The sequence below is a fragment of the Athalia rosae genome, chromosome 5 (assembly GCF_917208135.1).
Source record: "Athalia rosae chromosome 5, iyAthRosa1.1, whole genome shotgun sequence".
Classification (NCBI taxonomy): Eukaryota; Metazoa; Arthropoda; class Insecta; order Hymenoptera; family Athaliidae; genus Athalia; species Athalia rosae.
In genome coordinates this window covers 12,593,492-12,663,456 of record NC_064030.1, presented here as the reverse complement: position 1 = coordinate 12,663,456, position 69,965 = coordinate 12,593,492, and the positions used below count along the sequence as shown (strand labels likewise).

Genomic DNA, 69,965 nt, shown 5'->3' with positions numbered 1-69,965 from the left:
TATTGAATTCAATCAATCCTTCATACCGAGTCCAAACCGAACTCTCATCAGTCGAGGTGAGTCAAATCAAATTAAAACTGCGAGAAGTGAGGCACTCAGTAACCCGATAGAGGGCGCGTTAGCAGGGTGCGCAAGCGGAAGACAGAGGGGGGGAGAAGCAAGAGTCAGTCTTCGGCAAGACGGGCATCAGGAAAGGCGGTATAGGTATCGCTGGGGAAGAGGTAATTTGTGTGGTTTCAACATCAATGAGTGGTGTGCAATAATATTTAACGGCGAGTATTGTTATTACATTTCAAACCAAACAGCATCTTTTCTGAAATCAACAGAGTGTCGTGTTCCAACAAATCCGAATGGTCGAATAACTTTTCCTGATTACAACAGTTTGCCGCACTCATTGCTTGCAAGAAGAACAACTTAACCGACCAGGGCAAACTGCAATACTTTATCATCGCGTTGTTCGCGTTTCATGTCATTCGCGACGTAAATAACGCGAACATTAGAAGAAAAAGGAAAAAAACTTTACACGTGCAGAATCGCACACACGATCCTCGTGCTATGAAACCGAACGCTTGCTGCTGCACTAAACGCTACTTGTTTGTTACGGAACTTCGAAAGGCTCGTGCAAGCAGACGTGGATAAACAACATGACAAAAGAGAGCGAGCCAAGGATCAAGGATCTTGCGGACGGGAAAGACTTTACCAAAGTAACATTTTCACCGGATTCGTCAAAGTTCAAAATTCAGGCGTTGGATAATGACATGGTATCGTTGATGACTCGTCGAGCTTATGAAGTCGCCGCTTCTACCAAAGGTGTTGAAGTATTTCTCAACAATACCATAGTGCCCGTTCGGTCCTTCAAGGACTACGTTGATCTTTATGTCAAAGGAAAAAAGGACGACATAGGAAAGCCACTCCAAGTTAGCCACACGAATTGTGGCACACGATGGCAGGTCGCCTTGACTTCATCGGACAGGGGTTTCCAGCACCCGTCATTCGTCAACGGCATCGCCACCCAAAGGTGACTTTGAATCATCTAGCATCGATCTCCCCTCATTACTCCGTCTATTGAAATCACGTTTTCGCAAATTCTAATCAACAGTTGCCTCTGTATTATTTACAACAGGGAGGGGCACACGTGAATTATGTCACTGGCCGCCGGCATCATTCAAGAGCTAATCAGTAAATGGAAAAAAAAGAACAAGCAAGTACTGACGATTCATCTTCGGCAGATACAATACACCCTTTTGCCACCCCACTTTCCCGTTACGTCGTCCACGTATTGGACAGCTAAATCTGAATTCGGAGTGTGTTCGCTGCTCTGCGAAACAAATGACGATCGCGCACGCGCGAATGGGGTGCGCAATTTCACGTTGACCGTTCTGTATATACTGTGGATTTGGTCAAAATTGGCGATAACGAGTTTTTAGCCCCCCTTGTAAACAAGCGAAATCGTGGAGACTTCACCTATTCGTACACGTGTATGCGAAAAAAAACCGCCTCTTACCATAAGAGTGTGGAACGGCGGCGTTGGCGAAGAGAGTACGAATGAGAAAATGCAGGAAGCTGACTGGAATAGAAAATTGTCTTTTTGCAATCCTCTCGCCACCCTCCAACTTCGTGACGGCCGTGTCTACAACTTGAGAACAAATCAGTCTTTGCCACATCGCAGAGGCTTTCGGCAGCAGTGGACAGCGTGTTACCAGTCGTATTTGAATCAAGTATATTTCATCATACTACGTTCTCAATTTCAGTGACTTCTACTCGTGCCATCATCTGTTTCGAATGTATATACTGTTACGCTCGGGGAAATCTCTTTACGGGATATTGGCGTATACGCGTCGCATGGTCCGATAGGTGGGTTAGTGCCAGTCAAGTAGGGCTGCTGTCGCGCTGTCATGACGTTGTGACCAATGTCATCATGTTTGACCGCGGGCAGTCAGCCGCCTCCTCTTGGCGCTACCTTCAAACTCTTCGTCAGATGGCTTCGACGTCTGTCAATCTGACGTTGCCTAGTTGGCTGTTATTATGGTAAATAACAGTCTGTTCAGAACTAGCGAAGAGATCGCACGTACCTTTTCTGAATAAAACAGACTTATTGCCAATCTAATCCTATGACCCGTTTATTTCCACTCCGGTTATCCGCCCGGAGTAACATTGGTGTCAGAAGTGGGATCTGGGGATTTAGATTGTCTTAATTCCAAAACGCGCGCGGGTGAAAGTGCTTAAAAAATGGTATTGAAGAAGGATCTACGTGGTCGCCTGCGTAGCCAAGCGGTAGCAGAGGATTCTCCTGCCATCGCTCCGGTTGTACCTCCTGCAGCCGGCGAACCTTCTTCGGGGGTTTTGGAAGCCCTACAGGTCCTCATCCGGCAGTTACAAGCTGCAGATGAGAGAATGGCGTGTCTCCAGCAGCAAGTAACCGGGATGGCGTTTCTTCTGAGAGACCATGGGATATTGGCCGAAGCTGGACGTCCCTCTCCTGCTCCAAGGACGCCCCCGACGCCGCTGCTCGCTGCTCGCCCGATTCCAGCACCGAGGACACCTCAAGTATCGCCTTCGGGCGGAGTTCCTATTTCGGTAGCTGCTAGTCCGGGAGGCCTAGTGACCCCCCGGGATCCGGAACGAGCGTTCCGTGCTTTTTCTAGGGCTCGCTGCGTGGCTGCTCCTGGAGGGGTGGTTACCCCTGTTGCGAATTCGCCCTCTTCTAGCGGGGATGCTCCCCAACGTTCGGCTTCTGCATCTTTTCGTGCCGCAAGAGCACCTGCTTCTTTTGCTTCTCCAGAGCAGAAGCAGACCTCGTCGGGACGCGCCTTCTTACGCCGTTCCTATGCAGAAGCGGTCTCCAGAGGATCTCCGCCAGTTCCTGCTGCAGCAAAATCGGTAGTGGCTAGAACCGCTGCACTTATCTCTCGCACTTTGCGCACTCCGTCACGGACAACTGCTTGTCATCAGATCAGGGTTGGCACGTTTGACGGACTCTCGAACTGGGTCGAGAAAACTTTGGCGCAGTTGTAAAAGGAATTTTTAACCGGCCAACGCGCCGAACTGTTTGCTTCGAGTTCTAGATCCCGTGGAGATGCTCGCCGGTCTCCTCCTCAGGGTCGCCGATGCTCGTATTGTAAGAGGAATGGACATGAGATCCAGAATTGTTGGACGCGGGCTCACAACAACTCGTGTCGTCAGTCCGGTACCACCGCAACGGAGTCCACGAATTGGCGGCAGGCACCGCCAAAAGGACGGTCTTCGCCGAACAAGTACAAGGTGGACAATAGGTACAACGGAAATGCTCCTCTACTCCCCGCCCCATCTTCTGCTAGAAGGCAGCCTACTGACGGGGGAAAAAACTAAAGGGTGGCAGTTTTGAAGGGCATAAGCTGCCATTAAAGTCGGATCAACCAAGTCCCTCATTTAATTCAAATATTTTTCTCGTTCGCGGTTTTCGGCGAACGGGCCTTTACGCCTCCGGTACCGTGAACGGTGTCGATTGCCTTTGGGTGAACGACACAGGCGCTGAAGTGTCAGTAGTTCGCCCTGACCTCCTAAATATTTCGTCCAGGTCGGGATGTTTGTCTTCCCTTCGGACGATCTCAGGAGACACTGCGCCGGTTCTTGGATCTTGCGACGTCAAGATCACCCTCGGAGATGTGAGAATTCCCCTCCTGACCAGTCGTTTGAAGAGTTGCTGTGCCGGAAAACCTGCGGAACCTGTGCACCTTTCCGGGGGAGGGAAGAGGTTGTCGTCATTCTTTCGCGGACTGGATTTTACTCCTCTTCCGCGTGGGATCGTTTCTCGAGTCCGGCAGACTACTGCTGTTGACCCACGGGGGACCGGTTCCTGTGTCCGGAAACTTCCCGTTGACCACCGAGGGACATCATCAACGAGTTTAACCCAGGGCAAGCTCCCTGAAGTCCTTCCGAACCTTTAGGATCTCCTGCAGCGCATGTTGCAGAATCTTGAGGAGCCGCAGAAGCGAAGATTCTCGAAGCATCGTCGAGATTTTCGGGAAGCGTCTGCGAGCGGACCCGAAAACGTCGGACATTGTTCGAAGCTTTCTCCGAGTCCGTGGGCCTCCCCGGACGTTTTGGTTTCCAAGGAAGGAGGAACTAAGCGATGCTGCGTTGACTATCGTAGGCTCAACGATGTCACGAAGAGAGAGTCGTATCAGCTTCCCCGCGGAATTATCTAGTTTTTAATACTAGGCTAGGGTGTCAAGCGAACTCCTCAGGGTTTTCTGTGGTTTTCCCTGAGGTTTTAGGCGAATGCCGGCTCGCTAAGGGGCAATGGCGTTTTGTAAAGGGTCCACAGCCTCCAGCCAACCTCAATTTCTTTGACACCAACCCATGAAGAGCCCGGACATGGATGCGACTCCCCTTGGAGGATTTGAAGTCGGGACGACTCTTTTCTGGAAGGGAGGGCAGTGTTACGCTGGGGGAAATCTCTTTACGGGATATTGGCGTATACGCATCGCATGGTCCGATAGGTGGGTAAGTGCCAGTCAAGTAGGGCTGCTGTCGCGCTGTCATGACGTTGTGACCAATGTCATCATGTTTGACCGCGGGCAGTCAGCCGCCTCCTCTTGGCGCTACCTCCAAACTCTTCGTCGGATGTCTTTGACGTCTGTCAATCTGACGTTGCCTAGTTGGCTGTTATTATTGTAAATAACAGTCTGTTCAGAACTAGCGAAGAGAGCGCACGTACCTTTTCTGAATAAAACAGACTTATTGCCAATCTAATCCCTTGACCCGTTTATTTCCACTCCGGTTATCCGCCCGGAGTAACAATATATTGTACTGGTTGGTTAGCGATCCCAAATCTGCTATTCTTCTTTGCCGTGTACTAAATAGCCGGACGTAATAGTTTCGTAGCTAGTTGCGTTTGCGCGAATTCGGTATGTGCTGTGCGCAGCAGGGACAATATTCCGGGGGTTCGGTTTCATCGATTGCCTTCGAGCAAAGATCCCGCCTCAGCGTTAGGATGGCCCGTTAACAGCGGCAATGCTGATCTAGGCGAAGCAGATATCTGCCGAGCAATTGGACCGCGTGTGAATATGCAATCAGCGGTTTTTCCGAGATGCGTTTTTCCTCAGAAGCCGCTTGCGGCGTGGAGCTGTCCCTACACCTTCTGGACCGCGAGCGGTGCGAGCCGAGTTACTTCCTGCACGTGCCAGTGATCGTAAGGCGTAGAGAGGACAGAGGAGATATTGAGACCCCAGATCGCGATTAGAGACGAACATATCGTCAAATTGAAGCGAAGTAATGCTGCGCTGAGAAAGACTTGACAAGCATGCAGAAGGTCGTTGACACGTCAATCCGCGAAGATGCTGACAGGTGTTACCGAGTCAGTTGCAAACCTCGCTCGTGCACTAACCGCCAGATAGAAAGTTTTCAGTTCACTTTTATGTGCATGCAGCTCTTTTATGAGCCGAAAGCGCGATTCCCCCTGTACTAGAAAGATTTGGCGATGGTGATGCACCCTACATCGCCCGGCCTCCACAGCAAACTGCAAGGTCGGTTCGGATTCGTGTTACCTTCGATTTCTGTCTGAAAATTATAGTTCGGTCGTATCAAGCTCTGGCTAGGCACTTGTCCCACGATTTTCGAATGCCTATCAAAAAAAAGTCGCTTGCATGGAACCGAACGAACGTGAATACGTGCTTCTCTTCGATGAATTGAAGATGAAGGAAGGCTTTGCATACAACGGAGCACGCCAAAAAGTTGAGGGTTTCCAGGACTTCGGTAGCTTTGGAAATTCCGATCACAAGTGCTATCGTTTTCATAGTTCAGAGCTTGCTGCATAATTGGAAGCAGCCTATCGGGCATTTCTTGACGGGAAGTTCGATTCCTAACGAGACACTATCGGTTATCATTGATCAGATGCTGGACGAGGTCGAGGAAACTGGATTAGATGATTGAGCTATATTTTGCGATCAGGGTCCTAATAATAAAAGCATTATTAGCAAGCAGATAACGTCTATAGTTCAGCCTTACTTCACACGCAGTGGTGAAGAGGATACGCTCTGGTTTATGTGCTCCACCACTTCAAGAACTTCCGCAATCAGCTCTTGGTCCACGATATCGGATCCGACGAAGGTCGAATAGCTTCCTAGGGGGACGTGCGGAAGTTGCGGGATTTCGAAAAGAATCAAGTGATCAGAGCAGCGGTGCAATTGTTCGAGAAACACGTCAATCCAGAGCTCGTTTGGAAAATGAACTGTTGTCTCGCATTGCTGGTAATTAACCCTTAGCACTCCGTTGTCGCTGCTGAGGCGACATCGAAGTAGAAGCCAATAGCTCCGTTGTCGCGGCTGGTGCGACACGCCGCGCCAGTATTTAGAGGCAACATTGTATCTTCATATAGGTAGGAAGATGTTTCGGTACACGCTTAGTGTAATCTGAAATTTCCTCTGCAGCACACGTTTGCCCGGTGCCAAACCGATCCTTTATTTTCAAAGTCTTTTGCGCTAGAATATTTTTTTACCGTTGAATGGCCGGAAATAATAGTTATGAAAAGAATGGATTTTCGGAAAGTGAGGATGAATTGGACCTCCCAATATACGGAAATAGTTTGATTCAAAGTGACAGAAATGAAGATGGATACAGTGATACTGAGGGCGATAGTGATGACAGCGATGTAATAGTATACCGAAGACGAAATGTACGGCGTATTGAATCAGATACTGATGATGACGCAGGCACCTCAATGGGAAATGATGACTGGGTCGACGTTACGGAGGATGGGTACAGGCCCTATCGAATCAATTTTTCTATTGGATCAAAAATGACAGGCCCGCAAGTTTCCTCCGATATTTTGGAACCGATCCAATTTTTCAAACTGTTTTTCACGGACGAGCTAGTTGATGATATTATAAGAGAAACAAATAATTATGCAAGATCTGTGTTGGCATCAAAAAATCTTAGCAAAGACTCTGTATGGCACACGTGGCATGATGTTGATACAGATGAATTCTGGGCATTTATCGGAGTCATCCTAGATATGGGTACAATGCCTCTCGCCAATATGCAAGAGTATTGGTCTACTAGGAATAACAGCAGAATCCCCTTCTTTCCGAGTGTATTTACAAGAGCTCGATTTCAACAAATATTTTGGATGCTCCACTTAAAAACACCGGACTCTGGTAACACGGATCTAAATACCCGCATACAGCGGGTCAGCATTTTTTTGGAATACCTGGATTCAAAATTTTCTGAATATTTTATTCCTGGACAAAACATTTGTGTGGACGAATCCATAGTTCAGTTTAAAGGGAAAATCTCCTTCATTACTTATAACCCTATAAAGCCAACGAAGTGGGGTATAAGAATTTATGCGATGGCAGACTCGGAAACAGGATATATTTACACCATTTTGCCTTATTATGGAAGTCTCACATCACAAAACCTTGTCCGTCCAAATCTACCAGTTACCACCAGGATTCCGCTACATCTGTACCAAAAACTCTTAAACAATATTCCCGAGGCACAGGGTTATCACATGTTCACCGATAGGTACTATACCAGTATCCCTTTGGCAGAAGAGCTTAGGAAATTGAATTGCCACTTAACTGGGACTATAAAAGCCAATAGAAAAGGTATTCCATCGGTCTCAAAAAAAACAAAATTTTCTGAAGAAAATACCTTCGTCAGCAAGAAAGGGAATGTCATGTTCCTGGCCTGGAAAGACAAAAGAATCGTCTCTTTCTTAACCACATGGAATGATACTGGTATGGTGGATTTAACAAGAATTCTACGAGGAGGGAAAGTGGTTAACATTAGGAAGCCTAATGCAATTACCAGCTACACAGCTTCTATGGGCGGCGTTGATCGAGCCGATCAATACGCATCCATGTATTGTTTTTTACGAAGATCCCTTAAGTGGTGGAGGAAAATGTTTTTCTGGGGCATGGAGGTGTCGGTCATTAACTCCTATATTTTATATAAAACTATAAAAAAAAATCGAAATGAGAAACCGTTGACGCACCTAAAGTTCGTCAAATTACTGGTCGATCAACTCGTTAACAATTTCCGGCAACAAAGGACGAGAGCGTCAACTTCCTCGTTTGCGTCTGCTGAAGTAAGGCTGAACGGTAAGCTTCATGAAATGCGGAGAGGGAAAAAAAGAGATTGCGTTGTGTGCTCGAACAGGCAGAAGAAAGGCGAAAGACATGAAACCAGCGAATATTGCGATACCTGCCCTGGTAAACCACGAATGCATCTTGGGGATTGTTTTTCAAGATACCATAAAATGAAAAATTTCAAAAAATAAATATTATTTTTGTATATTGTTGTATCTTTGTATTGGTATATGCTTTTTATGTTTTTATTGTTGTACTTTAGTATTATTATATTATTTATATTATAATTTTTATAATAAAACAAAACTTTCAAATGTATACAAGCTTTCTTCAATAACAAGACAAGCTCTTTGACCTTTCTCAGAAGCGCGGCCGCAACATTTGAAATGCTATCAGATTACCGAATAGGTCATGGTTAAGATCGCCCGGAGCTCGCAACATTGTAAATACTTTCGTAGCAAGCGATAGTTCATGGTCAAAATGACCCGGAGTTACTGAAACCTCACCTCAAAAATAGTCCGGAGTGCAAAGGGTTACTATCGATATATGCAGACTGCCGCAGCGATGCAATGCATCGATACCCCTACCGTTACGGATACTGCGGCATTTCTAGGGATTCTTAGCGAAACCTTGGAAAAACGTACTTGTTGAATCCGCGGAATGGCGAACATTGTAGAACTGTTTGAGAATCAGTCTTCCCAAGAAGAGCGCCATCCACAACTGTCGCTCTGTGCGAACCTGCCACGCTCAACTGCGACCGTTAGGGACTCACCTTATTGCCGTCTTCTCCGGCAACCATGCTTGCTTGCTCATAGTTTTGCTAACGAGTTGCTCCATGTAATTCTCAATCAAGTGCTATCTTTGCGTGTAAGCCTTTATGTAGTGTGCTCATGTGATTAATACAATCATTCAGTGCTCAACTGAATTAATACAATTCAGAAACTCTCATCTACACAGTTATACTCCTTTCGAATCTCATAATATAACGAACTTTTACAGACTCTCACACACTCACTCATCCACGCGCCTATTGCCATGGAAGATGCAGATGAAGCCCACATGTCTGAGAGAGTAAGTGCAAAATTCTTCTCATTGATCGAGAAAGCTGACACTTCAGATGAACCGACTCAGGAAACTCAGAGGACATGAGATCTCAACTAGACTATGTAACAACTGAAGACTGATTACCTGACTAAATTTATAATAAACGTAAGTTATTGCAAGGTGTTCAGCGTTCTTCTCATATGCTCATTTCCTCAACAAGAACGAAGGCTCCAGAATCGCCCCATGCTTTAGTCACTTATACCAATTTGAAGCACACGGACGCGAACCACGATTACATGAAAAACGCACAATTTACGGAGAAGGCACCGAATAACGGACCAGAGCCCCCTGCATGCTAATCCTGTCGACCGTTTGGAAAAATTACAACGCAGATTATTGCCATTTGGCGACTTAAAACCGAATATGTGAGCCGAAACACAAATCGTGAGCTTGGCCATGTTTTTCTAGCCCGCGTCATCGAAAGTTGCGTAGGAACAGTTCCCGACTTTGCCGCAACGTTTTGAGCGACCATCAGCGCTACACAATCAAGCTCAACAGCAGGGGTGCTCAAATAAGATTTCTCGCTCGTCAAGCGTGCTCTAAGAACCGAATCCCATCTTTATCGGCACATAACTATTATACATGGGGCTATCCACGTCAACTTGACACGGCTCCAGACCTCATATCTCAGATTTCGTTTTCAATTTTATATGTTACCATCCTACCTCTGGAGAGCTGGGAATTTTTTGTGCTGAGTTTTCAAATCATCACCTCCGGAGCTATGAATGTTTTCGAACAAAAGGTGCTTATTTGAAATTTAGCAAAAAATCACAAATAGTCTGTGGAGAATATAGACACCCTCCCACTCACAGAAACATGGGCCGAATTTGGCTCATATTTGTTTTCAATTCATACAAAATTTTATTTCGAAGAATGCTTTGCTGATGACATTTGGGCTCTTGAAAATCTTTCGTACTTACACCGTCAGAAATTTTTCTGAATACATCACACGGATTGCCATGATTGCCCTATTTTTGTTTCTGTTTGCCTCGTTTCATTCAAAGTTATCGCGCATTGAAATTTGAGGGGGGGCGGGGGGGCTTCCTGCGTGAAGTTGGACCCCCCACCCAAGAGTATCGGATTTTGCGGAGTTTTCAGATATTTGTTACACATAAAAAATCAATTCGATTTCGGCATCTTATACCATTTTGAAGATTTCGGAGAAATTCCCGAGAAATCGTTATGCGAATTCAGAATTTTTCAGACCATTTGAATCATGGGTGGAATTTTCTACGATTTTTGCCAGAGTTGCGAGATTTGTATCCAATTTCTCTACCAACGATTTGGGTGTTGTTTTCAGAGGGTCATATCAAGATCTATAGCTGATGTTACTCACACACTCATCTCACTCTGAAACTGAGTGAATTCGTTTGTCGTGAACCTGACTTTTGTAGTGCGAATCTGACTGGGTTTTACCGGTTTTTCTGCAGTTCTTGTTTGAAATTTCAGATAAAAAAAATCCATTTTCCGCAAGGTTCGCCATTTGCGAAAATTATGAGTAAATTGTTCAACGTGTTGTTGCTGATACGAATATTCTGAGATCTCACCGATCATGTGTGAAATTTTTGCCATTCGTAGACGGAATTTGCGTTTTCGATAACATTCGAGAATCGGAACATCTCTCGAGAACCCGAATTCGATCCATAATTCAAAGAGTCTCTAAAGTGTCTATATTGGTGACAACATATTTGTATAATTTTATCGACAATTTGAAAAATAGCGACCATCGCGGAAAATTGATGTTCACATGTAGTGAATATCACAAAATCTGCGAAAAATCTGCAAAAATCCCACCTATAATATAAGCGACCCCCAAAATACGTCTCGGAGAAAAGATTTCTTGAGACTTTCTCTAGAATTGGAAAAAATGGTGTACTTAGTGTCGCTTCGAGATTTCGGGAAAAATGATTTCGAACAATTGCGTGCTCCGAAAGAATTTCTTTGAAAAATGAAATCGGTACAATTTGTGTTGAAAAGTAGAACTGAAGACAAGCGATTTTACGTGGCATCATAGTCCGATACCATCTATGGCCTATGACATGGCCCCCTCAGAACTTGTAACTTCCAAATTCAGGCCGAGTCACGGTTAGAAGAAATAAATAAAAGGAAACACAAATTCTGTCAACAATCGTGTCAACTTCGGCTCATGATCTAGAAAGTATCCGGAATTTTGTCTCGGCGAGAAGATTGTGCCAGAATTTTTTTTTTTTGACAATGACATACCTCGCAAAAATTGGATTTCGTGATTTGAATTATGATGAACATCTTCACAAAAATGGAAAAATAGAGTAAAAAATGCATCAGCAATACAGTACATAATCCATGCATGGGTTTACGGTGTACAAATAAACGTAGTATCAAATTTTGCATGCAATAGAGTGGCTTTTTACAAGAATCTGCGGTACAACCCGGGTGTTCAGAAGACTCTGAACATTTTTTGTCAGCTCTCTTGGGATCGGCCACAGTGAGAAACGAAGATGGGTTGAAACCAAAATGGACCGGGAGGCCGTTGAATTAGGGGGCATGGGTTCAAGATTTTACTAATTTTGCTGAGAATGAAAACGCGGGAGATGTTTTAAATCCTATCAAAAAAAAAAAATTCAAAAAATTATGAAATAATGAAAACGTTTTCGAAATAATAGGATTAGCTATCAATATGAATGATATAGAGACTTGAATACGAAGTCCGTGGACCATAAATGATTCTTTATTTTCTGTTTGAACCAAAACCCTAATACTTGAATCCAAAACTTAATTGATTTATTCTATTCCAATTTTAATACTTGAGGAAAGTTTGGAAAAATTCTTACGTTCATCATTTGGGGCAAGGGGGTTCACGATATTCTTAGTTTTTCCATGTTTTTCTCATACTGGGGAGTCTCAAATAATTGACAACTTGCTTATCGGGGTAATATCCGCAGACGGCAAAGAATTACAGAGGTCGACGGGCAGGCCACAAAGTTGGTACATAGTGAGGTCCAACAGGGTCTGGAGAAACTTAACCTGCTTTATTCTTCCTTTGGTTTGTGCATGTTGATTCGAACACGAGTCGAAAACTATATTTTCGTTGCAGTTGCATTTTGAATGTAGTTGGGCAGTAATGTAGCACAATTTCTTATGTACGTACAAATGGTATCGACCAAGAGCGGAAATCCCTCTTACTGAACACTAAATGTCTGTGACTCCCGAAATTACTCGCTAAGCGGGTGACAGCATGGCGTGAGCTTTTTTCATAACTTGTTAGAATGAAATTGCTCTTTGATACGCAATTTTCGCAACACCTCATCACAAGCTGACAAATATCACACACAAATTACATCCTTACGAAAAGAGTGCGAGTTATTTCAATCTCTGTATACCTCTCATCTGGATGTGAAATTTTTTTCGCGATCATATAGGTTGTCATCCTAGGCGATTTCATGTGACATTTCTCAGAAAATTCCCAGAGTTAAAAATTCTCGTTCTGATAAGACCGTGTTCCTCGATTTTTCCCCACGAATAAAATTATCATTGCCTCGTATCAGAACCCTAACTTTTCGAACGCATAGCCGCTCGTAGTGATTGAAATGTTCGAATTTTTTAGTGCAGAGACGTCAGCATGTAGTTCATGTAGGGTTTTAACATGAGAAGAGAGGATATTCTGTGAATGCTGACTTTGGTATCGAATTGTAATTAGAGAAATAGAAAACGTGGGCCTACACGACCGATGGTAGTAGAAAGTTTCAGTTGGGTGCATAATTTAGGTGTGTTATCGGAGGAAAATATGATAATTAGGGAAAGGCGGGGCAAAATGGGGTACTCGAGGAAACCGTGAGAAAAAAAAAAATTTCGAATCCAGAATGATGTTTGACGGCCTTTTCGATCATTTCAAAAACAATTTTTTCAAAATGTTTCGGTTACCCCATTCTGCCCCGCTGGCAGAATGGGCTATACAGAAATTTGGATTATACCACCCTCAACATTTGTCGAATGCAAACAATTCATTGATTAGTAGCATTACAATTTTTTACTAGTTTAAAAATCAAAAATTCAACAAAGTGATATTCCGTATTTTCATACAGTTTTGAATCATGACGAAAAATATTAGGTATATGAGTGGAATGAGCGCCAGTGATACTCTTACCCATCGAATATTGGGCATACTGACTGCTCTGAAACTGAAATCAACGTGGTTGGCGTGGTGAGCACTAGGTGTGCTGCGATCGTTTCTAAACTCATTTCGGAGTTCGGGCTCGGCGCTGGGACTCCCTCAAGATACCACGCTCGAAACTATAATGTTCAACTTGTACGACGATGACATTCATACATCGGAGAGAAACTCGGGCCAAAGGCCCCCGGATTGTGCTACCTGCCGTAGTGTTTCTACACGCGCTATGTTTTGACAACGGGGGAGGTCCGGGCGCCTGGCCATCTAGCGGTGAATCACGGAACTTTGGCGCGAACTTCGAGAGGTCTCTTGATATGGAGCATAGCTTATTGTGTTAGGACTTATTCTTTCCACTTTTTCTATGCGTGTCACAGCTCTAAAGTCTGATATGAGTCTTCATCGTTTGTTACTTTGAGAGTCTAGTTTTTTCGGGACGATCCAAATAGAGGTATTGTAAGGTGATAGATTTTTGTGGATGAACGGGAATCGATAACGATTGGTCGTCGACCGTAATGATGCAATGTTGTAATACTGGAGTAGGATTGGAAGTTTTTTCAGGCATACGAAAACGATCAAAATGCTCATTAATGTTGTAATTATATGCAACGTCTCGTTTGGAAATGATATCACACGTAGTAGTATCAGTTATGTGGAAACTTCACAACGATGAGAGTTATTTTGAAAATAGCTGACCGCGCGATCTCTCTACCCCTTGCTCCTTGTGTCTTCATATTGTTCATAGTCAGGTGGGAAAGTTATCACGTATTTCGATTGTTAAGATGATTACGGGATACATTTAGGCATTCTTCAGAGGTAGGTAGTCATCATTATCAACACTAATTGACAGTAATCATCAATTTCACAAACAATCAGTTATACTACACGTCCCGTCCCCGATGATGACATATGTGGATGTTTGGGGATCGCGATAACTTTAGTCTTATTCCATTTGATCACAGCTTTTTTCATTCACAATGACATTTTTCTTTTCTCGTATATAACTGGCTCTTGTTTTGAACACCTAATACAGATCGTGTAGACTGATCTTGGGGCTTTTTTACGGGCCTCTTAAAAAATTTTGCGAATGTTCTTGAATTTTGAGACCGATTCGCGGTTCCACGAATGGTGTCGATATCGACATTGTCTTCAAAAATTGCTGATACTGCCGCATACCTTGTACAGTAAGATGTGAATTCCTCAATATCTGACTGTGCATTCTTCAGTAATGACTTCATCCAGATGCCAATAGTTTGCGCGGTGAAAGGTTCATGCGATTTAGCTGTTGCATTCAATAGCCTCTTATGATCGCATCTTAAGTCTTTGGTATAATCTGTAGTTCAGCACCGTGCCTAGTTACAATAACGCCTTGAGCAATGTTTACCCATGGCGCCCCCATCATTATAGGTTCACAAACATATTCATACTCCATCAAAATTCACTTTTCTAGCTTCTATTCTGGCAAAGTCATGAACAATATCGCTGTAACAGATAGAACTGCATAATTTATGTTCCATCGATAACGTCGCTAACCCCACCAATCGTTCTTGGCTCATCGATGATCATAAATAATTCTCGAATAATTTTAATTTTCAAAAACTGCGTTTTCCAGAAGCCACAGATACGAGTAATGTCAATAAAATGCGTAACGCAACTACTGCATTCGGAAAAACGGTTGCGAGATCGAGATTTCTTTTGGTTAATTCAGAACATGAAATGGCTTTATTTCGCTATAGGCCTTTTCATCATAAGACGAGCGCAAGCGTAGGCGCCATGTTGAAATGGCGGTAGTTCAAAAGATTCGTACTGTTTTGATCAGCAATGGCTGGGAACGGGATATTATCTCCAAAAACTAATAAATTATTAGAAAAAACTATCGATGGTGCTTCACTTATTTATGATTCAGTTGAAGCTCATAATTGTGAACAGTTAAGAAGGTGGCTTAAATGTCATGGACGTCCGCAAAAAGGGAAAAAAAGTGAGCTGATTGAGAGGTTAGACATCGATATTTGTTTACAATCTAAAAACTTATAAAAAAAATAATAGTTTACATTTTTATTGTAATTAACAATGTCAACTCATTCACAGTGATTCACAGTATTTGAAAAAACATTTTAGTTAATGTGAGAATAACTGATGGCAATAATTAATAAAATAAGTCTCATCAATATTTTGAGGCTATACATGATTATTAATTAGACAATTTCAAATACTGAATTGAATGTGTTGAGTTATTCTGATTATAAATCAAATTTTTAATCCGAAATAATATATAAAAAATTATGAAATTTACAGAGTCAAAAATGCCATCAGGAACAATGTACCAGTGGACCAAACTGTTGACAAAGGAAAATGGCAAAATATCTTAAGTACACACAATCAAAGTCCAAATCTTTTGCAAAGTCAAATAATAAATTATCCTAATATTTGGCAACCATTTCCCTCTGACAAAGTGCCTAAGAACTTCAGCTATGGATCTATATATCATTATCTAGTAACATCATGCATAGACAACAACAATAGTGACAGTGACATTGAAAACTATAATAATAATGATCAAATTCCAAAAACTGATTACAGTACATCCAAACCATTGAAACGAGGCAAACAATATGTGGACAGCGGCCATGTATTTGAAATTCTTGAAGGCGTAACATCTGATCAAATGTTTTGCTTGAAATGCAAAATTCAAGCTTCTTATAAAGCTAAAGAAGTTCATCAAGTATCAGTTATGATAAATCCGTCAACTACCCGAGTAGTTTATGGTACTTGTGATTGCAAAGCATCGAGTATGGGCCGGTGTTCTCATGTAGCTGCTTTGCTATATGTTTTATTAAATTATCTAGATGCATGTGATGAAGAAAATGTACCTTGTACGAGTAAGCTATGTAGCTGGAATCAAGGTAGAAAAAGAAAAGAACCTCATAAAGCCGATGAGCAACAGTATAAAAATAAAAATGACATCAGTAAACGCAGGTCATATGATCCCGGACGAAGTTTGACAAGACCGGTAAACAAACAAAAAATAAATAATTTACTATCGGACTTAAAATTAATAAATGCTAGTCGAAAAGCTCCTTCTATGTGGCAATTGTTATTACAGCCTCAATATGAAGATTATATATTAGATAAACCAAGAAAAAGTCAGTTGAAAACATTAGTTTATCGTCTAACCACTAATGTGTGCAATAATAAGATTGGGCCTGTTGATATCACTTTAGGGGCTCAAAGTGATAATGATAAGTGGTGGCAATACCGTCAAATATTGATAACAGCTTCAAAAATTAAACAATTTAAGACTGATAAAACAAATGACCAAATTTTTGCTCTAGTCAATTCTCAGCTGTGGGTCCAACAAAATATAACGACTGAAGCGATGCAATATGGTAGAGAAAATGAAGAAATTGCACGTCAAAAATACAAAGACTTTACTTCAAAAAAATTTTCTTATGAAGTTCAGAGTAGTGGCTTGTGGGTGAATTCCAAGTATCCAGGATTAGGCGCATCGCCAGATGGCTTAATTTTTGATCCATTGAGGAATACAACCGGAGTGTTGGAAATCAAGTGCCCAAAAATTTTTAAAAATTATAACCCAACAAACTTACATTTCCTGACACCACAGCAGCGTACTTCATTTTGTTGTACTTCTGTTAATAAAACATGCATGAAGTTAAAACGAAATCACCCATATTACTACCAAATACAAACTCAAATGGCAATAACTGAGAGATTGTGGTGTGATTTCGTCATTTGGACTCCAAAGGGGTTCCATGTAGAGAAGATTTTTTATGATGGTATTTTCATTGAACCTATACTTAAGCACGTTAGTGCATTCCATCAAAATATTTTGGCTCCAGAGTATTTTGAAATGAGAATCCCACGGCGTTTGATTCCTTTTGATTTATCGAAGTGAAATATATTTCATAAAGAATTTCCCAACCTACTGTTTACAACTTTTTTTTTTTATTTTTATATTCCTCAATATATTACAAAAAGTATTCGTGATAAAAACAAAATTCATAAATCTATTTTTACAATATGAAAAATATAATACAAAATTAAATACATTGTAGCATTACAAATGTTATGTATTTTGAAATTTAAATATATATTACAATTATGTTGACTTTCAATTCATTTTATTTCCTAAAACGCCGGTCATTATTTGATTCATCGAAAACAATTGGCGTTTGAAAGTTGACCAAGCATGCACAAACAAATATAATTTGTGACATGATAGTACGCATATTTAAAGGTAGAACCGTTGAAAGAAGTCTAAATTTTTTTATGCGCCCAATAACATGCTCAACATATATTCGTTGTTTTGCTATCTTCTTCGTCAAAATCTCCTCTTGAGCTGTTAAACGATCTCGTCCGTTCAAAAACGGAGGAATATTCAAATGTGCTCGCTTAGCTTCAACGACATCATGAACCGTAAAATCTCGATCTGCTAATACCACATCTCCAGGTTGCAATAAATCTGCTATTTTTGATCGCTTAAATATTTCAGGGTCGGATATTGAACCCTCGAATGCATCAGATACAAAACTAACACACCCATTTGGAGTACATCCTATCAAAACTTTAAAAGTGGTATGAGCTTTATAACTTGAATAGAAATTACCTTGGTGTTCAAAATTTGACGGTGATTGACAAAAAAATTCAGCACAGTCTACTATTACTCTTATATTTTTTATAGACCGAAATATTTCTGGTAATGTTTCAGCTATTGTTTTCCTACATGGAAACATAAATGGCTTCAATTGAGTGGTAAATTCATTGTACAAAAAATAAATCCAAGTTGTACATATTTTTGAAACAAATCCCGTAGAAATATCGAACTTGTATGCTAAATCTTCTATTAAATATCCCATTCATAATCTTAATAATACCAAAATCAACTGCTGCAATGATGTCAATTTGTGTAGATTATTATTTTCAGTATTTTCATGCTTTGACTCTCGACTACCCCAATAATCTAAATTTTCGCAAGCTGGGCTCAAAAATCTATGTAAAGCTTGGATTTGCTCAAAATGTAAACTTGTATAAAATATGCATTTTTTTTCATCACTACTAATGGAATTAATGAATTTTTCCATGGCTGAATTTTTTTGCAACTTAACCTGAATAATTTTATTACGCATCTTTATCGAATCGGTCTGAATTTCTATTGTTCTTGTATGCTTCCTAGCTTCTTCATAATTTGTACCTCCGTCGATTATACTCATTTCAGACGTTTGATCTGGTAATATTTGTTCAACAAAACAAACATTATCATCAAGTACGTTGTGAACCTCTTCATGAGCTATTGATGTCTGTAATAAATACAAAAATTTTTCATTGAAATTAATACATTTTTATAATTTCATTAAATTCACACTGTACCTGCGTATCTGTGAAAATATTATCTACTTTCGTATATTCAGATCCATTTGATTTTTCCATATCTACTCTTTTATACTTTTCAAATAAGCTGGTTCTTACTTTGATCACCTAAAAACAGGTTTGAGGTTAAAACTCGGAAAATCATATTTGTGTTTAAATTATTTTATACATTACCTTATTGATTGATTTATCTATATGTTGGGATTCTTGATAGCTTAAAGGATCAGGATTTTGTTCAGTTGGACCACTTTCTCCGAGAAAATGTAGTGAGCAAATATAAGTATCCTTGGTAACATCATCAATAGATCTAAAACCTCGATCACTTCTGCCACATTTTTTTACCCATAATTCACATTTTGCACATTTTGCACATGCTTTAATATGTGATTTGCTTGATGATTTAATTATTTTTTTGCGATATTCCAGGCAAGGCTTTGGAAAATTTATAAAATAATATGTATTGGTTTTGAATGATTTATACCGTGTATCACTTTTACATACTCCAAAACAACACCGTTTTGTTGTTCCTTTTCGTACAGACGACATAACTACAATGGCTTGGAAAATTTTTTTTTTCAATTATGAAGTTTCTTACTTTTTTTTTTCACTTTTTTTATAATTAATCAACCTGAATTTATATTTTTTTATTTTAATTTTTATACGCAGGGACTTTAGCATGGTTGTTTACAAAAAACAGTACGAAAAAGATGACTGATGCCAACGCATGCGCACAAAAAAATTTTGTGATGAAAAGGCCTATTCAGCAGGCTTGATAGGTTCATTAATTCATCACACAGGTCTATGCCGTCGATATTCATGCTATCTCCGAATGTTGATGATACATGTGAGTTCTTGTAGTTTTGCATGATTTCTTTTTTCTTAATAGATTTTAATCAAAATATGTAATACGAAAAGTTGAAATTATGATTGCGCTGGTAATGAAGTAAACCGTTCTTTCAGAGACATCACAGCTGTGTAAACGACGAAATAGGAAAAGTTAATTTCATCATTGAGTTCCGGGTTTCTGATAAATTCGTCCGGCGCTTCATCGTCGAAGTGACGTTTTCTGCCAAGGACACGGAAGTGCGTTACGCGGTAGAAATATTGGCTCCACTTCTAGATCAATCGCCATTGCTAATGCTTCGTCTCTGTGAACTGTTTGGCTAGTTACTCGACGAATGTGCTCGGCCATTATTGGATCAAATTTTGCCAGAAGATCTACCACTTTTGAACAATTGCCATTATTATTATGAAGCCTGTTTGAAGATCCACGTAATGCATGAGATTGACTGTCCAGGTATTGGATGATAGCAACTATTCGTTCTGAGACTTGACGCCAATGTCGTACTTCACGCTTTATGATTTTTTGGTATTTTGCATGAATAGTTCTATTGGAATCTAATCAGAGCCCATATTCTTTCCAGTCTTTGAAAACGTTGACGTGTTTTTCAGATTTTTAATGACTGACAACATCTCGCGATAAATGTTGTCAATCAGATGATCGATCCGTCGGTTATTTGACAACAGGATGCCGCAAAAACCATGAACTGCTTTTCGAAGTTTTGAATAGATCAGCTACGGTTTTGTTACAGTCTCACCATCATTTAAACGTCGTGGATAGTACGTCGGCGAAAATCGGCAGCCATTTTTCACGGCAAAATCCAAATCCTTTGTTTGTAAAAGACCATTTTCCGTGATGAGGTTTTCAACTTGATCGTTTTTAGTAGATACTAGCATTGCACGCGCGCGTTTCGCGCGCGTAGCATTTCGTTTTATTCGTCGTATTAATTTGTTACCTGTAGTTTTCCTTCAATCTCATAACATTAACTTCTAACACAGTTTTTTTCTCTGTTAGTCTATATCATTGTTATCACAATTGACGTGATTCTCAGCAATATTCAATTTCTCATCATTAATGCATTATCTCTTATAGATTCGGAAAATTCGACTTCATCAGATGAAGTTCACATATTTTGCGTTCATTCAAACTTGTCGAATTATTTTCATAAATTACTAAATTGATCAATAGGTCAATTGTCTCATTACGTGGACCTTTCACTTTTATCGGTAATAGTTGTCTGAAGTCGCCACCCATTATCAAAACCTTCCTACTGAATAGTATATCACCTTTCATTATTTTGTGTAATGTTTTATCAATTACTTCTAACACGTGCCTGGGTGGCACTCGAGCTCCATCTTAGACAAGAACCTTTTTGTTTTTAAATGTTCACCTTGTTTAGATTGTACCTTCATGCCGGATGTTGAGTCTGAATAGAGGGGAACAGGTTATCCGAACGTCAAATGAGCTGTTCTACCCTGTAGAAACAATGTTGCTGCAATTCCCCTGAATGCCATTGTAATCACATTTTTTTTTTTCGCTTTCAATGAATGCCATATAGTTTTGTAAATGTAAGTTGCAACGGAGCGACCTGGACCATCGATGTAAAAGCAAGCGCCGCTGGTGTATACGGCTGTATTAATCGAATCCAATACGGCGTCAACAATTTCTTTTTGTTCAGCATTTGGTTTTTCATACTGTCGCACTGCGATTGTGGATGATTTCTCAAGTAATTTGATAATCGATTCTAGAGTAATTATTCTTTGTTTCATTTCCGGAAAATCAGCAAGACTCCAACCCTCTGCATTCAACATTTCACTGATTTGTGCATAGGCTTGTGCTCGACTATGCGACAACCCTTTCCTGCGTGGATAATCCTCAGCTATCTCAGTTTCTAATCCTTTCCAAACATCTTTTTGATGAACTGGTTGCCGGTGCATGAGTATTTTTCTCCCGTACTTTTCCGGAAGCCAGTACCGGCGTCCAATTGATCGAGTCCTGAGGCATTCCCACGTGAAACACCAAAACGCGTACGATTCTGTTAGCCACAGGACAAACTACCAAACTGATGAACGAAGTACGCTTGCGAATCCAACTGCAGAACGTTCACCGGGAAATCACCGCCCGCACGTTACCTAGCTTATGCCATGTATTGTCGGTCTAGACCTGGCCTAGACCATTTGAAAACCAATCCCGCCGAAAAGTTTCGCTTCCATAACGCAAGTTTGACCTTCAACGCGGGAAAAAGCAAATTCTGCCGCGCCGAGTTAGGATATCTCGGATTCATCGTAAATAAAACAAGGCTACCAGTCGACCCCAAAAAAATCGAGCTTGTCGTCAAACAACCCGAACCCACCAACGTAAAACGAATTCGTCGTTTCTTAGGCATGACCTAATGGTATTGCCGGTAGTAGTGAAATTATGCGACGTAGTTACAGAGAAAATTGTGAGGAGAATACATGTCCGAGATTTAAAATCCTATACGCCGAATATGTAAACCCGCAGACAGAACTTACCACTTACCGTGCCCTCCCACAACCCTACCGAATACCGCATTCGTTTCCGCACAGAATACTCCGGCATACGATGGCAGATTAGTGGGCCGACTCCCGGGCACAACGTTACTTGGAGCCGGCCGCCAAAGTCCTTGTGAGATTATAGAAACCTACCCTGGCGTGGGACGTGCCATCGACGCGGCCGTCCGGGCCATCTTGAAACCGCCAGTAGCGGGAACCACAGAGGCCCGCCGGGAGTTCCCCGCCATGACGGACGCCAGCGCCCAGGCGGAGCCAGGTGCACTTAGGCACGCTGCGACGCAGGTGGCACCACCCACTACTCATACTCGCGAAACCCAGGTCGCCCGTGCCACCCAGGCCACCCGATTGCGGTGCCACCAGAGCACCTGAACCCGGGCCAAGTCACCCTACTACGCGTTCATATTATACTTCGGATAGGTACGCAAGCAATATTTGAATATGGCGCGCTTTCTCCTAACCGCATACTCTATGCCTCAACGTCGGATGTCACAACAAACCGGCACCAAACGGTATGACTGATGTATCAATAATTTCGTTACTTTTCAGATCGATTACAGGATATATAAAGCAAAATTTGATGGATATGTGTTACTTTCTTACTTACAGAGCGACACGCCAAAATGCCAAAGCGAAGACGGGAACCTTTAGAGCGGAAATACGACCGAGATAATTCCGAGGATCACCTCACACCTCTCATGAATCTCCAGGCGTACATGGCTGCAAACCAGCCGGAAGTCTTTGAACTTGACAATGACGAGACAATCAAAGAACTCATGCGAGAAGGTATGGGGTGAAGTGCAAATTTTTCGCAAGCTACAAGAGACTCGCTAAAAAATTACTTGGAGGACATAACAATACAACAATTTATCAACACACCAGTTTTTCTAAACGCAACGGCGCAATGGCAGCGTACAACAATGCGTAAGTATTGTTTGATATTGTAAGAATTAAGAAACCTTTTTCTTGCAAAAATTTCACCGGAGTCTCCCTGATATTTACAATATGTAACATTCATGAATTTATTTACAGAATACAAGAAGATGTGGAGGGTCCGTTCGCCAATATGCCTCTAGGCCGGGCGAAAATCTTGTACGCCAGACTGATGTTACGCTCAGATTTTCAAAATGAGGGAGCATCGGCGTATAGGGCTCTATGCGCCCAAAAAATATACGAGGCGGCGGAGATACTGGTAGCACAGTTCCGAACATTTTCCGGGGATGAAAAACGACTTATACGAAGATATTTGAGACGGTGCATGTAAGTATTTTATGTACTATTGTTATATAAATAATCGTGTGCAACAAGGAGACTGCCCCCTAACTGCACAATATATTAGTGTATGTATTTCTAATTCGAATAATCTTTTCTTTACAGCATTCGAAAAGCAAATTTGCCAAACGAAAAATGGAAAAAATTATAGAAAACAGAAATCGACTTAACCCGGACTCGCCGCATAGACGACAGGACCGACTTGACCCGGACGCGCCGCAAAGACGACAGGACCGTTTTAACCCAGACTCACCCCAACCGGGTACGTCGAAAACTCCGAACAGACCTCGATGGCCACAGCCCCTAAAACACATAAAGTGTAAAGTTTGTCTAATGAAGAAGTGCTTCGTATGCACGAAATTTCCAAAAGATGTAAAATACTACAAGAAAATAATCTCAAAAACCAAAGAACTATTAAAATTAAGCAAAAGACGATTCAAAATACTAAAAATTCAAGAACAAAAACTTAAAGAAGAACGTGAGCAGTTTGAAATACAAATAAATGAGCGTCTGGCCAATCAAAACGTCGACGTAGACGACAATCGCCCGGTTGAGGTGGATCCAGTTGAACCGTTCAATCCGCAGGACCGACCTCGATCATACAAAATAGAATACTTTGAGACGGATGAAATCGTGTACTTCAAAAGCGGCCGAAATCCTTGGTGGCCGGCGAAAGTAAAACGTGTGCAAATAACGAAGCCAAAGCAAATTTCAATCGAATTCTTCCCTCTGCCAGATCCACCGCGTAGAAATGGTGTTATAGTAAAAAATATAAAAAACTTGAGAAAACTGACACACATATCAACGCCCGGCTGAACGGGTGACGTTCGCCAAACCAGCTAGGACCCGGTTCGCGGAGCTGGACCTGAACTTCTACATCGCCAGCCGGCCGGCGAGGGACCCCTCCCCGCCGCCGCGAGGTCCGTCGCCACCTTTCCGAAACCCTCCGGCCGAAACCACCTCGGGGGCGCCCTACTCCCGGCCTATCAGAACCGAGGCGCGGCGTGACGAGCCCACGCCCGACACCACCACCCCCCGGGACGGCGCGCAGGGTGCCCGCAAACGTCGAAGCGACACGCGGCCGCCCGCCAGCCGGCGGACAACAGCCCCCTGAGCTACCTACGTCACGCGCCTCACGGCGCTGGTTGGCGTTGCAACCACTTCGGGCACCACCATCGGAAATGCCCCTACCGGGGAAAGCCCAACTTTGCGTATTGCTAGCGGTGCCGCTTAACCAGGGTCAAGTGTAGAGATTGCCCCTATTGCCTGGGCCTCAGTGACTCAGAGCGCTCACCACTAAGACCGCTCCTGATCGACAGGGCCTATGTCATCACTTTCACCACAATTATCGACCAGGCAAGACGTATTATTCACTGTAAGTATATTATTCGTGCAAAAATGGAAGACCGTACATGTACTTCTGCAGCCAGCAATCCAGCTCCTTCGGTAAGTCAAATCACTGACTACGAGTTCCAACATTCGAAAGAAGACGTTACTGATTCCGTGTATGAATGTGTCAAAACTTCGCGTCAAAAGAACATAGTTTTCGAAACCAGCAGTGAAAATCCTTTGGTAAAATCAACCGTTCCCGCCGAGAAGATGGTCGAAAAAATAATAACGACCATAAAAAATGCGGACCTGACAGAAACGGAGGAATTATTTTTGGAAGATGAGAATATGTAAATTTTTAAGGAAGGCCAAGGTTTGCGAGGCTACATCCCCCAATAATCACTTACAAACCAAATCTCTATTGACATCATCTACAGAGTCTGCGCCAAGTGATTATCCATCTCCGGAAAAACCTCGAGTCAGTATATACATTCCGATAGACATGAAAATAAAAATTGGCAATATGGCGAGAAAAAACCTGAAGTGGTCGTTGAAGACCATACGGAAAAACGAAGGTACTGCATTAAAACAAAAAGGCCAACTGAAAATTCGGAAAAAAGACATCAAAAACGGAGGAACACTTGTTGAAAAATGGGAAATGATAGACAAGTAGTACGATCGATTCTTCGAAGCAAGAAAAAGTATGACACCTGTTACCACACGAACGCTCCAACAGTGGTCATTAGCTGCAGCGATTCAATACGATAACTTCGAGTTTACTGCATCAGACAAGTAGGCGATTGAGTTCAAAAAACGACATTAGATTCGACAACAAAAGTTCACCTATTATGACGTGATTACACAACGAAGCTTGGTTTTTATATCAAATTCATCATGAAAAAAGCGGATATAATGACTTCGCTTACAGTGACACGTCGTTTATGATGATCCATTTTCACTAAATTTCATACGTTTATAAGGACCGATATAATTCTTTACACTTTCGTGTGATTCCCGTTGATTTCCGACGACGTTCGGCACGCGGCTCGTTTTTGTTTTGCATCTCAGTGAGTACATAATTTACAGTTGAACGTCACGCTTCCATTTTAGGTATAACCTATGTAAAAAAAATGTCATCTCAACGTCGTAGAGCATCCACGATTGAGGAGAAAGGTGCAATAATAGCCAGATTGAAAAATGGAGAATTGAACCAATCTCACGCAAAGGAATTTGGCGTGAGTCATTTGACAATCTCAGTGATTCTCAGAAACAAGGATGGGATTAAGCAATCGTTCAATTCAAACGTTTTGAAACCGAAGCAGCTTCGAAAATCGCGACTAGAAAATGTTGATGAAGCGTTAATTCGGTGGTTTAAAATCACGAGAAACAAAGAAATACCTATCAGCGGCCCTATGCTACGGAAAAAGGCGCATGCTTCCGCCGCGCGTTTTGGTATTCCCGAATTCAATTGTTTCGCAAGCTGGATCAGTCGTTTTGAGGGTCGACATAACATTGTGGCGGGAAAAATTGTCGGTGAATCTTCGTCTGTTGATCAAAATTCAACAACGAACTGGTTGACGTCTGTATGGCCGAATCTACGAAGACAATTCTCTGATGATGAAATAGTTAATGCTGATGAAACTGGACTGTTTTACAAATCAATACCGAACAAAACTCTGAAATTTAGAGGTGAGAATTGTAGTAGAGGCAAGATGTCGAAAAATAGAATAAGTGTCATGGTAGCAGCCAATATGAGCAGCACGAAAAAAAAAAAATTGCTTGTTGTTGGGAAGTCAGAAAAACCAAGACGTTCTAAAAGTATCAAATCGTTGCCTGTCGATTATGCTAACAATCATAGAGCTTGGATGACGTCAGAAATTTCTGGAAAATGGCTGCGAGATCGAAATCGTGATTTGGTGAAGAAAAAGAAAAAGATTTCATCGCTGGTAGATAATTGCCCGGCGCATACAAAAGTTACTGATTTGCTAGTCTATAACACTTGCTTTCCGTCCGTCGGACACAACATCAGTACTACAGCTGATGAATCAAGACATGGTACGATCACTTGAAACTAACTTTAGAAAGAACCTTGTGCTCAAAATGACTAATTGTATTGATGCTGATAAGAACAAGTCTTCCGCAAAAATAACGTTGCTAGATGCAATTCTGATGGTTGATGATGCTTGGAATAAAAAGTCAGAAAGTACCATTCACAACTGTTTCGAACATGCAGGATTCATTGAAAACCACTGTGGTTCACCTATTCAAACAGCAAAACATGAATTTGATGAAGAAGATGACATCCCTTCATCTTTGTGGTCACGAAACCTAAATTCAGATTCTTACTCCAAACAGATCCAAATACATCTCATTCTGTGAGGATAATCCAGGATGTGCAACACGACCATTCCTATGGAAGCAGTCCACGCCGTACACTCAAACAGCTCCTCTTCACCAGGCAGAAACTGGCAGCTGTGCGAAAAACGGCGAAGGTTCTGCAACAAAAAGTGAAGCGGTTGAACAAATCAGTGACATCGCTGAAAGAAGTGGTACGCAAATTAAGACAGAAGAACCTGGTTAGTGAAGACTCATCCTACTCCTTAGAGGCATTCCATAATATTCCTCTAGATATCTTTTCCCGCATGATTGAAAATCACAGACTTGGGACGCTTAGTAGGGAGAAATATCCGGCAGATTTGGGATGCTTTGCCTTAACCCTGCAATTTTACTCTTCCAAAGCTTACACCTATGTGCGAGAGTCCTTTCAATCAGCACTTCCCCATCCCGATGTCCTTAGAGCATGGTATGTTAACGTGGATGCGGAACCGGGGTTTACTGATGAGAGTTTCAAAACCTTAGAATTTAAAGTGAAAGAAGCTGCTGAGCAAGGAAGGAAAATTGTGTGTGCGTTGATGATAGATGAAATGGGAATGAAAAGCGAATGTCAAAGAGGGAGAGATGGAAAAGTTCGGGGGCATGTTGACATTGGTGTTGGGGAATCAGGAGGGGATGATTCATTAGAAGCAACTAATTGCTCAGTGATGATGGTAGTACCTCTAGATACGAACTGGAAATTGCCAGTCGCTTACTTCTTGGTCAGAGGTCTGTCTGCGGAAGAAAAATGTAATATTGTAAAAGAAGCTTCGATCAGATTACACAAAGTCGGAGTACAAATCTATTCACTTACTTTAAATGGGCCAGCTGACCACTTTAAAATGGTACAGTTGTTAGGAGTAGACTCAGAGCCACGTACATCGTTCCCTCATCTAGTCGATACCGAGGGGAATATCCATATTCTTTTCGATCCGGGCCATATGCTGAAAAATATCCGCAACTGCTTAGAACAGTATAAAATTCTTAAAAATGATAAGAACGAGACATCTGAGTGGCGGTACATAGAACAGTTAGCTCGTCTTCAAGAAAAGGAGGGCTTGCGTTTAGGCAACAAATTGCGGTTGCAACATAAAGAGTACCGTAAAATGATTATGAAAGTTTATTTAGCTGCACAAACACTGAGTAGCAGTGTGGCTGATGCGATAGAATTTTGTTGGAAGGTGTTAGGCTTACCTGAATTCGAAGAATGCGAGGCTGCCGTAGAGTTCATTCGACACATTGATGTCATTTTCGATTTTCTAAATGTCAGAAATCCTAGAGGTTCGGGGTACAAAAGTCCGCTGAACCGAAATAATGAAATGATCTGAAGACCGAGGCTCACAGAGTCAATTGCTCACCTGCGTAGACTAAAATTATCGAATGGATCGCCATTGTCTCATTCAAGACGCGAAGTTGGGTTTATTGGGTTTTATACGGCCGTTCTGTCTACATTTGCAATATTTGACACGTTTGTGAAACCTCCTAATTCAAATTTGCAATATCTCTTGACGTACAAAATGTCTCAGGACCATTTAGAGTTGTTTTTTGCTGCCGTAAGAAGTAGAAGTGGTTGGTGTCCGAACCCCACCGCGTCACAAATTGTGTCTGCCTATGAAAGATTACTGGTTAGACATGAAGTAAAAGTAGGGACAGGGAATACTCGTGCCATGGATAATACGACTTTTTTAACCTGTGTGTCTACAAAGTTGATAGGTATGATGAAGGTGTTTATGGAGAATTTAATAATCTTCAAGTACAGACCAAGTATGGCGTACTTGAAGATTATCCTGAAGCCGATATAATGGAACAGTTATTTTGCTATACATTTTGCTTGGTCTACAGCCATTACCTTGACCGAATTCTCTGAGCCAGCTATCGGATACATTGCTGGGTTTGTAGTACGCTCACTGCGTAGAAAAATCATCAGATTCAGAGAGCAGGACAGATTCAGCTACTCACCGTCAAAACAAGACTGCTTTAGTGAATTCCAAAAGCCGTGGTGGGTTGATAGTGCCATCTGCAAGTGTAGTTAAAATCTGTTTAATTGCAGAAGTCTTATTTCGTAGAGCCTCTAATGCTAATTCAGGTAGAGTAACACAGGAACCCAATTCTCCTGCAGTACTCAGCTTGCGAGCCCTCAAAGAGTTGGTATCATCAGGGTACCAGCTGTTTCCCGATCTCAGCCAACACGTAGCTGATACATTCATCCCAGATAGTTCCGACACTCACTCAATCAGACTAACGCAAAAAATTTTGGCCAAATACATCGAGATTAGGATATGCACATTGACGAAACAAAATGCTATATCCACAACTGGCACCAACATTCGTCATTTCTTCACTCGTCAAATCATTTGGGCTCACCAGTAGCACTCTTGCTTCTGAGCATGAAAATTCCTAATTGATTTCTTTTATTTCTCCCTGTTGTGTGAGACGTTTTTGTAAGTAGAGTCTATTACACCTCCATATCTTCTTGATATACTGGTACTGATGAATGTATCCCTCTATTATATCTATATAAGTCCTTATATTCTATTCTTGTAATGTATCCCTCTATCGTATCTATATAATTTCTTATATTTTATCCGTGTAGTGTATGCCTGTATTGTACCTATATAATTCCTTATATTTTATCCTGGTAATGTATTTCTCTGTTGTATCCGTCTAATTCCTTGTAATCTAGCCAAATCTGATTTGTCCTTGTACCTTAGTGTAAATAAGTAATTTGGGTTCATTACGATGCATGTTTCCTTGTGTGTTAATCCTTATGGTTTATTTTTGTATGTGAAACATTTTTGTCAATAGAGTCCATCACACCCATATCTCACCCTATCATTTTCTTCATTCTACTCTGTCGAAGTCACCGAAACATCATTAGTTATACTTGAAGAATATTATATTTCTCATAGCAAATTACTTTTCAGATTTTATTAATGCATTTAGATTGCACGAAAGAGTCACGCAAGACCGAAGATATCGGAGTCAATGGATAATCTGATACAAGAATGGATAATAACATCGCAGGGCTATGACGAACCACGGAGAATCCTGGAGCACCACAACGAGTCAATGCAACATTCTCAACCTTTCGTTGGTCGCGCTATGAGGGAATCCCCGCGTTTTTATTTTTTCATGAGAATATTCACCAAACTATTTAAAATAAATATTAAATACATTAGCTATTCCTATATTCAAATATCAGAAGTCAATGTAAATGATCAGTACAATTATAATTACTCTAGTTTTTTTTTTAATGATTTTTTAATGTGAGAAAACCGTGAAATCGCGGCGATTCCCTCACTGTGCGACCACAATCGTAGGTGAAATTTTTCATGCGACGTTGCCAAATACATGAATACATTCTTTTGGCGGTCGAAACGGGTAGTACAGTATGGTGGCGTGATTTCATCAGCCAATGTTTTTATTCATCTGTAAGGAGGTTATTTATTTACCACTAAAAAATGTAGCGTGAAAATAAATTATTTAATAAAATTTAGTTGTAAGGATCTTAGTGTAATAATTATTTGAAGTTATTAACTTGTTCCAACCAAGTAAGAAGGCAAGTGTTTACGTTTTAACAATCACCCAGGTATGTATACATTGGAGGTTAAACTTTGTTTGTGAGGGAAAAAAATTTTTTAAATATTGTAAAAGTTTTGATTATTGTTTTTTATCATTTTGTTTAAAAACTAAAAATTGATATTCTACTATACTATAAAAATAGATAATGATTAAAAAAAAAACAATCAAAGTATGAAACATTTGACCAATTGTTATTAAATGGTTATTACCAATTTTATTGCTACAGTTATCTATTATAATTCGCTAATTAATTTTTTTCTATTGAATAAAAAAAATTTGGTCCATGAAATTTTATAACCAAAAAACAATTATTCTTAAATTTAACTAATTAAATCTCTTAACAGGTGCAATAACTTTTTGTGATACTATGGAGATAGAGGAAGATTCAGACGACTCGAACGAGATGTTTCCTGCAAATAATGCAGACAGCGGGTATTCAGATGCAGATCCAGCGGAAATAAATGACAACGATGTTAATAATAGTGATATTAATTTTGATTTAAGCGACGAGGAAAACTGCGATACTAATAGTACAAGTGATACTGGTCAAAATTATTATTTAAGTAAAAATAAGTCTATTAAGTGGAGTAAAACTCCACCAGCATCTTCTAAAACGAAAAAAAAAATTTGGTTATCCACCTTCCTGGTGTAAAAGGAACTGCAAAGAATTGTAAAACTCTTTTGGCGTGTTGGGAATATTTCTCTACTCCTGATAATATTGAAGATATCGTTAAGTTTACGAACTTAAAATTAGACAAAATGAGATCAATGGAAGAGAAAGAGATTGTGCCGCTACTGACAGTGATGAGATCAGAGCCTTGATGGGTATGTTATACCTTGCAGGAATATATGAAATGTCTCATGTAAATGCCAAAGATTTGTGGTCAACAGATGGTATAGCACCAGAAATGTTTCGATGTGTCATGCCTTACAAGCGGTTCTATTTACTATTAAGAGCACTCCGCTTTGACAATATTGATACTCGACAAGATCGAGCTATAACTGATAAACTTGCTCCAATACGTCAACTTTGGGAAGATTTCAATTTCAAGAGTCAGGAAGCTTGCGTGCCTAGTGAGTATTGTACAATAGACGAAATGATGTCTAGTTTTCGTAGAGGGTGTAGTTTTAAGCAATATAGTGAGTGCGAGACAGACAGACTGCCAAAAATCGTAAAAAATTCGGCACAGGATCCAGATGGTCACAAAAATTCAGACTCGGTGAGAAGATTCTTTGAGATTTTTTTTGAAGCACTTAAGAATGCCATACTTTACGAAAATTCAGTTTTTCGATTTTTGAATTTTCGAAACTGACTTCGAAAAATTCGAAAACAATCGATAAAATATACATCGAAAAGTAGTGTTCAAGACGAACAAATCGACCTAGTATCGAAGTCCGATACCATTTACAGATCTAGATATAATAGACCGTTGAACATATAGTCGCGTGCAACATTTTTTTGTTTCTTAAAAGCCGGTGACGGAATTCGGGCGTTCGAAAAATCATAAATAATTTTTTTTTCCACCTATCCTGGGTTGATTGAATGTCAAAAAAAAGGATGGTTTGGAACAGAAATGGTGAGGGACGTAGGCTTGTCGAGTTTGCGTGGAATTCCCCATATATTCTGCATATACTACACGCACTGTATACCTTTCAAATAAATAATTTTTGCACTAATGTGATATTTTATTGTTTCTAAAGATAACGAAACAAACAGAGACGAGTCGCCACGCCGTTCTTATGCGGAGGCGGCGGGCGGGGTGGCGGCCCCCCCCGGCCCGTCACGGGAGCCGGCACGGCAAAACGTACGTAACAGATCTTCAATGTTCACACAGACATTATAGTTTCATACCGAATCCAAATCAACACTTCAATCATGAATTCGTTTTTGAAAAGATGCTGCATTTTTTTTCTGAAATATTGTTGCAATTCTCCCTATGATGATTTCTATCACAGACAACTTGTCGGTTTGATCACCACACAATATATATCTATGACCACACATAAAATTTATCTATTTTCGGAGGAGCAGTTATATCCACACCAATAGAATCCTTTCTTGAATCTGATTTTTTGCATGAAAAGTTTTGCTATTTCTTATCACTCGAACTTGACACTAATTTATGTAAATGAGAAGGTGAGCCATTTTTTTGTTAAATGATCGGTCGAGACTTTAACCATCACTGTCAATTTCAAAATCAGTTGTTCTCCATAACCGATTTTAAAGGAATATAAATGGTGATTACTTTAAATCTTAGTATAATTCTTATTATTATGGTACAATAGAATAATTCTTAATTTTCTCTTTCTAATGGTAAATGAAGATTGTCCTCGCTTACTTCAAATACAAATTAGCGAAAGAATTTTCGTCATACTTGAGTTTCAGAAAGCTCGGGCTTTCGTTAAGTACCCCGTATTGCCCCGCCTTCCCCTATATACATGATCAAGCGTATCAACAAACTAAATGTGGTACGAAGAGTCCTGACCCATATTTCACATATCTCATATATCACAACAAGCATTCCTTCAGAAAAACTAGTCCAAGTCAATAGAACTATTAAAATTGTCAAGATACAGTGCGAATGAAAGTGTCTGATTTCAGTGCTATCTCTACATCAAATTATAGCTTATAATCATTATCATTCACAGGAGGATGTAATGCAGGAGTTAGTCGCGCTGAGGGCTGCGGTGGCCCAGCTGCAACGGCAGCAGCAGCCGCAGCCGCCGCAGCCCGCTGCGAACGCGGCCCCGGCGGAGAAGGCCCAGGCGGCCCAGGCGGCGGAGGCGGCCCAGTCGGCGGAGGCGGCCCAGCCGGCGCAGGTGCAGGCAGCGGACCCCGGCGAGCCGGCGCGGCCGCAGAAGAAGGCGCAGACGCGTCGAAACCGCCGCCGCCGGGGGGGAAATCGGGCGCCCGCCATCTACCACTATTACTACCGTTAGTAATATTGGTAGATGGCGGGCCGGCGACGCTGCCCCCTATTAATAAATAAATATATTGAAAAAAATATACTGCTTGTATTAGTTCTTTTCCTTCCACCGCAAATATAGTGCGACAGTAGTTCTAATGCATCTGATGTCTGAATTATGAATTCCCATCGTTGTCTCGTTGTGAATAGTAGTGAACGTTAGTAGTTTAAGCCATTTATAATTCCGTTGCAATTTGTGAGTTCGCGCTTTCGAAAGATCATCTTATTGTCAGTTTTTCAAGTACATAATTGTAGAGGAAAGAACTTGTAATTTTGGTCACCGATTTCATTGAGCAACTGTCATTAAGGTCACAGATGTAGTGCGGTGATTTCGATTGATAAGGGGGTTCACTCTTGATGGTTCACAGATTTGTCTCTCGCAGGGGCGCTCATTTGTATCACCTATTGAATGATAGAAATAGAAACCTTGTCCGGACGTTAAAACCATAGATATAGTATCTATGTAGAAACATATATACCTATACTGAACAGAACCTTCTCATGGGCCGTGTATTATGTTCCACTACCGTCATAGATGTGTTCAATATATCTATGTTACTACTAACAATAAGCTGTATACCCTTGAAATATGAGGTATCTTCGAGAGGATGCAGATATTTTTATAATTTTTATACTGGGGGTCTGGTGAACTCTTTTACATTATTCTATTACAACGTTTTAGAAGAGAGAAAACTTAGATCAATAATATATCTGTGATGAAATAATTACTGGAAAATGTGCTTTTTCAACTTATATCGTATTTCTGGGTTTAATGGCTGAAATTTTCAGACATATTTTTTCTCGATTACGAATCGATAAGCCTATCATAAATGGATTAGGGTTGCCCCAAAGAAAAACTGATATTTCTCTTCCTGCGTCTCCTATGGAAATGTATCACACATGTTTTGAGAGCCTCCTCCGAAGATCAGCTCAAACAGATGATTTTTAGGGGTCACTCAAGATTTTAACACAATTGACAAAATCGTGCAGAATTAAATTTTTTTCGGTTTCTTCTCTCAATCGTCTATTGCATTCTATGTTATAAACGATAAAGATACCACAAATATCCAGTAGATACTTTGATTTTTAAAAGTCACTTAAAATTTTTTATCCTCCAAGGTAAAGTACTTAAGATGTTTTCGAGCGACCTTTGAATCTAAATATTAACGAACTTTCAACTCTTGAGGTTGATATATAAAAGAATAGAAAGATAGATAAATATCTATGATGAAAGTGAGGATCAAGCATTAAAAAATTTCCCAAAATTTTTCAACTAAATTAGGTTCGATATATCTATGGTATTATCATAGATGTATTATCATGTGTTATTGAATTTTCCTTTCATGATTCTGCAACTTTTGTTCCACACATTTTCCAAAAGAATCCTCAGGTTTTACAGGTTATTTGCATCATAGCCTGTATCTAACGTTAAAAATTTATGGATACCGTGTATAACATGGCTAATCTTTCTCGGTCACATATCTGTCGGTCAAGTTGAACATCTACGTCGAATTATTATATCGATCGGTCTAGAAAATAATTTGCGAAATCGTGTGACTTATAGCGTATCAGGTCGTTCTGTGGGTAAAACAGCGTCCTGAAGCGAAATCCTCAAAAAAGATATTTTCGCCGAGCGCGCCGACTACATTCATGTCGCGACACTACGATTTGCCAGCAACTTGTCCGATCTAGTTCAATATATCTATGCCAATATCATCAGAATCTGTCCCCCTTGAAACCAAACAACTTTGATCTGAAATATTTTTCTCTGCAACCAATACTTTCCGAGATATTCGTCTGCATTTTTTGAAATGGGACACCCTGTATACTGAACAGAACCTTCTCATAGGCCGTGTATTATGTTCCACTACCGTCATAGATGTGTTCAATATATGAGCCGTTTATTTTGAAAGTGGCCTAACTCCGTTTTTCAATTTTTTGCCGGTCACCATGGTTACATGAACAATTTCATGTCATATATCAGCGAAGCATTTCAGGGTGCTCATGTTCCGAACAAATTCGCTATATTTTTTACACATAAGTTTTCATAATCACTTCACTAACTGAACCGTGTAGTTTGAAAGTGGCCTAACTCCATTTCTACTTACATCAAGATATTTGCTATTGATAATGTCGGAAAGCAGTGATGATGGTAATTTCAATTAATTAATATTTACAAGTTAACCCCATTTTTTGGACAATTGCGTTAGTTGAAGAATCTGTAGGTTTAATTAATATAAAACTTAAAATTTAATATTAAATTTTAGAAATTATTTCACCCATGGGGAAAAACAGAACAAGACTATTTAGTTCAGATAGTGAAGAAGAAATAGTAACTAATAACCTAAACCTAAATCGAAAAAGAAACAGAATTATACAACAATATTCGTCTTCAGAGGATGAAGATCCGAATAATAATGGAGAAAAGACTGATGCATCATACATCCAAAAAGTGCGGAAGATTAAACGGAATTCAGGAAAAAGATATTGCACTCAAACCGGAAATATTGTTCCCGAAAAAATTTTCGAAAACAAAGATTGTGGTTGTCGGAACGCTTGCACAAAAAATTTCAATGTAGAAGAAAGAAAGAATATTTTTGAGAAGTTTTGGGGTTTGGCAGATTTTAATAAACAAAATGTACTACTTCACGAAGCTGTTGAGCGCAAAATTGTGGAACGAAGACGTCCAACAAACGGAAAAGGTTCTCCAAGAAATTATAGTTTTAGATATTTGTTAACTTCTAGAAACGGAAAAATTCCTGTCTGTAAAAAATTCTTTTTGGATACTTTTAAAGTAAGCGAAGGACGCTTAAAACGAGTACTAAACTCTGTAAATGTGGGCAATGATTTACGAGGGAGGATGGTCGGATCTTCAAGACAATTATCCGACGAAGGGAAAAAGCACGTTCAAAACCATATTAAAAGTTTCCCTAATTTTGAATCCCATTATACCAGATCTCATAATCCTAATAGAAAATATCTACATCCTAATCTAACTCTCAGGAAAATGTTTAATTTATATGAGCTTTATTGCGAGGAAAATGGAATAAAAGCCGTTAATGAGTGGACTTATAGGAAAATATTTAAAAAAGATTTTGATTTACATTTCCACCAACCGCGTAAAGATACATGCCAGAAATGCGACTTATTAAACATCAAAATTAAAGCGTCGAATAATGATGATGAAAAGAATAAACTCACCGAAGAACACGATGTGCATTTAAAACTAGCAGAATCAGCTAGAAATTCACTAAAACAAGATCAGGAGCAAGTATCACGTAATTCGGATTATTATTTTGCTTTCTCGTTCGACTTGCAAAAAGCTTTGCCGTATCCCAAGCTGACTACCTCAGTAGCATATTACAAACGCAATATGTATATTCTAAATTTTGGTATACACAATTTTCACAACGATAATGTTCACATGTACCTTTGGGATGAAACTATTGCATCCAGAGGTGCTCAAGAAGTTGTTTCATGCATCTTAAAACATATTAAAAGTTTAAGAAATGAAAGACACATAATAGCATACAGTGACATGTGCACCGGGCAAAATAGAAACATTAAAGTAGCTTTAATGTGGTTAAAAATTGTGCAAACTTTGGAAAATAATGTAGAAGTCATCGATCACAAATTTTTAATATCAGGACATTCGTTTTTACCAAATGATAGAGATTTTGGCGTAGTAGAAATGGCATTAAAAAAAAATAATTTACTGTACGTTCCCCAAGATTATTATAAGATTATTAAAAAGTGTCGGAAAGGTAATAATTTTATTATAAATGAAATGAGACAGGAAGATTTTGTATCAACAAAATTATTAGAAGACGCAATTTTTAGAAGGGCAAAGAATTCTGATGGAGAATCTGTAAACTGGTTAAGAATATGTTGGATGCGTTTTGTCAGAAATGAACCATATAAAATTTTCTATAAGACATCAATGAATGACAATGAAAATTTTAAAGTCCTGAATTTATTACCACGCCGGGGTAGACCAAGAAAATTCGAAAATATTGTATTGACACCATTGTATAATAATATTAGACAAATTACAACAGCAAAATTTAAAGACATGATTGACCTATTGCGATACATACCACCAGAACATCATGACTACTTCAAATCCCTTTCACACGCACAAAATGTAGACGAATAGTAAATTGTTTTGTAATAAATTTATGTTTGTAATTTTTTATGTTCTGTAATTAAAAAATGTTTTGAATCGCATAAATTATGTTTCTGAAGTGTTTTCAACATATGTAAAATAAATTCAATATTGTTTTTTTTCAATTTGAAACATCTTACATTATGTTGAATGGACTTGGGCATCTTCAAATTTAAAAATGAATCTGGTTGTTAATTTTGAAAGTGGCCCAACTCCATTCTTGATAAGAAAACGCACGTTATTCACTTAATAATTGCCACTATTTTAACAGGAACTATAATTTCAACATCTTTAGATGCGCTTAAGCAGTATGACTCATTAGTATCCTATACGTATATTTTTAAATTCATTGAAACGCAAAAATTTAAATATCTCGATTTGAAGAAAAATGGAGTTAGGCCACTTTCAAAATAAGCGGCTCATATCTATAGTACCATAGATATGTTTCAATATATCTATGTTACTACTAAGAATAAGCTGTATACCCTTGAAGTTCAATATATCCATGGTGGAACTGAAAAAACTAACGATAACGATAGGAATCGCGAAATAAGCGGAAATTGTGAAATAGCCGGACATTACGAAAACTAAAAAAATTGTAAAATTGACAAAAATTATGAAATCGATCAAAATGACAAGAATAATAAAAGCTGCGAATTCATCGGCGGAAGTAAAATTAGTGAGGATCGTGAAACTGACAGGAATAGTACAATGAATAGAAATGACAAAAAAAAACGAAAATAGTAAAATAACCGGAAATGACGAAGACCATAAAAATCCCGAAATTGATGAATTTTCGGCATCGACAAAGATGTTGAAATTGACAAGAATGACGAACACGATGGAAATCAGGAAATAACCAAGAATCGTGAGATTGATGAAAATGGTGAGACTAAGCAAACTCCCGATACCGATGAATATCGCAGAATTAACGGAAATTGTAGAATAGCCGGAAATGACGGAAACTACGAAAATCGTCAAATTGACGGAATCGATGAAATTGACGAGAATAACAAAAATGATAAGAACTGCGAATTTGACGGCAAAAGTGGAATTCGTGGGGATCGTCAAACTGACGGAAATAGTACAGTGGATAAAAATGACAGACAAAATAAAAATAGTAGGATAACCGAAAATGACGGAGACCATAAAAATCGCCGAATCGATGAATTCTCGGAATCGACAAAGATGATGAACTCGACGAAAATGACGAACACGATGAAAATCAGGCGATGACCAAAAATCGTGAGGTTAATGAAAATTGTAAAACTAAGCAAAATTACGATAGCGATGGGGATCGCAAGAAAAATGTGAATTGTAAGATAGCCGGAAATGACGGAATCTACGAAAACCCTATATTAGAGAAAAATGAGAAAATCGACGAAAATTACGAAAACAATGAGAACTGCGAATTTGACGGAAAAAGTGAAATTGGTTGAGATCGTGAGACTGACGAAAACGGTTCGATAGATGAAAATGACAAGAAAAAGCGATTACTCAGTACGATCTGTCTCACAGACGAGAGTACTGTCGTGTTGCACGGGAGGCCAAATCGGCTAAACGTTCGGGTTTGGTCTCGAAGCAATCCTCATTTGGTGGTTCGGAAAGCCACACAATACCCACAGAAAACTAATGTTTGGCTCGGCGTTCTTGGGGACCGTCTCATCGGGCCCTTTTTCCTTAGTGAAAACCTCAATGGCGAAAGGTATCTTCGTCTACTCGAGGAGGAAATCATATCTGCCCTAAGGGCAGTGGATGGTGGGGTGAGCATAATAACCTCAGAACATAATAATAATGCGGTTCTATTTTGTCAACATCATTCAGAATGGTACTAAAAAACTTTGTTTTTCACCAGAAACCCATCTGGTTTCAGCAGGACGTTGCGCCTCCACACTACACGGCTGCCGTCAGAGCTTATCTTGTTAGGCAATTCCCCGGACGATGGATCGGCAGGGGCAGTCCAGTCGCGCGACCAGCGCGTTCACTAGATTTTTCCCCGCTAGATTATGGTTTATGGGCACACTTCAAAAACTGTCTCTATGCAGAAAAGGGAGAATAGCGAACGCTGCTGAGCTCCGAAACAGGGTGTTGGAAATTCTGAAGGGCCTCCGACCTGAACAGATTTCTGATACCACTAACGCTTTCTATGATCGCTGAGAGTACTGTTATGCGGTAGCGGAAGGGCTGCATTACGCACACTTCTTTCAAGGTCTCGGTGCATGTTCAGGCCTCAGGAGAATTTTACCTACCCTCCTATCTTTTTAAGATGAGTTCTCATTGTCATCGCACATTCCGAAACATGCCATATAGCTTCAAAAAATCCCGAAGTGGTATTAAGGTCTAATTGCAGTCTCGATTGTCTCTCATCAAATATACCTGAATAATTGAGGCCAAAAATATCTTGCATCATCACATATCCTTGGGTTAATAAATCTTACAAGTTCAAGTTATCAAAAGAACTAACCACTTAAGACATGACAGATAGCAATATGAGCCTAAAAGGGAGGCACTGTCTCACAAGAGGAATGCACGCTCAGGTATCAAACAGATTTCCTTTCGGAACATAGATGAACGGGAGCTTCCAGTATATATACTGGACCAATATGACACTTCTGAGAACAGTGTATCTTTACTCCTTGTTTGGTCCTGCTCACGATTAACTGAAAATGATGAAGGGGAGATCTGTACTGCGGCTGCATCATTGGCTGGCTTGTTATTAGGATTTCAGACTATTGCTGGAAGATCCGGGATATCTAGCGCTGGGAACCTCAAAAACGCTCTTTCTCTCGCTGGATATGACCTCCAGACATCTATTGTGACAGCTGATGAGATCAAAGACGGCTTGTGGGACTCCTATACTGAATCCTTCTGTAATAAGATTCCTGTTGATGATAACATATTCGAGGATGATTTCAAGTGTGCGCTCGCTCTGTTCTGTGTAACAGTACTGTCGATTTCCAAGCAAGTAACGCCGATTGGCTTTGAAAAATGGTATAAAAAAAGAATTAGCAGCTTTATAAACTCTATCGGAAGTGCATCAGAAAAGGAAATCCTCAGTTACTCAGTTCTTGGACTGCAGTGCTATGGCTTACCTAAATAATCTTTTTGGATCGGCCTTCGATCTCAAAATCGGAGAACGCAGGGACTCTAGAAAGAGTGTTCAGGGATGTATTAACACTCCTCGAGTACACGGAGATGACTCATATAGTCCTTATCGAGAAATACCTGTACGATGAATATCCAGAGATCTTAGCCACCAGGTCCCTTAGGGGGGAAACAAGCCCAATGCACGCAGCCTGGGCATTTCTGGAGACACTCCTGAGGGACGAGGTCCCATTCGCTAAACTACTTTATACTAGAGAAGAGACAGCATGCTTAAACCGTAATAATTTTCCTTTTATCTTGGCGGCTGCGTCTGCCGCTGCGTCATTCGAAACGCCTTTCTTCCGTAATTACAAAACGACAGATAACCCGAGTGCCAATTCGGTGGCCAGTATGGTGACTAGATATCTGACCAAAAGACAAGCACTTGCACCAATAGCTATGGGAGATGCTGACGAATCTCATATGTCAGAAAGGGTCACTGCCAAGTTTTCCGCATTGATTGAGGAAGTAGACACACCTGATGACCCATCTACAGAAACCCAGAGGACCTAATGTCCTTACCGTAATATAAGCCATGTCAAGACTGATGAAAGAGTATTACTGATAAATTTCCGTTCCTATTTCTTATTGAGACAGTCTGTGCCTAACCAGCCACTCCGCCGGACATGCATTCGTTTATTCCGTAAGTTTTGTGAATTTGTTAAGCGACGCGTCTGGCGCCCAACAATCTTTTTGTCGTCGCTCGTCGGGTCTGGCCAACCACTATCCTTGTCGCATTTTTTTTATTTTTTATTTTCGGCCAAATACTCGTTGAGTTTGTCCTTTATTTTCGTATTGAATTCAATCAATCCTTCATACCGAGTCCAAACCGAACTCTCATCAGTCGAGGTGAGTCAAATCAAATTAAAACTGCGAGAAGTGAGGCACTCAGTAACCCGATAGAGGGCGCGTTAGCAGGGTGCGCGAGCGGAAGACAGAGGGGGGGAGAAGCAAGAGTCAGTCTTCGGCAAGACGGGCATCAGGAAAGGCGGTATAGGTATCGCTGGGGAAGAGGTAATTTGTCTGGTTTCAACATCAATGAGTGGTGTGCAATAATATTTAACGGTGAGTATTGTTATTACCTTTCAAACCAAACAGCATCTTTTCTGAAATCAACAGAGTGTCGTGTTCCAACAAATCCGAATGGTCGAATAACTTTTCCTGATTACAACAGTTTGCCGCACTCATTGCTTGCAAGAAGAACAACTCAACCGACCAGGGCAAACTGCATTACTTCATCATCGCGTTGTTCGCGTTTCATGTCATTCGCGACGTAAATAACGTGAACATTAGAAGAAAAAGGAAAAAAACTTCACACGTGCAGAATCGCACACACGATCCTCGTGCTATGAAACCGAACGCTTGCTGCTGCACTAAACGCTACTTGTTTGTTACGGAACTTCGAAAGGCTCGTGCAAGCAGACGTGGATAAACAACATGACAAAAGAGAGCGAGCCAAGGATCAAGGATCTTGCGGACGGGAAAGACTTCACCAGAGTAACATTCTCACCGGATTCGTCAAAGTTCAAAATTCAGGCGTTGGATAATGACATGGTATCGTTGAGAACGCAGGGACTCTAGAAAGAGACTCGTCGAGCTTATGAAGTCATCGCTTCTACCAAAGGTATTAGAGTATTTCTGAACAATATCATAGTGCCCGTTCGGTCCTTCAAGGACTATGTTGATCTTTATGTCAAAGGAAAAAAGGACGACATAGGAAAGCCACTCCAATTTAGCCACGCAAATTATGGCACACGATGGCAGGTCGCCTTTACTTCATCTGACAGGGGCTTCCAGCACCCGTCATTCGTCAACGGCATCGCCACCCAAAGGTGACTTTGAATCATCTAGCATCGATCTCCCCTCATTACTCCGTCTATTGAAATCACGTTTTCGCAAATTCTAATCAACAGTTGCCTTTGTATTATTTACAACAGGAAGGGGCACACGGTAATTATGTCACTGGCCACCGGCATCATTCAAGAGCTAATCAGTAAATGGAAAAAAAAGAACAAGCAAGTACTGACGATCCATCCTTGGCAGATACAATACACCCTTTTGCCACCCCACTTTCCCGTTACGTCGTCCACGTATTGGACCGCTAAATCTGAATTCGGAGTGTGTTCGCTGCTCTGCGAAACAAATGACGACAAAATTGGCGATAACGAGTTTTCAGCCCCCCTTGTCAACAAGCGAAATCGTGGAGACTTCACCTATTCGTACACGTGTATGCGAAAAAAAACCGCCTTTCACTATAAGAGTGTGGAACGGCGGCGTTGGCGAAGAGAGTACGAATGAGAAAATGCAGGAAGCTGACCGGAATAGAAAATTCGCTTGTCTTTCTGCAATCCTCTCGCCACACTCCAACTTCGTGACGACCGTGTCTACAACTTGAGAACAAATCAGTCTTTGCCACATCGCAGAGGCTTTCGGCAGCAGTGGACAGCGTGTTACCAGTCGTATTTGAATCAAGTATATTTCATCATACTACGTTCTCAATTTCAGTGACTTCTACTCGTGCCATCATCTATTTCGAATATATATACATTGTACTGGTTGGTTAGCGATTCCAAATCTGCTATTCTTCTTTGCCGTGTACTAAATAGCCGGACATAATTGCTTCGTAGCTAGTTGCGTTTGCGCGTATTCGGGTTGTGCTGTGCGCAGCAGGGACAATATTCCGGGGGTTCGGTTTCATCGATTGCCTTCGAGCAAAGATCCCGCCTCAGCGTTAGGATGGCCCGTTAACAGCGGCAATGCTGATCTAGGCGAAGCAGATATCTGCCGAGCAATTGGACCGCGTGTGAATATGCAATCAGCGGTTTTTCCGAGATGCGTTTTTCCTCAGAAGCCGCTTGCGGCGTGGAGCTGTCCCTACACCTTCTGGACCGCGAGCGGTGCGAGCCGAGTTACTTCCTGCACGTGCCAGTGATCGTAAGGCGTAGAGAGGACAGAGGAGATATTGAGACCCCAGATCGCGATTAGAGACGAACATATCGTCAAATTGAAGCGAAGTAATGCTGCGCTGAGAAAGACTTGACAAGCATGCAGAAGGTCGTTGACACGTCAATCCGCGAAGATGCTGACAGGTGTTACCGAGTCAGTTGCAAACCTCGCTCGTGCACTAACCGCCAGATAGAAAGTTTTCAGTTCACTTTTATGTGCATGCAGCTCTTTTATGAGCCGAAAGCGCGATTCCCCCTGTACTAGAAAGATTTGGCGCTGGTAATGCACTCTACATCACCCGGCCTCTACAGCAAACTGCAAGGTCGGTTCGGATTCGTGTTACTCTCGATTTCTGTCTTAAAATTATAGTTCGGTCGTATCGAGCTCTGGCTAGGCAGTTGTCCCATGATTTTCGAATGCCTATCAAAAAAAGTCGCTTGCATGGAACCGAACGAACGTGAATACGTGCCTTTTTTCGATGAATTGAAGATGAAGGAAGGCTTCGAATACAACGGAGCACGCCAAAAAGTTGAGGGTTGCCAGGACTTGGGTAGCTTGGAAAATTCCGATCGAGTAGTCACGAGTGCTTTCGTTCTCATAGTTCAGGGCTTGCTGCATAATTGGCAGCAGCCTATCAGGCATTTCTTGACGGGAAGTTCGATTCCTAACGAGACACTATCGATTATCATTGATCAGATGCTGGACGAGGTCGAGGAAACTGGATTAGATGATTGAGCTATATTTTGTCCTAATGAAAAAAGCGTTATTAGCAAGCAGATAACGTCTATAGTTCAGCCTTACTTCACACGCAGTGGTAAAGAGGATACGCTCTGGTTTATGTGCTCCACCACTTCAAGAACTTCCGTAATCAGCTCTTGGTCCACGATATCGGATCCGACGAAGGTCGAATAGCTTTCTAGGGGGACGTGCGGAAGTTGCGGGATTTCGAAAAGAATCAAGTGATCAGAGCAGCGGTGCAATTGTTCGAGAAACACGTCAATCCAGAGCTCGTTTGGAAAATGAACTGTTGTCTCGCATTGCTGGTAATCAACTATCGGGTGTCCGCGGATATGCAGACTGCCGCAGCGATGCAATGCATCGATACCCCTACCGTTACGGATACTGCGGCATTTCTAGGGATTTTTAGCGACACCTTGGAAAAACGTACTTGTTGAATCCGCGGAATGGCGAACATTGTAGAACTGTTTGAGAATCAGGCCGCTGTCCCATGGACTCCGTATTCGTTGCGGAGTTATTCCGGTCAACCGATCCGCAATCTAGGGTTTTTCCAAGGGCCAATCAGCGACGTTCCGGTCATTTTGTTCCGTGTACATTGCGGGCATTCGTAAAATTTTACGCAACAAGTCGATTGCTCAGAATAAAACAAGTAAACTAACCTTAAACAACAAAGCAAACTCAAGAATAAAATAAATTTGTAATAATAAAAAATACGGCATCGCATGCAAGAAGTACACAATGAACCAGTCCATCGATCCCGTAAGTTATCATACAAAAACTACGGTAATATAATATTATAACTTATCAGAATAGCTTAACCAATATAATAAGTATATTGGGCACCGAAACATTATGTCTTGTTTGTCAATTCTACGGACCTTCAATCAGGAATTTATGCTACTGTTGTGATTGACAGCCCGTCAAGTGTGGATATTGCGGATGGCTGATAGGGGGTTGTAACAATATTATTCAGCACAAGTGCTTCATGCACTTCACTGAAGAAAATGACCTGCTCCACGTTGATGACAATTTTGTTGTAACTTATAGTAAGTTGGTTTACTTAAGTATCGTCATGCAACATCGTCATTTCTATGAACATCTATTGGTATTTGCACATTTTTGCAGTCCCGAGGGTGGATACTATCTCAACAAATACGCAAATAACTACCGACGAGACCTCCCAAATTGAAGGAAGAGATGAAATTTTGATACAAGCCGTATTCATGAGACCTGCACTTTATAATATCAAGCTGCCCATCAAGAAGCGAACAAAACTTAAAAAGGATGCACTGTGGCTAGAAGTTGGCCAAGCGCTTGGAGGTTTTTTTTTTAGAAATTATTATCAATGTGACAAAACATCAGTTTTTCGTAGCTGCATAATTATAAGTAGGGGCTGTAGGCTCTGGTCACAGAACTATTTCTGACAGAGGAGTCTCGACTCTTTTATAAAACATCCATTGAGTCAGAACAGGAGAGAGACGAAATTTACATCAATGACTGTATTGAATGTTATCACAGGAACAATGACAACTGAGGCGATCAAGAAGCGATGGCAATATTTAAGGGATTGTTTCACCAAATCGAGAAATAAACTTATGAAGTACAAGCCAAGTGGGTCTGCTGCTGACATTTTGAACAAAGGAAAACAATGTTTCCGGTTCTATGAGCAAATGAGTTTTTTATGCGACTCGCTACCAAGCATTCCGTACGTACATTTTGATTTCATTAATGATCAGAATTGCCAACAAAATCGTGTCTGTACTGTATGATCAAATTGATGTTTCATTTCCTAGAACTGTGAGTAATATTGAGCCATCTTCAACCGCAGCCGCCACCTCAGATGATAGTGGATGTTCTAGTGTTCCGCCTAACTGCAACATTTCGTATGTTTCTCCTGCTACTTCGTCAGGGGGATCGACATCTTCGTCTGTTGACCCATTCGATGTAGTGAATAATTCAATGAGGTCACCACCACCACCCTCAAGGACTCCAACACCAGGAGCAAAAAGTAAGTACATCTAACATAAAAACTTTGGATCAGCTGTCTTTTTTCTATATTTCTACTAATTTTATAAAATCCCGGGTCAAAATTACTAGGTATATTGCAAAGAATCAAATTTCAAAGTCCCTGCATCCGATACACCGATGACTTGTTAACTGATTTGAATTTTAGGGCGAAAGACCACAGCTGACAATAACGTCGAATTGCGATCTGCACTAGTATCTGCATTGCAAGAAAAAGTACCACAAACAGATGCAGTGGACGGGTTCCTGGCTAGGCTGGGCGAAGGCTTGCGGAGGATTCCGTATCGTGAGAGATGCCGACTAGAAATTAGTTTCCTAACCCAGCTGATGGAGGTTGAAGATCAATTAAATTTACCAGACTGAAATTCTATGCTTCAGAACTTATTTTCGGACATGTTTTGAAATAGAGTTGTACTTCTTTTGCTGACTATTTCTTGAAGTATGAGCTTCTTCACACCCTATCCTAGCTTTTGATAACTCTTCACCTAAATGGGAAACTTGAATCTTAACTCTGAAGTATTTCAAAACGGTGGAGAAATTATAATCGGGAAAACAATTTATTGATACATATTTATAGATTTAGAGCTATTGGGTAAGCAAGCGGTAGACAAACCAAGTTTTTGCACAAGCCGAATCATTTAACAATGTTTTAAAAATCGTTCTGCATTGCTCTCTCCCATTGCCAGGGAACTGCACCTGCGCCTTCGAAAAAGGTAGCATAGTCTTCCCTTATCTGTGTTGCATGTCGACTGCGTGTGTGTGGTCCAAGATATTGGATGTCAGAAAGCCCAAGGGAGGTTGCACACCGTTCATCAGTGCTTAAAGTTGAATAAAATCTTGGCCGCAAAGGCGTTTCTGCCTCGTACGATAATATATAATTATGGAGGCAACACGCTGCTTGCACAATTTTCTTAGCAGTGGGTACAGATGCCTCAATTGGCTTACGAAAGATCCTCCATTTTGCTGCAAGAATACCAAATGCGCTTTCAACCACTCTGCGAGCCCTACTGAGCCGGTAATTAAAGACTTTTTTTCTCCGATCTAATGCACGGCTTCGAGGATAAGGTCTCATCATGTATTCTGTGAGCGGAAAAGCTTCATCAGCCACAAGAACATATGGCAAGATTGGTCCATCACTGCTAACAGCTCGAGATGAAGGTAGTTGAAACCGATCTCCCTCAAACGTACCACCCATCTCACTATTTCTGAAGACCCCGCCATCGCTCTGACGACCTTCTGCTCCAATATCCACTAATGTGAAGCGATAGTGCGCATCACTACACGCCAGCAGTACTATGCTGTGACTGCCCTTATAGTTATAAAATGTGGAACCACTATTTGCTGGAGCCTATTAAAAAATACCGGCATCAATATGTTTATCACATCATCACAACTAGTTAAACGGGTACCTCGCATATACTCACTTGCAGCGTGACGTGTTTCCCATCAATAGCCCCAATACAATTCGGAAAATTCCATTTTGCTTCAAAATCTTCTGCTACAGATGTCCAATTCTCTGCGTTGTCAACCAAGAATACTGTGTCTTTTAAACATTGCCAAATTTCTTCACAACCTTCAGCAATAATTTTAGATGCAGTATTGTTTCCGATTCTAAAGGCAAATGAAATTGATACCATACTGTCCCCGGATGCCAGATAACGCAGTACGATTTCGAGTCGAGTACGAGCTGAGATTGGAGTACGCACTACCGTCTTTTTTGTCAAGTTGGGTCCTGTGAGAGCCAGCAACTTTTCAAAACATTCAGGCGTCATTCGAAAATACGTAATATACTTCTCATGATCATGTAACAGCATCTCTCGAACTAAGTTATTGCTTGCACCCTGGCGAAGTCGACTTTCCAATTCAAATATCGGTCGCACCCAAAATCTGCGAGGTCGTTGGTGTTCTTCAGCCTCCATAAATTCGTGCATCGTCAATAACTTCAACAACTTTCTGCGCATAATTCGCTGCTGCGAAGGCTGCCGAATTTTACGCCACTTTATCCACAAAACAGAGATGGATATCAATGAAGTTTCTGCATCCATTATTATCACGCAGGTAATGAATTGATAATACTCTGTAATAGAGTTGAGGCGTTGACTGATGATTCAGTTAACGGTTGAGGTAATGCTGTTCGTGTTCACGTCACTTTAATGCTCGCTCTTCTCGTTTGTTATTATTCTTCTGTTGATATGTGCTGTCAATATTTGTGTTGTCTTTTTGCTTTTACGGATATGGTCCGGTGTTTTCAAGTTCGTCTGGCACATGATTGCGGACTGTACGCTCTCGGAACCTCATCATCAAATCAAAATCGTGCATTTCGAATTGTGCGCCAGAAGGAGACACTGCAATTGGCAGAACATTGTTACGTCCGTAAAAATTTCGGACCATGGGAGAACGGCATTTAAGAAAGCCCGGAGTCGAGAATGCCGGAGCGCTGCTGATTGGCTCTTGGAAAAACCCTAGATTGCGGATCGGTTGACCGGAATAACTCCGCAACGAATACGGAGTCCATGGGACAGCGGCCTCAGGCTGGCGTCCCATGATCCGCAATTTTTTCCGGACCCGGAGATCCGGAATCTAGTTATTTTTCACAGCGCCAATCAGAGGCGTTCCGGTTATACCGTTCCGTGCCCGCCACTTGCAGTTGTGAAATGTCAACGGAATTCTCGTGCTGTGTGCATGTGTGCACCATAACAATCGCCACAAAGATCAAGCTTTTTTCTTCACGAAAATGAATTCATCTGTAGGTCCTGTAAGTAGGCAATTGTTCATGAGAAAAAACCCAAAAAACAATCAATAAAATCTCATTTTTCTCCAGACATTACAAATAATCTCATTCATAACCTTCAATTAATGGACATTTGTTTCACAAATCATTTTCTACAGCCTGTTAAGTGTGGATACTGCGGTTGGCTAATACAAGGATGTAACAACATCATAATGCACAAGTGCTTAGAGCACTATAATGAGTACATCCACTATCTGAAAGTTGATGACAATTTCGTTGTAACATTGAGTAAGTTCATTCATGTTATCTATTTTCAACTCGATAGAGTATAGACCATCGTGTCATCATCAATCATATCATATAATTTTGCAGTACCAAGGCCAGATGCCACACAAAATGCTGTCAGCACACAAGATCCAGCTACCACAGAGATTGTCAGTTATCGACAAACAGCAACGGAAGGGGTTGACAATGACCCGAATTTTGATGAGCGCCTCATCGATGCTGTTTCCGAAAGACCTGCACTCTACAACATCAGACTTCCTGTGAAAGACAGAACAAAATTAAAAATGCAATCACTGTGGTTGGAAGTCAGCAATGTCTTAGGAGGTTTGTACTAGTATTAATAATTGAACAATTGGAGCTGGCTAGTGTGTATAACCTATTATTTCTGCCAATAATCACTCTCTCTGATTGTGAGTAGTCAACCAAGAACATAATTCATCAAATATTATAGGCACAACCCCGGAAGATGCAAAGAAGAGATGGCAATATTTGCGTGATTGCTATATTAAGGACAAAAACAAGCAGCTGAAATACGTACCTAGTGGGTCTGCAGCTGATCCTTCAAAAAAAACTTCATTTCGCTTTTACGAACGAATGAGATTTATAAGCGACCAATTACCAAATACAGAGTATGTATAGAATGCTCATTATCAATATTATAAAAATTCCGGAATCAGAAAAAAGAAGATGTTCTCATCGGATGTTATTTATCACTTGACAGATCTGTTAGTAATTTAGCTGAGCCACAATCACCTCAAGATAGCGGCCGCTTCAGCTTGTCACCCCAAGGGAACGTCGAGTTGCGCACTGTTCTTCCCGGTCCATCATCAACGTCATCCACAACCTCTTACACGTCAATACGCCCTGAACGTCACACAACAATGTCACCTACGCCACCTCCTAGAACTCCGACGCCAGGCAGCAAAAGTGAGTATATAGTCCACGTAGATCATTGCTTATTTTTTCATGCCTTTTTCTTTTACCTGAATATATTTTTTATTTCTTATAGAGCGCAAAACAGACGATAGTAATGCAAGTGTGCGTTCTGCATTACTAACTGCTTTGCAGCAGCCTGTGCCACAGCCAGATGCGGTTGATGGCATACTGATGCGACTAGGTGAAGGTCTGCGGAGACTGCCATATCGCGAAAGAGCAGCGTTAGAAATAAAGTTTTTGACGCTACTAATGGAAGCTGAAGGTAGACTGAATTTACCAGAAGTCCCTTGACAAACGGATGGATTGATGCCTTCCACAACAAAGTATTTTTAAGGATTTTCTTACTTCAGGTCAATTACGTATGCTAGGTTAGGTCTACTACTACTATCAACTAGTTTTATATTCTCGTTATTACTGTTATCAATTTCTGAGACAATACAAATTGAGTGATTGAAATCTTTTTTCCGTTCATTCCAGGTCCCCTTCCTATTTTTGTATACGTGTTCAGTGTGCTTCTGTCTTTTACGCTTAGATGAAAACACATTAAATACAGGTTTTGAGGTTCATAATTAATGCTATTAAATTAAAGACAGTATACCTATATGCGAGTCGATCAGTCTTTACTCAGGTTAGAGATACATAATGTTAAATTACTATATTACAAAAAATACTATATTAGAAGTCGTTCCTCATGACTCTCTCCCATTGCCAGGGCACTGCACCCTCACCTTCGAAAAAATTCGCGTATTGCTCCCTGACTCGTGTTGCATGAACGCTGTGTGATGCCAAACCAGCATTTTCTATGTCACGGAGGGCATAAGAACCGGCGCTACGTTCTTCGGTGCTTAGGATGGAGTAAAATCTCTGTGCAGTGGGCATTTCAGCTTCATGTGAAATTATGTAATTGTGTAAGCAGCATGTTGCTTGAACAATTTTTGTTGCGGTGGACATGGATGCAATAATTGGCCGACGATAAATTCTCCACTTCGCTGACATAATTCCAAATGCACTTTCTACCACTCTTCGTGCCCTGCTCAGCCTATAATTAAAAACCTTTTTCGTTCTATTTAGTGCAGAACTCCGGGGATATGGTCTCATCATATATTTAGACAGTGGGAAAGCTTCATCGCCGAGCAATACAAAAGGCAAAATTGGTCCACTGCTGCCATAAACAGATTGTGGCGGAGGAAGTTGAAGTGAATCCTCTTCGAATCGTTTGCCAATATTGCTAGTCCGGAATATACCCCCATCGCTTCGGCGTCCTTCAGCACCGATGTCGATCAGAGTGAACCGATAGTGTGCATCGCTGCATGCTAGCAAGACCAAACTGTGAGTCCCCTTGTAGTTGTAGTACATTGAACCACTGTTCGGTGGTGCCTGAAATGAAAAAATGAAAAACAAACTTTTTGAGTGCAACAAAATTCCAATGACCCACATATAGCTATGTCGTTCACAAGGTGCAAGCAGGTGCCTCGAGACTGACTACCTAAATTGATGACAAATACTCATGCATATAATTGTACCCAATGATACGTTTACTTACTTGCAGTACTACATGTTTGCCATCAATAGCTCCTATACAATTAGGGAAGTTCCACTTTTCATTAAAGCTCTCAGCTATTGCTTTCCAATTATTTACATTCGGCGTCAAAAATACTGAATCCTTCAAAGTGTTCCATATTTTGTCACAACCTTCTTTTACAATTTTGGAAACGGTGTTGTGTCCAACCCGAAAAGCATAAGAGATTGACATCATGCTGTCGCCCGATGCTAAATAACGAAGGGTAATTTCCAATCGGGTTCTGGCAGGAATCGGGTCACGAACCACAGTTTGTTTTGTTAGGCCAGGTTCCAGCACAGTAAATAACTTATTAAAGAGTTCCGGTGTCATTCTAAAGTAATTGATGTATTTCTCTTTGTCAGCTGATTCCATTTCTTTGACCAAATTGTCACTTGCACCCTGTCGTAATCGGCATTCTGTTGTGAATATTGGGCGGACCCAGAAATTTCGTTGGCAATCACCTCTCTCTGGGTTCAAAGTCTCATAAATATGAATTAAACTTAACAATTTACGGCGCATAACTTCTCTCTGCCAGATGTTCTTAACTGCTTTCCACTTAACCCAAATAGTTCCAATATATAACAACACAGTTTCAGAATCCATTTTTGCTGTATTTTCACTGTATGTTTTGCATTTACATATGTTTCTTGGATGAAATGTATACAAAATCGCCCTGACGAAGCGTGATCACATATATAGTATGCTTGTATGTATGGGTAACATAATTTCCGTTATTTTTAACTACCCTTGTCCCACGGCACGGAATTCACTCCGCCGGAATTGCTGGTATCCAATCACAGTACTACTTTTTGAACTCAGCGCCGAAAGGAAACATATTGATTCGCCGGCGACGCTTCCGTGAACGTTCCGTCCACGTAAAATGCGCTTCATGTGACACGGGGATATAAACGTCCCGCAAATAGTTTGACCGGAACGCCTCTGATTGGCGCTGTGAAAAATAACTAGATTCCGGATCTCCGGGTCCGGAAAAAATTGCGGATCATGGGACGCCAGCCTCAGTCTTCTCAAGAAGAGCGCCATCCACAACTGTCGCTCTGTGCGAACCTGCCACGCTCAACTGCGACCGTTGGGGACTCACCTTATTGCCGTCTTCTCCGGCAACCATGCTTGCTTGCTCATAGTTTTGCTAACGAGACACGTGTTGCTCCATGTAATTCTCAATCAAGTGCTATCTTTGCGTGTAAGCCTTTATGTAGTGTGCTCATGTGATTAATACAATCATTCAGTGCTCAACTGAATTAATACAATTCAGAAACTCTCATCTACACAGTTATACTCCTTTCGAATCTCATAATATAACGAACTTTTACAGACTCTCACACACTCACTCATCCACGCGTCTATTGCCATGGAAGATGCAGATGAAGCCCACATGTCTGAGAGAGTAAGTGCAAAATTCTTCTCAATGATCGAGAAAGCTGACACCTCAGATGAACCGACTCAGGAAACTCAGAGGACATGAGATCTCAACTAGACTATGTAACAACTAAAGACTGATTACCTGACTAAATTTATAATAAACGTAAGTTATTGCAAGGTGTTCAGCGTTATTCTCATATGCTCAGTTCCTCATCATTTGGTTTTTCGAGCCGGATTGGACACCTGCAATCTCTTATTCGGAAAACTCAGTGTAATACTCGTGTCGTGCGGTATATCTATGACTCTCTCGCGCTCGTGTGCTGTGCGGCATATCTCTAACGCTCTCGCGCTCGTGTGCTGTGCGGTATAGCGCTGTCTCTCTCACACTTGTGGTGTACGGTGAATAGTGTCCTCTCGCTCGCGCTCGTGCCATACTGACTCAGGCAGACTTCTCACCTCTCCGCGAACAATCGTGACTCGCACGCGTATTGAAGCCTTTCGTGTTTGTGTGCAGTTCAGTGACGCTGGAGTAACTAATTTACAAGTGACAGCTCACACAGCACGCCGCAATGCCTCTTATGGACGATAATGCATCAGGCAAGGTTTCGATTGACGGCTCACAACCGCCGACTCAGAATCCTTCAGCTGGCAACCTTGATGTCCCTGAGCCGCCTCAAGGCCCCAACACTCGAAGCAGCTCACCCACGATCCTCAGCGGCGAATTATTTTTCTGCGTTCACGCTCAAAACGAGATCATCGAGTCAATGGAAGAACTGCTCACTCAAGCCTCAGAGCCTGCCGGCGACATGATGCTGACGGAGGTCACCGTGGTGCTCGATCAACTCGAAGAGCTGCATCGGGCATTCCGAACAGAGCACTCATGGCTCGTTCCCTATTGGCCGCCTGCTCACCTAGACCACGCATACTTTGCTCGCAAGGTCAGCAGCACGGAAACTAGGCTGATGCTAAAGACCAAGCGGCTGCTCGGTCATCTCCAAGAGGAACACATCGCTCCTGCTCAATCTGCAGACTCATCCGGGACTGGCTCCCGCCCACGCCCGCCCGAATTGTCGGTACTTACGTTTAGCGGAGATTGTCGGAAATGGCCGGAATTTAAGGCCATGTTCCTCTCAGTTATAGGGAATCGCTTAGACCTTAATGACCTGGAGAAGTTTCAGTACTTGAAGGGTGCTATGCAGGGTGACGCTTCGGAGCTCATTGCCAACCTCTCACCTCACCCTGCATCGTACAATGCAGCGTGGCTACTCCTTGACGCCAGATTCGAGAACAAAAGGCTCATCTGAAAACTCATCTCGATCGGCTACTCAATCTCAAACCGATGCCGAAGCGTCAGGCCAGCTCGCTTACCAAGATGGTAAGCATCATCAATGAGACCACCAAATCGCTCAGAACACTCACGTCAGAAAGTAACGACTGTCTGATGGTGGCTCTCATTAGCGGACTGCTCGACCGAGACACCCGTGAGAGATGGGAGACCTCTCTTACATCCACTGACGAGTTTCCGACGCTCAGCCAACTCACAGCGTTTCTAATGGCGCGTGCACGTACCTTGGAAAACATAGATGAAACGCCGACGCCTGTTCAATCCAGCGCTGCGAAGGGAGCCATACCTAAGCGTGCTAGCTCACACCAGGCGTCTCAGCAGCCTCAAGACCGCTCATCACCAGCACCCACGAAGACAACTCAGCAGACAACTCAGCGTCGATCACCATATCCGTGTGACTGTTGCGGTCAGGATCATTTCATCGTGATGTGCCCAAAGCTGCGAGACTACTCACTGGCGCAACGTGTGAAATTGGTCAAGGAGCGTAGGTTGTGCTGCAATTGCCTAGGTAGGCACAATGCACGCAAGTGCAACAGCTCTTGGCATTGCAAAACATGCAACGACACTCATCACACCATGTTACATGGCACAGACCTTCCAAGCATGTTCAACACGCCAACCGAGCGCACCCAGTCATCTCAAGATGCGCAAAAGGAGCCAACTTCAGACGTCAAATAATCATTGACGGCATGAAGTGCAGGATCGATCGTCAGTAACCACGATCGCACTCCTGCGCGCTCACTCACGAATTTCAGCCATCTCACCCTGCTGGCAACAGCCATCACCACAGCCTTCTCAACGACCTCATCACATCAGGTTCGAGTCTTCATCGACCCTGCCTCAGAAGTCTCGTTTATTTCAGAAAATCCCACCAGACAGCTCAGCCTTCAACGAAGGCACTCAACATTGGACATCTATGGTGTTGGCGGAAAACGGACTTCACAAACCAAGGGTGTTGTCACGCTCACCCTTCACTCAAGATACAGACCAGTCTCCGTCAACATCTCGGCTCACGTCCTAAAGATAGTCACGACCATCCTGCCAACCAGCGCGATATCTCAAGAGCTCGAATGGCCTCATCTCAAGAGGTTAAACCTGGCTGACCCAGAGTTCCTCACTCCGAGAGCAATAGACGTGATCATAGAAGCGGATTTCTACGGGCAGCTTATCAAACCTAACATCATCAGGCACTCACCTGAAACTCCTATCGCTCAATTGTCTATCTTTGGCTGGCTAGTCATCGGCCCGGTTTATGCACCAGTCACAATTGTCAGAACAGCACACCATGGCGTCTCACAGACATCAAACTCATCATTGCAAGAGTTGCCGACAAGGTTCTGGGTTCAAGAAGAACCTTCGAGCTCATCTGACTCACGACTCACCCCAGAAGAACAGGAGTGTGAACGCCACTTCAGCACGACCCATTCAAGGGACTCAACAGGCCGTTACATCGTCAGAATACCGCTCAAGATGACACCAGCAGCCTTAGGAGACTCACAACACACGGCACATCAGTGCTTGTTACGAATTCTCAAACGTCTTGGAAGAGATGCTCAGTACTGCGAACTGTACACTCAGTTCATGCAGGAGTATGAAAGGGCTAAGCATATGATTAAGCTCGACGACAGCTCAGCAAGCAGAAGACCTCACTATTATCTGCCACATCATGGGGTGCTCAAGCCAGACAGCTCGACCACAAAACTCAGAGTGGTTTTCAACGGCTAAAGCGCCAGCTCCACCGGCTACTCTGTCAATGATCTCATGCACGCTGGTCCGAATCTGATGCTCAATATCTTCGATTTGCTCATCTGGATCCGCCGACGCAAGTTCTTGTTCGCCACAGACATCACAAAAATGTATCGGCAAATCAAGATACACCCAGATGATTGGGATCTTCAGCGGATACTGTGGGTAGACGAGCAGAAAAAGGAATTTCACTACCAGCTCACGACGGTCACGTACGGAACCAAAGCAGCTCCGTTTTTAGCTGTAAGGACGCTGCTTCAGCTTGCTGAGGACGAAAGCTTAAGGTACCCCTTCGCTGTGGAACCGATCACTCACGTTCGATACGTTGACGACATCTTCGGAGGGTCAGATACGGTGGACGAGCTCACTCAAACAGCTTGACAACTCACACAACTCTGCCACGCGGGCGGATTTCCGCTAGCCAAAATGGCACTCTACGTCAAGGCAGCTGCTGGAAAAAGTTTCATCAGAACTCGGTCACACATCAGACATCTCATTCGACGACTGTAACGCAAAAATCCTGGGCATAAGATGGTCACCACAGCAAGACACGTTCAACTTTTCAACCATCTCATCAACTCACTCTGCTAGATTCTCGAAACGCCTCATCATATCAGAAGTAGCACAACTCTTTGATCCATTAGGCTTCACCGCACCAGTTGTAATCAGAGCCAAAATGTTTCTTCAGGCACTGTGGTTACACAAGCTCAACTGGGACGACCCGCTCCCAGAACAACTCATAACTCAATGGCTCAGCATCAGACAAGATCTCACTAGTCTGGCCAGACTCTGCATCCCAAGGTGGTTCAACACGCTCTCTGACTCAGCTGTTGAACTGCATGGATTCTCTGATGCTTCGCAGTTTGCGATAGCAGCCGTTGTGTATCTCGTCGCCCACTCACCGTCCACAGGCGCCAACGTTTCGCTCATCTGCTCACGAACGAAAGTCTCACCTCTCAAACGCCTAACCATCCCGCGGTTAGAAATCACAGCAGCGCTGCTACTTTCCACGCTAATAAACCATGTTTCTGCTACTCTAAACATGAACATAACCGACACTCATTTGTGGACGGACTCTCAAGTAACACTCACATGGATCAAGGCTTATTCCTCGAGGTGGAAGGATTATGTACGTAACCGGGTTACAAAAATCCAAGAACTCACCGAGAGAGCTCATTGGAGGCATGTACCAGACACCTCAAATCCAGCTGACTGTTCTTCGCGTGGTATAACCACAGATCAACTCGAAGAACACTCTCTATGGTGGACGGGACCAACATGGATGACTCAACCAGAGGCTTCATGGCCCACTCAAGCCAACCTGGCTCCTGATGATACATGTGCACAAGAAGCTCGTGCAACAGTTCGTGCAAACTTCTCCGGAATATCATTGGGATCTCATGCACAAGTTTTCATCGCTCAACACGCTGCTCAGAATCACCTCTCTGTGCAGTAACCTCATCAAGAAGCTCTCAAGAAAACGAAACTCACCAGCAGCTTCCATCTCATCAAATGATATGGAAGATTCACGACTCTTCTGGATTAAGGCTACGCAGTCGGCCTACTTCCAAGAAGAACTCGCCCAACTCAACTGGCAGTCTCAACTGCCAAACTCACACCCACTCAGCTGACTCACAGCATTCATCGACAAGGATGGTGTGCTCAGAGTGGGTGGCTGTTTCAAAAAATCAGAACTCTCGTACGAGACGAAGCATCCAGCGATTCTCCCTCGCACCTCAAGACTCTCAGAACTCATCATCGCTCACGCTCATAAACAGACGATGCATGGTGGTACCCAAACAACGCTGGCACTCATCAGACAGCTCTACTGGATCATCGGCGGTAGAGCTCCAGTCAAGTTATACGTGCTCAGGTGTGTGGTGTGTGCTCGACAAAGGGGGATCCGTGCACAGCAATTGATGGGCCAACTACCTCGGGCTCGAGTCACACCGTCACGTTCTTTCTCGCATACTGGTATTGACTACGCTGGACCACTCACCCTCAAAACCTGGAGAGGTAGGGGTTCAAAAACTCACAAGGGCTGGATCTGCGTATTCGTTTGTCTCACAACCTCGGCTACTTATCTCGAGGTGGTCTTAGACTACACAACCGAAGGGTTCATCGCAACCTACAGACGATTCACCTCAAGAAGAGGCATTCCTTCAACACTCTACTCTGATTGTGGGACCACCTTCCTGGGTGCCGAGGCACAACTCAAGCAGTGCTTCGCAGAAAGCTCATCAGGGCACCAGGAAATTGCCTCGCTGCTCTCACAGGACAAGACTCAGTGGCTTTTCAACCCACCTGCAGCCCCTCACATGGGTGGTAAATGGAAAGCAGTTGTAAAGTCTCTCAAGTTCCATATCCAGAGAACTGTTGGAGACACATTGCTCACCTACGAGGAAACTGCTACACTCCTCACTCAAATAGAAGCGATCCTGAGCTCTCAAGACCCCTCGAACCACTCAGCGATGACCCTGAAGACACTCAAGTGCTCACGCCAGGGCACTTTCTCATAGGAACTGCACTCAACGCAGTCCCCGAGCCTTCTCTTCTGGACGTCTTCACGAATCGAATGTCCCGCTGGCAGTTCATTCGGCAGAGAATGCAACAGTTCTGGCACACATGGTCAACTCAGTACTTGCAGCGCTTGCAAGCGATTTCCAAGTGGCACCACCCTCATAATAACATACAGGTAGGCTCTCTAGTCCTAATCACTGATGAGCGTTTACCTCCAGGAAAGTGGCCAATGGCCAGGGTGCTCATACTGTTGCCAGGAGACGATGGACTCACCCGAGTGGTATCCCTGAGAACAGCAACCACCACTCTCACTCGACCGATCTCCAAGCTCGCCCTGCTGCCTGTGACTCAACCATAGAAGGCACAACTCATCATCAACAAGTTGCTGATGGCGGGCGGGAATGTTTAAGAATCAGTCTTCTCAAGAAGAGCGCCATCCACAACTGTCGCTCTGTGCGAACCTACCACGCTCAACTGCGACCGTTGGGGACTCACCTTATTGCCGTCTTCTCCGGCAACCACGCTTGCTTGCTCATAGTTTTGCTAACGAGACACGTGTTGCTCCATGTAAATCTCAATCAAGTGCTATCTTTGCGTGTAAGCCTTTATGTAGTGTGCTCATGTGATTAATACAATCATTCAGTGCTCAACTGAATTAATACAATTCAGAAACTCTCATCTACACAGTTATACTCCTTTCGAATCTCATAATATAACGAACTTTTACAGACTCTCACACACTCACTCATCCACGCGCCTATTGCCATGGAAGATGCAGATGAAGCCCACATGTCTGAGAGAGTAAGTGCAAAATTCTTCTCATTGATCGAGAAAGCTGACACCTCAGATGAACCGACTCAGAAAACTCAGAGGACATGAGATCTCAACTAGACTATGTAACAACTAAAGACTGATTACCTGACTAAATTTATAATAAACGTAAGTTATTGCAAGGTGTTCAGCGTTATTCTCATATGCCTATTTCCTCAACAAGAACAAAGGCCCCAGAATCGCCCCATGCTTTAACGGCTCAGGTAAACCGTTAAGGGGATACTTATGCTCTGGAAAGACTTGAATATTGAGAAGGTCAAATTCCTGATGGCGGGCAGACTCAATCAAGATCCGTTGGAGGACGTGTTCTCGATGGTGCGTTGCCACGGAGGAACGGAAAATCAGAATCAGACGACGCAGCAGTTTCGACTGATCGTTTAGAAAAATCGTTCTGAACTTAATGGAACGAGCGAATTGCTCTGACGACGGGGACGATAAGCTATTGAATGTCGAGGAGCAAACAGCTGTATACCGGACGAGGAAAGACACCGATTTCAGCCTTGCATGCGGTGTTGATGGACTTGTCCCAGAGATGGATGTTGAACTGGACGTAAATGAGAATACAGATGCCGATGCCCACCGAATCGTCGCGCGTGCCAACGACATATTCGAAGCATCGCTCACCGAATGCGCAGTCAAATTTTCTGCGGGGTACAACGCCAAAAAAACTAATGATCAGACAAACTGCGAACAATGTCGTCAGTAACTCATCAATCTCGACCCGACGCTGGGCGGTATCAGGCAAATGTCGACGTACTTCAGGGCTTGCGAGACCAACGATGAGGAGGAATTTGGACATTTGGTCGTTGCAACACCCAAATTTTCCTTTATCTTCGATGTCATGACTGCGGTCTTGGACAACTGGTATCCACGTTACAGAGCCCAGAACGGAGATCAAGACAGTACCTCTGATCTGATTCAGCGCGCCGTGAATCAAGATTCGCGGCAGCGAATCGCCGCCAAGTACCTTCGGCTGGCAAGCGCAAGCGTGAATCCTTTTTCCGGACAAACTCGCCTATCTCTTCAACACAGGGAGCGATTTTTATACCTTCTAAACGGCTCAATATTTTTCAATGAAATTTGTGTGACATCATTACCCGGCCAAACCAACATTACTGGCCAAATTTGAGCGAAATCGGTCTACTGGATCCGAAGTTATTAATGATCAAAGTTAGTTGATTTCAGCATTCTTCTTCTTCTCCTTCGCAGACTTGACGCACGATATCTGTCGAAGGAGTGCACGGATTGACTTCGGATTTTAAATGTGAGTTTTCTCTGCCGAGTTCTCGGCACCTATTGATTTTCGAATGAATCCGATTTCACATGGTGAAGATAAAAATTACTGAAATACCGATATGGGCCGCCAAGCGTTACTCAAGCGAGAGATAGCTCCAACAATCCAACCAAAACAAAGGGTACTATAAAAAAACAAAGTTAGTCATACCGGTGTGTTTTGGTGTGCTTACGCGCAGAGGTCGCGGACTGTACACGGTGCGACAGAGACAGAAATATATACCCCATCGAGCTATATCTAATAATAAAAAAAAATAACATCCATCTGTCACCGCAGGCCTATTTGCGTTACTTATGTGTGAGAGTATACATAAATAAATAATATCTTGATATGAAGCAGTGATTTGCAACGAAATTCTTACTGAATAATCAATACTTTTTCCAGGATTATTTTAAAAAGAATCGAAAATAAGATAGAGAACGAACTTTTTTTTTTCTCGACATTTCTTGAATACAAATGTAAGTGGAAAGGTTATGAAATCAATATTGACCTTTGATAATAAAGAAAAATAGAAAGCGATGAACAATAATCTTCTGAAATCATTAGAAGAAAAGTAATTTCATTGAGATAATTTTATAAAAAACTATAGAAAAACTTAAAAATCATAGAATACGGGAATGCATTATTAATTAACATCGATGAACATTTTATTATTGTCACACAAGTTCGTTCCAATGCAAAACAAGAACCTACAAAATCTCATTATTAAATGCATGAATAAATATTACAAGATTACTGACTTCTAAAATTATCAATCACTTGAACTCAGCTAGAGCAAAATTTCACCTCTCATCACAAGCGTGCCCCTTGTCCCAATTTTTTCTGTGGGCTTGTGGAGCGGCTCAAAGTCTAACAAGATTGCGACACATTTTAACCCTTGTAACTTTGGGCGCCCAGTAAAAGTCACCACTCTCGCCACCACATAAGTTACCACGACTGCCATGACGATCCCCAAAACCTCCATGGGATCCTTGACAACTACCACGTGGAGCTAGCTTACCAATTCACCTTATGCCCCATGAAAATGCATCACTCCCTCGGCGGTATTGTGCCTCTGATTCATTATCTTCAGGTTTACTCACAGCTCACCAGACAGCACCCAACACCAAACAGCTGATAGTGCTATTTAGGGTCAAGGAAAGCATTTGGTATCCATATGCTTGCCGGAAACTCGTAGTGCTTGGCATTATTTTTTGATTTCATTACAAGTACTGGCAAAAGGATTTCAAATTTGGTAGTTGGCGGCTCATTTTTACATTGACAATGTTTTTGTCTGGATATCAACGACCATGGTTGGTTCTACGATAAAGTGTGCAAACTTGGCCTACAACTTCATGCGCGTGAAAATCAACAAAGATGTCGAATGGTTAGCAGACCAATGCGAAACACAAAGTACCCAGAACGTGGTTCAAAGCCCGATGTCAGGCAACCACTACCAAACTTTGTGCAACCCTTTTATCTCTCCTATAATAATAATAATCAAAATAATGGTAATTTAAACTAAATATCGGTGCGATACGGCGGGATCCTGTACCGCGCCGATTCTTTTTCGATTTTATAGGGGATTTCAAAGACGAAATAGAGGCTCATGCATATCGGATGAATGCACCATCCAACGATAGAGCAATTTGTCCATATCTTCAACTTGATATTAGTGGTAGCCTTTGCTCGACATTGATAGACACAGGCAGTCAAATCGGGGAGTCCGTAACATTTTTTGATGAACATCTCAAAGCATGGATGCACGAATTGGTACCGGTCCAAAATACTGTAGTTACGTCAGCTATTGGAAAAAAAATTACGTCAATAAAAGTGCATGTCTGTTCGGAGTGTTCCGTAGGAATACAACGTGTACCTTACGCGTTCCTCGTCGTGCCTGGTCTGAGTGAACGTATAATATGAGGGAATGATTGGTTTTCCCAAAGTCACGATAAATAGTGTGAAGTACGGGACGGGGTTAAGGCTGTCCTAGCGACCCCCACCACCGCTTATTTTTCCATAGTTGTGTGGCGTCCGTGTGAACCATAAGGCGCCATTTGGCGACTTAAAACCGAATATGGGAGCCGAAACACAAATCGTGAGCGCGGCCATGTTTTTCTAGCCCGCGTCGTTGACTGAAGATATTTAAAGACAGCCAGCCATGGGTAACGATTTGAAGCAAGCAAAAGGGCACGAGGGGCACGGCGCTAACCGTGTAGTTCTGCATTATCGGTTGTATCGGTAAAAAAGGAACGATAGTATGCTGTTACCGTAGCACAGAAAATGTCCTGTATTATCCGCGGAATGTGCCTCGGTTTTTGCTATAAATTGCACGCGAGCTCATTCAAACACCAGCCATGGAGGAGAAAGCACGTAAGTATTCAAATTTCTGGCTCATTCTAATAATGAATTACGATTACTTTTTCGAATACGGTCATGCAATCTGATGATTACGATAGCTATATATCTAGATCGAATATTTCATTCTTCATCGATATCTTCGAACTCGTATGCGAAATGAATTTGTGAAATATAACGGTCGTAAAGTGTATTACATGCCCTATCCCCTCACATTAGCAACATTGTATGATAAATTGACTCTACAATTTTTACAGAAAAGAATAATCAGACGTTGCCATCTCCGGTACATCTTGTACCGGAGACCAGCGGCGAGGCCGGCGAATCAAACTCTCCGGTACAAGATGTACCGGAGAAGACGACGGAAAAGAACGGAAACACAAGGTGTACCGGAGGAAGCTACGGGGAGCGAACCTCCGGTACAAGGTGTACCGGAAAAGAAAGGCAACGACGAGAAAAAGTGAGTTTTGACCAGATTTGTTTGGTATCACTTGGAATAAAAATTTTTCCCTGTGTACCTTTTTACCATATTGAATATTCAGAATACAAATTAAGAAGTATTATGAAGTAGCATGATGTTAGCGAAGTTTAACAGCAGCTTTCTAGCGCGTTGAAATCACACAAACATGCAAATTTGGAATTTCTTGTTAATCTTAATTTCGTGTCGTCTGACAGAAGCCTCAACTTTTTTTTTCATTACAGCAAGAAACGCAAAAAAACACGCGGCACCGCCGCCGGTGCCAGAAAGCACGGAGGCGGCCGCGGCGGACGAGGAGGAAGGGGCGGGGGTACCGGCGGCGGCGGCGGCGGCTTCGCGAAGAGCCGCCACAATTTTATTTTTAATATATATTAGACAAACAAAATTTATAATAATAGTAATAAGGTAATATTAGTGATAAAATTAACGTAAAGACAAACAGACTTGATTATTTTAAATGTTTTGTTTCCTTCCCAACCCGAAATAAGTATCTATTGAAAAAATTATCGTCAAAAATAGAGGTCAACATCCATAAATTTATAGATAATTTAGAGTGTGCCAAATAGACGTTTTCTTTTTCTTGGGTCCCATACGAAAATTACGTTGGTTATTACAAAAAAGAAATTGTGTCCAATTTTTTCATGCTTCAGTCAGCGCTTGCGTAAATAAAAATTTTGTCATACAAATTTTCATGACGAAAAATAATGAAATATTCATTCGTCGTAGTCGCTCTTTATTTCTTCGATTCATCGTGTAGAGATGACAAATTTGGAAAAAGAATTAATGTACGTGTATTGCAAATGATTTAAAAAAACCGTTCCTTAATATTAATTATAAGTGGAATAAAAATAAGTGTGAATTAACAAATCCGTGTTTAAGCAATACAAAAACTTGTTTGAGAAACGATTTTCCTTTTACAAATCAACGTTTGCATCAAAGATTCAGTTGATAAAGAAAAATTTTAACTATCTCGTTAACAACGCATTTGTTTCTAACAATTTTATCAAACAGTAACAGATGAAAATTGAAAGAAAAACACTATCATGTAGCTTTTGATGATAAAAACCTGGATCAATCAAAATTTAAAAAAAAAATTTTTGTATGGTTAATTCGAGTTTGTCATTTCTCAACTACGTAAATTGTTAATGAAAAAGTGAAAAATGAACATTTTTAAATTGTTTGAACGGGGATCTATTCTAAAGCCTTTCAAGAATAGCTCCAAGAAAGAAAAAATAATTGAGATTCACTGCTTAATAATTATCGCACTTGCAATGTTCATGTTCGTGCAGCAGAAACTTGTTACTTAACTAAAGGATGACTAATCCAAAAATCGCGATAAGAATTTCAAAAATCTAAAATAGTTTTTGAGATATTTGCAAAAAAACAAACCCCCGTTTTTTCCCAAAATTGGTTATAACTTTTGTAATTTTCTACGAGCGGGACTTGATTTTTTTCAAAAAAATTCTACCCGCTGTCCCGAATAGAATAGCACCTCATTCATGTTTTTCGGAGACTGCTCAAAAACCCGAAAGGCACTTGTTGCTTATTGTTAGACTATTTATTTCTAACAAGCCGTTTCTGCGTTGAGCATACATTGTCAACATTTTACGGAGCACCGGTGTATCGAGGGCGGAGCACAGTAGCCGACAAGGCAGCAACCAAGAACGACAAAGAGCGAGAGATCGTTTCTCCCCATCTCTTTCTAACCCGTTGGTAAACAGTAAGACGAAAAAAGAAGGCATTTAGTTTTTTGCGAATAATTCAGAAACCATTAATAGTTGAGAAATTTGCGAAAAAGATCTTTAAAGAGGAGGAAATTCCCAATTAAATAATCCCGACTCCCTTAACTCTATGCCCATTATTTATAATTATAGTTTAACGCTGAAACTACGGATCCGCGCGACCGCACGGCGTGCGCGGACTGCCTCTAAAGTGAGTATGGGACATTCCACGTCAGACCGGACAAAATATGACCGCCTATCTTTTGAATCGAACGGAACTTTTTTCGCGTATCATATACGCAAAAAGAGCCGATACGTGTTTCAGCATTCGTCCGAAATATTTTTTTTTCAAAAGTTACAACATATCCAATTTTGATGCCAAATGAGCGCACGGTAAGCTTCAAGAATTAATATCTCCGGTTCTATTTGTCGTAAGAAGATGATCGATAGCGCATTTTAAAGGTGAAAGAATAAGCTTCCATAAAAAATTTTATTCACCCGGAAATCATTGCAAATTATAATTGTTATTAACAAATGAGATGTTCAATGATTTTTTCCTATGGAAAGAGCCATTTTTTAAATTCTGAAAAAAATATGTCCAGATACCTCATTTAATTCTGAATAGAGAAATTTTTTTTTTTTCATGGAGGTTTGATGGAGTCTATTTTTTATTGAATTATTTATCGGTTGCTGCGTCGCATCAGGCCCGATCCCATCATATTTCTCCCTCAGCAAATGGTTCCGAAGTGGTGGAGGCACTACGCTACGAGTCGCGCGCGGTGCGATCGCACGCAAAGCGGAACTTCATTTTTTTCAAAAATCATCTAGATGCCATTCCGAATCGAATGACACCTCATTCATAATTTTCGGAGACTGCTGAAAAAAGTTGGTCCAAATGGCACTTGTTGACTAGTCTATTATGGCAATCATTACATCAATAATTGCGCTCAGAACGAAAATATTTTTTGAGAATGCGTTCGATACATATACAACGATATCTTAAAACATTTCAGCAAAAAATAGTAATAGACGTAAACCTTTTCTGATTGAGTACATCACGTCAACAGAATGGTAGCACTGCCCTCACCGCGTGGTCCGCACCAGCGGCATGTATGGTGGGGACGGGCGGAGACTTTTCATTGTAGCGAATTTTTAACGAAATCGCATACAGTCTATTTCTCGCTTCTCCGGAGGTACTTTGTTTGGTGTATTAATTTCTACGTAAGGGTGCGTGTAAGTACAATTCACCGAGTGTTCTCCTCTCATATTTTATATGTGAATGTTTCGGCGAGAAAGACCATTGACTAACGATCCTTTATAAGTCAACGGAAGGACTTTACTTTTGAGGATCGCAACGGCTTATTCGGTAAGTAGAAAATCGTTGCGGGCGCGTGGAATTTTCGAGGGCTAGAATAAGAGCACTGGTTGCACGGCCTATTAACAATAGCTTATATTGTTAATTAATTCTCTCCTCGTGTAGCCTTTCCTCCATCAAGGGTTATCGTAGCTTTCACCCTTATAAAGCTTCGCATTCCATCGCGTTTGTTTCTTCGTCCTCTGTCGATAAGATACGGTTGGTTTTTTGTTTCATCATCGGTCCCACTATCCAACGGCCTTCGATCACTTTGAGTGGTAATTAGTGCAACTTTTTTTCGTTGACCAAATGATGGACCAGGGTGCATCAACGAAATCGACGCACTACAGCCGGTGTGCGTACACGGGTTGTGGCTCCTGCAGCAGAGACGGCGTCCCGGGTCTCAAGTTCTTTTCCTTGCCAGTGAGTAACAGGGACCGTTGTATCACCTGGCTAGTGAATAGTGGTCTAGATGATCATGCCGAGCTATCTGACTCGGAATTGAAAAAAATTAAAATCTGTGGGCTACACTTCTCCCATCTTGATCTGCTTCCGTGCGGTAGGTTAAAAAATCATGCTGTTCCGACTTTGTATCCAATCCCTGATTCGGACGAGGACATGCAGGAAAATGATGCTGAGCCCAAGCAGTGGGAAATCGAGCGTCTCTCGCTTCTGGCTAGGATAGTTCGTCAAAAAACAAGAATAGTGAAGCTCAAGCGAGAAAATAGCGATCTTCGCGGTATCGTGAAATCCAAGGCGCAAACAATTCGTCGCCTAACTAACCGGTTGCAGCAGGGTGTAATTGCGAACGCAGCGCTTGCGAAGGCGGTTGCGCGAAAAGTGCAGGGGTTTTTGTTAACTTTTATAATGATGCAATTGTTTCACAAAAATTACGGCACGTTTACAGAAGACGAGAAGCAATTAGCTCTTAAAATGCACTACACGTCCCCGAGCTTGTACGCAAAAATGCGGGAAGATTTCGGTTTCGTGCTGCCGTCGCAAAGTTCGATTATGGAGTGGTTCGGTAGAATAAAACTCTGGCCAGGTATTAGTTGCGAAGTGTTTCGTGCGTTGAAGACTAAGGTTTCTTGTATGCGCTCCGAGGAACGTAACTGCGTTTTACTGTTCGACGAGATGAAAATCAGGAAAGCGTTCGATCTCCACGACGGGAAGCAGAAAATTGAAGGCTTCGAGGATTTCGGTTCCTTCGGCTGCTCGTCGGGGGTTGCTACCAACGCGTTGGTCTTCATGGTACGAGGTTTGTTGTTCAATTGGAAGCAACCAGTTGCCTATTTCTTGAGCGCTGGCGCCGTAACTTCTGGAATGTTGAACAATCTGATCGATGCTGTTCTTGACGCTCTTTTCGAGGCCGGCTTGTGCGTTCGTGCAATCGTATGTGATCAGGGCACAAACAATCGAAGCGCTTTATCCAGTCGAGTAACGGCGGATCGTCCAAACTTTTCGCATAGGGGCTTCAAGGTATTTTGCTTATTCGATGTCCCTCATCTATTCAAAAGTATCAGGAACCAGTTGTTGCTGCAGGATATCCAGGTTAATGATAACGCGAGAGCTTCCTGGAATGACGTCAAGTCTTTGTGGAATCTCGAAAGTGGTAAGGGTACCAGAGCAGCCTGTAAGCTTACGGAAAAACATGTATATCCCAGCAACTTCGAGCGGATGAAGTGTCGGCTTGCACTGCAAGTTTTTAGCCGTCGCGTTTCAGCCGCATTGTTTACCGCCTCCTCTACCGGTGGTATACAGAGAGACACGGTTACTGCTACAGCAAATTTTTTCCTGACCTTGAACGATCTGTTCGATAACTTGAATAGTCGTTGCGCGAATGATAAGAATCCGAACCGGTGCGCGATTTCCGACGTCCACCCCAACGTGGAAGCAAATCTGCGAAATCAGTTAGAAGCGTGTCGTTCGTGGCGTACGATAACTCGGCAGGGCCTTAAAATACCACCCTGTTTCGAGGGGCTTGTATTGACGTTGACCGCGATTTTACAACTTTGGAGTGATCTGAAGCTCGAAGGAATCAAGTTCCTGATGACGGAACGTTTGAACCAAGACGCGATAGAAAATCTTTTTTCTATAGGTCGCATGTATGGGGGTACTTATAATCAGAACCCAAGTGCGAAAATGTTCCGACTGATTTTGCAGAAAAACGCCGTGATGAATCTAAATCGACCGGCGCAATCTGCGAACTGTCTGGATGACGAAGACGACACGCTCATCAGAAATGATGAGTATAACGCGTGCGATGAAGAACACGATTTTGCAGTTTCCCCCGGCGTATCGTCGAGCAACGTGCTCGCTTGCCCTGATGAAGAACCGCCATTAGACGTAGAAAGGCTCGTGATCGACGTCACCGATCGCGAGCCCTCATTAGAGTCGAGCGCGATTGAGTACTTTGCGGGGTACGTATTGAAGAAGTGCATCGCGATAAGCGAGTGCCAGATGTGCGCCTTGCTGATGATCAATCCTAGTCAGAGCTTACAGCACGATCGGCAACTTCTCACGTTTTTCCGTGCGTACGAAACTAGAGACAATTTGGATCTCGGTCACCTTTGCGTGCCCAGCGATGAATTTTCCATGGCATTTAGGCTGATGAATGCAGTCTTTGATGTCTCTTACCCTTCCTTGCGGGGCAGCTATTTGATCCAGGACACGTTATTCCCAATAATGGTCAAGGCTGTCCACGTTAAATATCCTGGTTGGTTTGAACATGAGTCGTGCGGTACTCATCGTAAAGACTTCGCGTATTTCATGATGAAAGTGAAGATACGTAAGGATCTTGTCTGGTTGGGCGAGCGTCTTCGCAATAAC

The 69,965-nt window shown here is 41.8% G+C and overlaps 11 protein-coding genes across 12 annotated transcripts in view; 8 read left to right on the top strand and 3 right to left on the bottom strand.

Annotated features, from left to right (window-relative positions):
• Positions 1 to 1,022, top strand: part of LOC125501092 (DNA topoisomerase 2-like) — a 1,675-nt gene extending 653 nt beyond the window's left edge. The window contains exon 3 of the mRNA XM_048655990.1: positions 630 to 1,022. Coding sequence (XP_048511947.1) covers positions 630 to 1,022 — 393 coding nt within the window. The remainder of the gene's footprint in view (positions 1 to 629) is intronic.
• A 5,462-nt stretch (positions 1,023 to 6,484) lies between these two features.
• LOC105692936 (piggyBac transposable element-derived protein 4-like) lies at positions 6,485 to 8,263 on the top strand. Its single transcript, XM_025746378.2, has one exon. It carries the CDS (start codon positions 6,485 to 6,487, stop codon positions 8,261 to 8,263), a length of 1,779 nt encoding a protein of 592 aa, XP_025602163.2.
• Positions 8,264 to 14,636: 6,373 nt separating this feature from the next.
• On the top strand, positions 14,637 to 17,318 carry LOC125501145. Its single transcript, XM_048656233.1, has 2 exons — positions 14,637 to 15,314; positions 15,616 to 17,318. The coding sequence occupies exons 1-2, from the start codon at positions 15,142 to 15,144 to the stop codon at positions 17,231 to 17,233; spliced, it is 1,791 nt and encodes a 596-aa protein (XP_048512190.1). The 5' UTR covers positions 14,637 to 15,141; the 3' UTR covers positions 17,234 to 17,318.
• A 633-nt stretch (positions 17,319 to 17,951) lies between these two features.
• On the bottom strand, positions 17,952 to 19,276 carry LOC125501146. Its single transcript, XM_048656234.1, has 2 exons — positions 18,706 to 19,276; positions 17,952 to 18,635 (listed from the first exon to the last, which is right to left on the bottom strand). Exons 1-2 carry the CDS (start codon positions 18,763 to 18,765, stop codon positions 18,195 to 18,197), a joined length of 501 nt encoding a protein of 166 aa, XP_048512191.1. The 5' UTR covers positions 18,766 to 19,276; the 3' UTR covers positions 17,952 to 18,194.
• Positions 19,277 to 25,808: 6,532 nt separating this feature from the next.
• LOC125501157 (tigger transposable element-derived protein 4-like) lies at positions 25,809 to 26,747 on the top strand. Its single transcript, XM_048656314.1, has one exon. It carries the CDS (start codon positions 25,809 to 25,811, stop codon positions 26,745 to 26,747), a length of 939 nt encoding a protein of 312 aa, XP_048512271.1.
• A 31-nt stretch (positions 26,748 to 26,778) lies between these two features.
• Positions 26,779 to 27,602, top strand: LOC125501091. Its single transcript, XM_048655989.1, has 3 exons — positions 26,779 to 26,873; positions 27,017 to 27,408; positions 27,540 to 27,602. Exons 1-3 carry the CDS (start codon positions 26,779 to 26,781, stop codon positions 27,542 to 27,544), a joined length of 492 nt encoding a protein of 163 aa, XP_048511946.1. The 3' UTR covers positions 27,545 to 27,602.
• Positions 27,603 to 45,068: 17,466 nt separating this feature from the next.
• On the top strand, positions 45,069 to 46,999 carry LOC125501147. 2 transcript variants are annotated; one of them, XM_048656236.1, is made up of 6 exons: positions 45,069 to 45,351; positions 45,509 to 45,638; positions 45,718 to 45,912; positions 46,111 to 46,297; positions 46,386 to 46,600; positions 46,766 to 46,999. In XM_048656236.1, the coding sequence occupies exons 1-6, from the start codon at positions 45,331 to 45,333 to the stop codon at positions 46,978 to 46,980; spliced, it is 963 nt and encodes a 320-aa protein (XP_048512193.1). In that variant the 5' UTR covers positions 45,069 to 45,330; the 3' UTR covers positions 46,981 to 46,999. The 2 variants fall into 2 exon arrangements, with proteins under 2 accessions (XP_048512193.1, XP_048512195.1); XM_048656238.1 differs by having other exon boundaries at positions 45,481 to 45,638.
• Positions 47,000 to 47,155: 156 nt separating this feature from the next.
• LOC125500921 (protein ALP1-like) lies at positions 47,156 to 49,137 on the bottom strand. Its single transcript, XM_048655135.1, has 2 exons — positions 48,042 to 49,137; positions 47,156 to 47,965 (listed from the first exon to the last, which is right to left on the bottom strand). Exons 1-2 carry the CDS (start codon positions 48,660 to 48,662, stop codon positions 47,267 to 47,269), a joined length of 1,320 nt encoding a protein of 439 aa, XP_048511092.1. The 5' UTR covers positions 48,663 to 49,137; the 3' UTR covers positions 47,156 to 47,266.
• Positions 49,138 to 49,209: 72 nt separating this feature from the next.
• LOC125500922 lies at positions 49,210 to 51,025 on the top strand. Its single transcript, XM_048655136.1, has 6 exons — positions 49,210 to 49,372; positions 49,507 to 49,636; positions 49,721 to 49,957; positions 50,085 to 50,262; positions 50,355 to 50,560; positions 50,643 to 51,025. Exons 1-6 carry the CDS (start codon positions 49,352 to 49,354, stop codon positions 50,858 to 50,860), a joined length of 990 nt encoding a protein of 329 aa, XP_048511093.1. The 5' UTR covers positions 49,210 to 49,351; the 3' UTR covers positions 50,861 to 51,025.
• A 143-nt stretch (positions 51,026 to 51,168) lies between these two features.
• On the bottom strand, positions 51,169 to 53,146 carry LOC125500920 (protein ANTAGONIST OF LIKE HETEROCHROMATIN PROTEIN 1-like). Its single transcript, XM_048655134.1, has 2 exons — positions 52,113 to 53,146; positions 51,169 to 51,946 (listed from the first exon to the last, which is right to left on the bottom strand). The coding sequence occupies exons 1-2, from the start codon at positions 52,731 to 52,733 to the stop codon at positions 51,245 to 51,247; spliced, it is 1,323 nt and encodes a 440-aa protein (XP_048511091.1). The 5' UTR covers positions 52,734 to 53,146; the 3' UTR covers positions 51,169 to 51,244.
• A 5-nt stretch (positions 53,147 to 53,151) lies between these two features.
• LOC125500923 lies at positions 53,152 to 54,814 on the top strand. The gene is made up of 2 exons (XM_048655137.1): positions 53,152 to 53,331; positions 53,464 to 54,814. The coding sequence occupies exon 2, from the start codon at positions 54,080 to 54,082 to the stop codon at positions 54,812 to 54,814; it is 735 nt and encodes a 244-aa protein (XP_048511094.1). The 5' UTR covers positions 53,152 to 53,331; positions 53,464 to 54,079.
• Positions 54,815 to 69,965: the final 15,151 nt, after the last annotated feature.

Coding starts and splice junctions, on each gene's coding strand:
- LOC105692936 (XM_025746378.2), top strand. CDS start 6,485: ATGGCCGGAAATAATAGTTATGAAAAGAATGGATTTTCGGAAAGTGAG.
- LOC125501145 (XM_048656233.1), top strand. CDS start 15,142: ATGGCTGGGAACGGGATATTATCTCCAAAAACTAATAAATTATTAGAA. Junction 15,315..15,615: donor AAAAGTGAGCTGATTGAGAG/GTTAGACATCGA, acceptor TGAAATTTACAG/AGTCAAAAATGCCATCAGGA.
- LOC125501146 (XM_048656234.1), bottom strand. CDS start 18,765: ATGGAAAAATCAAATGGATCTGAATATACGAAAGTAGATAATATTTTC. Junction 18,636..18,705: donor ATATTTTCACAGATACGCAG/GTACAGTGTGAA, acceptor TATTTATTACAG/ACATCAATAGCTCATGAAGA.
- LOC125501157 (XM_048656314.1), top strand. CDS start 25,809: ATGTCATCTCAACGTCGTAGAGCATCCACGATTGAGGAGAAAGGTGCA.
- LOC125501091 (XM_048655989.1), top strand. CDS start 26,779: ATGACTAATTGTATTGATGCTGATAAGAACAAGTCTTCCGCAAAAATA. Junction 26,874..27,016: donor GATGATGCTTGGAATAAAAA/GTCAGAAAGTAC, acceptor ACCTAAATTCAG/ATTCTTACTCCAAACAGATC.
- LOC125501147 (XM_048656236.1), top strand. CDS start 45,331: ATGAACCAGTCCATCGATCCC. Junction 45,352..45,508: donor TGAACCAGTCCATCGATCCC/GTAAGTTATCAT, acceptor TGTGATTGACAG/CCCGTCAAGTGTGGATATTG. Junction 45,913..46,110: donor AGTTGGCCAAGCGCTTGGAG/GTTTTTTTTTTA, acceptor ATGTTATCACAG/GAACAATGACAACTGAGGCG.
- LOC125500921 (XM_048655135.1), bottom strand. CDS start 48,662: ATGGATGCAGAAACTTCATTGATATCCATCTCTGTTTTGTGGATAAAG. Junction 47,966..48,041: donor GGAAACACGTCACGCTGCAA/GTGAGTATATGC, acceptor ATTTTTTAATAG/GCTCCAGCAAATAGTGGTTC.
- LOC125500922 (XM_048655136.1), top strand. CDS start 49,352: ATGAATTCATCTGTAGGTCCT. Junction 49,373..49,506: donor TGAATTCATCTGTAGGTCCT/GTAAGTAGGCAA, acceptor CATTTTCTACAG/CCTGTTAAGTGTGGATACTG. Junction 49,637..49,720: donor CAATTTCGTTGTAACATTGA/GTAAGTTCATTC, acceptor ATAATTTTGCAG/TACCAAGGCCAGATGCCACA.
- LOC125500920 (XM_048655134.1), bottom strand. CDS start 52,733: ATGGATTCTGAAACTGTGTTGTTATATATTGGAACTATTTGGGTTAAG. Junction 51,947..52,112: donor GCAAACATGTAGTACTGCAA/GTAAGTAAACGT, acceptor TTTTCATTTCAG/GCACCACCGAACAGTGGTTC.
- LOC125500923 (XM_048655137.1), top strand. CDS start 54,080: ATGCCTCTTATGGACGATAATGCATCAGGCAAGGTTTCGATTGACGGC.